The 60948-nt window shown below is 51.0% G+C and overlaps 4 protein-coding genes across 5 annotated transcripts; 1 reads left to right on the top strand and 3 right to left on the bottom strand.

Moving 5' to 3' along the window:
- Nucleotides 1–9436: 9436 nt before the first annotated feature.
- Nucleotides 9437–20745, bottom strand: LOC108924734 (transforming growth factor beta-1 proprotein-like). 2 transcript variants are annotated; one of them, XM_018736280.2, is made up of 8 exons: nucleotides 20351–20745; nucleotides 18897–19561; nucleotides 13475–13741; nucleotides 12731–12808; nucleotides 12124–12271; nucleotides 11513–11663; nucleotides 10898–11008; nucleotides 9437–9511 (listed from the first exon to the last, which is right to left on the bottom strand). In XM_018736280.2, exons 2-8 carry the CDS (start codon nucleotides 19240–19242, stop codon nucleotides 9464–9466), a joined length of 1149 nt encoding a protein of 382 aa, XP_018591796.2. In that variant the 5' UTR covers nucleotides 19243–19561; nucleotides 20351–20745; the 3' UTR covers nucleotides 9437–9463. The 2 variants fall into 2 exon arrangements, with proteins under 2 accessions (XP_018591796.2, XP_029106533.1); XM_029250700.1 differs by lacking the exon at nucleotides 20351–20745 and adding an exon at nucleotides 20303–20335.
- A 973-nt stretch (nucleotides 20746–21718) lies between these two features.
- Nucleotides 21719–25160, bottom strand: b9d2 (B9 domain containing 2). Its single transcript, XM_018736332.2, has 4 exons — nucleotides 25045–25160; nucleotides 23935–24023; nucleotides 23502–23627; nucleotides 21719–22319 (listed from the first exon to the last, which is right to left on the bottom strand). Exons 2-4 carry the CDS (start codon nucleotides 24020–24022, stop codon nucleotides 22006–22008), a joined length of 528 nt encoding a protein of 175 aa, XP_018591848.2. The 5' UTR covers nucleotide 24023; nucleotides 25045–25160; the 3' UTR covers nucleotides 21719–22005.
- Nucleotides 25161–27707: 2547 nt separating this feature from the next.
- Nucleotides 27708–30913, bottom strand: LOC114910169 (uncharacterized). The gene is made up of 5 exons (XM_029250096.1): nucleotides 30814–30913; nucleotides 30096–30354; nucleotides 28726–28759; nucleotides 28457–28628; nucleotides 27708–28086 (listed from the first exon to the last, which is right to left on the bottom strand). Exons 1-5 carry the CDS (start codon nucleotides 30911–30913, stop codon nucleotides 27737–27739), a joined length of 915 nt encoding a protein of 304 aa, XP_029105929.1. The 3' UTR covers nucleotides 27708–27736.
- Nucleotides 30914–35237: 4324 nt separating this feature from the next.
- Nucleotides 35238–59904, top strand: LOC108924855 (tyrosine-protein kinase receptor UFO-like). Its single transcript, XM_018736484.2, has 20 exons — nucleotides 35238–35794; nucleotides 39802–40024; nucleotides 40891–40991; nucleotides 41136–41318; nucleotides 43647–43727; nucleotides 43859–43974; nucleotides 45965–46160; nucleotides 50992–51131; nucleotides 51586–51730; nucleotides 52344–52367; nucleotides 53565–53694; nucleotides 54258–54349; nucleotides 54959–55054; nucleotides 55198–55275; nucleotides 55354–55446; nucleotides 55702–55823; nucleotides 56423–56532; nucleotides 56793–56952; nucleotides 57990–58126; nucleotides 59218–59904. Exons 1-20 carry the CDS (start codon nucleotides 35743–35745, stop codon nucleotides 59651–59653), a joined length of 2715 nt encoding a protein of 904 aa, XP_018592000.2. The 5' UTR covers nucleotides 35238–35742; the 3' UTR covers nucleotides 59654–59904.
- The last annotated feature ends 1044 nt before the right edge of the window (nucleotides 59905–60948 follow it).

Below are 60948 nucleotides of genomic sequence, written 5' to 3' on the forward strand. Positions count from 1 at the left end.
CCGAGAAGAGTGTTACACGGCGCGGAGGGTTGAGGCCGCAAGCGAGGCGCGTGGCTGAGTGCCGCTGGGCGTCGGGCGCCGAGCTCACCGTGTTTCTTACGTGGCCCTCGGGACAACTTTTCGAAGAGCCTGTAAAATTGCCTCTGGGGTAAAAGTGTGTGTTTATTCTTTAGTGCCCGTCAGCTGATTCCAGGAAAACTGGAAAAACACATACACGCAACACACACACACACACACACACACACATATGTATTAGACTGTATATACATACACATACATATGAATATATATATACATATACAGTATACACATACACAGATACATACATATATATGGGCAGCACAGTGGCACAGCGAGTAGCGCTGCTGTCTCACAGCACCTGGGTGGTGCGAGAGGATGTGGGTTCGATCCCCGCTCAGTCTGTGTGGAGTTTGCATGTTCTCCCCATGTCTGTGTGGGCTTCCTCTGGGTGCTCTGGTTTCCTCCCACTCTCCAAAGACATGGTGTTCAGGCTCCCCCATAGTGTGTGAGTGACAGAGAGAGTGTGTGTGTTCCACTGATGTATGGATGAGTGACCCAGTGTAAGTAGTGTATCTAGCAGTGTAAGTCACCATGGTGAATATGGTGTGTGGGCTGATAATACTACATAGTATCACTTGTAAGTCGCTCTGGAGAAAAGTGTCTGCTAAGTAAATGTATGTAATGTTTATTCTTTAGTGCCCATGAGTTGATTCCAGGATGATTAAAAAAAAGATACACACACAGTATATATACTATATGTTGGGCTCTCAAGCTACGAGCACAACTGGGACGAGTCTGTTCGTAATTCTTTTCGCTTTTATACCCGACTGTGACATCACAAGCAAGAAAAGCAGGACGCCTCGAACGCGTGATGAAGGACATCGCCCGAGAGACACGGCACAAAAATAATAGGTAGCGACATGCTGCGAGGACGGGGACGGGGATGGGATGTTGCTCTGGACTATTTCCATCCTCCCGTCTCCTCCACTGATTGCTCTTCCCGTCACGTTACAGTCGCCGCCGGCGACTTGGGAGCTTCGCCAATCGGGACCGAGCGCTAAGAAACGAGGGCCTTTCTCTTATTTTATTATGAAAGCTACCCAGTGTTCTAACAAATTCTTACAGGAAATTAAGTTAATTATTATTAACCCTTTGTTGGCTGTGATGTGGCGGCTGGAGTTACGAAAGAAACCGAGTCACGAACACACTGTATATCTGGTCCCTGCTGCTTTCGGACGAATTTGAAAGCTAGAAGTGAGCCGAGGGCACAAAGGACGCCGATCTCCGTTGGACCAGTTTACAGCGTCCTGCAGTTCCTAGGTGTCCCACATTGTCCAGCGCAGCCGGAAACGTCCACATGCTGGACTCGGCTTTCCAGCCACCTGGCTTCAATTAGGTTTGTGTCATGTGGTCTGGGTTTAGTTAGCGGGCCGTCTCCCCTTCCACTTTCCCCCTACGCTGTGTGTGTGTGTGTGTGTGTGTGTGTGTGTGTGTGTGTTTTGGAAAGGGGCTCCAAAAACACGACGCAGATTCCAGCCGTGACCTCCACTGTCTCACAGACAGCTGTGCACGGTGGGCACCGGGAGCGACTCGGCTCGTTTTGGGACACCTCCACCCATCCGATTTCATCTTTCATTACGACGCCGGTGCTTTTTCCCCCTTTTAGGTTTGTTTTCAGTCCTGTGAACCCCCCATCCCCCCGAACCCGGGCGTGAGTCATCGCTTTCCGGGCCGCCCTCCGTCTCTCCGTGCACCAGCGTTTCTCAGGCTTCGCTACAACCCGGGACGGGGCTTCCACGAGTCCCCCATGAGACAGACACACACACACACACACAAGCCGGACTGAGCCCTGCTTTGGGGAATGTGTGGTGAGGAGGAGGAGGAGGAGGAGGAGGAGGAGGAGGCCACAATGGGGTGCAGGAGGGAAACATGACCGTTCACAGCTTGCACATTTATCCCTGACCTAGGGAGACACTTCTTCATCACACCCCCACCCCCAGCAGAGTTCATGAAGGAACCACAGGAGCAGCTGAGGCTCTCTATAGGAAGCCTGGACCCCTCACGATGGTGGTGGTGGGGGGTGGCACAGCGTTCCATGTGAGACATAAGATTGGAGTTAAGGATGGGATTTGGGGAGATCAGGACACATGAGGGGCGCGGAGCAGGAGTCGGAGGCGCTCGGGATCGATACGACACCGCAATGTAAAAATACCGCGCTTCCCTTCAAAGTGCCCGATACGGTCGACTGACCTACCGTTCGCTCGTTTGTACGGCCGCCGTCTCCCGCTGTTTACCAGACACAGTAAAACACGGTCCACGGTATTGCCCAAGTACGGTACACACATCCAGTCGGAACGGGTTTCTTATTTAGTCACGTTTAAGAAGCAACAAGGGACACTGCAGACGCGAGACAACGTTAAAGTAACGGAGGGTAAAGAGAGAGGGTTTCACCGCAACACGGTACATACTGGTAGTGCCGGTGTTTCGCTGGGCCACAGACGGAAATCACGGTTAAGTACCCTGTTCAAAGGTACAAGAGCAGCTCCTGGAACTGGAACCGAAAGCCTTCGGCCACAAGTCCATGTCCTCAGTCTTTACATCTCCCGGCGACTACGGGGAGGAGCTCCGCCCCACGGCCCCTGCAGCGCCTGCTACCCCACGCGCTTATTTATGGTCGGAACCGTCTCAGGACGCAGCACATAGGCAGGGCTCCCTCGGCCGGGCCCTGCGGTTTGGCTCCTTTCCCTCCGAAACGCCCCGAAAGCCACAAATTCCTTCTTGTTCGCATGTCGAGTGCAGATCAGTGCAGCACAGTATGTGCAAGAGGCAAAAGCCACTCTGTGTGTGTGTGTGTGTATAAGTAATATGTAAGGCAGCTGGAGGCTGTTTTGGATTCCTGCGAAACCACGGCCTCCGCACATTTACACACCTATGCGAGTGTGTCCTTTGCGGCAGGGATCGCGTTACCTGATCCACACTGCTTTCGTCTCATGTTTACCGTGTTGCGCGGTACTGCGCTGCAATGCATCGCAGGAGAGCGTGTGTGTCTGCGGCGCACCTCTGAAAGGAGAAGCCTATCATTTCTTGCGTGTGTATTGTTTCAGCACCCAGTGCTCCGTCACCTGAGAGAGGCGTTTACCGTGCTTTGCTCCTTCATCGTTTTGGAGGTGTGGTAAAGAAGGAGGTGCTGGGGAGCGTCGCTCAGAGCTGAGGGCCCTGAAGAAGAGAGAGGGACACGGTCCGCTGGCTTCGGCTCCGATAGTCATCAGGGGCCCCGGCGCAGGTGCGAGCCTCCGAGGAGACAAGTGAAGGGCAGGTGGACGCGTCCCCACTCTCACCTGCCAGCAGCTGTCCTCTGTTACTCCCTGGGTGGCACAGCGAGTAGCGCTGCTGTCTCAGGGCCCCTGGGTGGTGTGAGAGGAAGTGGGTTTAATCCCCGCTCAGTCTGGGTGGAGTTTGCAAGTTATCTGGGTGCTCTGGTTTCCTCCCACAGCCCAAAGACATGCTGTTCAGGTTCACTCATAGTGTGTGAGTGATACAGAGAGAGTGTGTTTTCCACTGATTTAGGGATGAGTGACCCAGTGCAAGTAGTGTATCTAGCAGTGTAAGTCACTGCGGTGAATAAGGTGTGTGGGCTGATAACACTACATAGAGATCATTGGAAGTTGCTTTGGAGAAAAATAAATAAATGTGTTCACCTTGTCACTGTGCTGTGTCTCTTACCTACTTAACTTCGTACCTGGACAGAGTTACAGTACAGAGTCGGTTTCCGGCTTCACGGGGACCAGTTTCCCTTTAAAAAATGTCCAAATCAAAGTTTATTCCTCGTGCCCTATAATAACATGTGAATCCCCTTGTTCACAATAATTACCTTGTGGGTTACAGTATGTAACACACCCATATTGCTCTTAACACGATAGTGCTGCATGCATCACACACAGAAGACATACGGTATAATACAGAACTAATGAGTTTCGTGTGTAATCAAAGTAAACAACCATAACCAGTGGGGGTAGGGGGGTAAGGGGGTGTGTAGTTAAGGCTGGAAGTGTAGCTGTTCAAACTACTGCCTTTGGACCCAGAAGTAGTGGGTTCGAATCTCACCAACCACCGTAATAGCCTTGAGCACCATACCTACCTGGAATGACTGTGCTGTTAGTCTAATCAAATTTTTTCTGTAATCTTTCTAATATTCTCACGCACTATGAATATCAGCTTCGCCAACACAGTTTTGACTAATGGGGGGCAGGCAAAGTGGGCTACGGAACTGGAGAGCAGTTACCGCAGTTTGCCTTTTTAGAGGGGCGGCACAGTTATTAACATTTATTCATCATCATCATCATCATCATCATCATCATCATCATCATCCCAAGTGAAACTGTTGGAGCATTTACACTGATTTACACCAATTTACCCATGTACACAGCAGGACAATTTTTACTGTATCAGCTCAGGGAAAGAACCTGGGTCAAGGGTCCTACAGCACGAGGTAGGATTCGAATCCGGGGTTCACGGTGACGTCGCTCAGCAGATGGGGGAACGCAACGTGTGGGAGGTGCATGGGAACGAGGTGCCGGAAGAGCTTTGAGGGCGGAAACCCAGACTGACCCCGGCGGGGAGCGGCTGCACCGCAGATGAGCCAGACCCTTCTGGACCGTGACGAACGTGACCCTGATCTCTGTAGAGAAGCTCCTGCTGTTAGGAGGACTGTCCCCCATCCCCTAGGCTCACAAGTCCATGGAGCATGAGGGAAGTTCCCATACGGAAGCGGGAGCTCGGGACTCGCCCTTCGCAGCCCATCGCTTCCGCTCGCGGTCGACACGTGCGGCAAGAAGCATCGTTCGCGTGGAAAAGTCAGAGTGGAAAAAGGGGGAAAGGGAGCTGCTGGCAGGCGGTCAGCAACCGCACTCAGGACTTTGGTCCTGGACCCAAGGTGGAAAACGGAAGTTAGCGTCGCACGTTTATTCGTATTCACCGGCGGCACGCTGTGTCGTTCAGAAGGTCAGCACACTTTTCGGGAGAGAAATTACCAGGTGAGCGCAGTAAAATCCCGGGTAGAAACACCTCCTCCGAGGTTACGAGCCACTCTTGTGTGAGCGAACGCTGCGGTCGAGGTCTGTCAGCGCGTCTCTGTTGCACTGCTGCGGTCTGAACATGATGGGAAACCCTCTGCGGAGTGAAACAGTGGAGGACAACATGTTTTACAGCCCCATCAAGGCTCTTTAGCAGCAGGCAAGATTTATGTGACGTTTAACAACCGCAGAGTTTTGTTTTGTCATTAGACTGAGAAAAGCAGAGCAGGTACAGCTTCTTTTCATTGTTCTACAGCTCGCTTTGTTTTTTTTTAAAAAAAGCGGTTAACGCACCGCCTGCATACAGGCGGTCCATTGCATATGAATGCGGAAGGGAAAAAAAGTGCTCTGACGGGAGGGCAGTCAGCAGTTCTGAGCACATTATTTATAATTAGAAATAGACACCTTCCACACAAGGCCACGCTGGGCACTCGCAGTGTGTGTGTGTTGAGGGTTTCTTGCCGCTCGTCCGTTTACGTAGATGCGAGTCCTGACCCTGGTCAACACTTGTGTTGTGTGCTGCTCAAATTGGGCCCGTTCACAACTTGCGTCTGTGTTAAAATCAGCTTCAGGCCAAGTCTGCACACACACAGTCGTGACCCCCACTGTTACTGCATCTTAACGGCTTCATTTCCTCAGATTCATGTACTTGTGTGAGTGTAAAAGCGAATGAACGATTGAATGAGAGCGTAAAAGAAACAAAAGCATCACATGGCACAGTCTGGAGCTCTCTCTCACACACACACACACACACACACACACACACACCTGGTACCACTGCAGGTAAATGTGGTCGACAGATCATAAATTCCAGGAAGAAGGTTTACAACCTGCGGCGATGACCGAAGTTGATTCGAAGGAGCGTGTGAGCCATCGTGTGCGTTTCAGAAGTGTGTGAATGCGAAGGTGCGTCTTTGTGGCAGACCGATGGCGAACAGCTCCAGCGTAGTGTGTGAATACGTGTCATTCCGCACCTCGACTGCTGAATTGCTGGTGAGGATGTGCGGCGGGTTCACGACTCCAGGGACTGACCCGAGAGTGGCGACAGCTCCGTTCTTCCATCCCTTTCCTGGAGCCACGTGTTCTTTACCACGTTTAACCCTTCTTGCAGTCGTTGAGAGGAGGTCTTCTCCATCGACGAAAGCGGTTCCACCTCGATACGGAACTTTTTCCATCACGCAACACGCACTTGTGCTCCGTTTGAGCCCTACAAGATAAAGTTCGCTGCGGTCCGCTAGCCACTTATCGTTACACTCTTTTACCTCGATGGCCCCGTGCAGTTTGTCAACAGCGTGGTCCCGAAGGTGTTAATGTGTGATGGCGAGCGCCATGTCAGCGCGTTCCTCCCACGCCGGGGTGCGCTGTGTACACTTGTGTGTTCAGCAAGTGTCAGCGGGTTCAGAATGCCTGGGTGTATGTGTGTGTGTGTGTCTCAGAGAAAGACAGTGAGTTTAATTTTCCACACAGGTGCCGCCTGCTGTCAACGCAGGACTGTGGGGCAACAGGCTGGGGCGTGTTCTGAGCCGCTTTCCTGGGCCACGTGGCCAGGTGACTCCCTCCCAGGAGGGATCGGTCTCTCACACAGACACACACACACACACACACACACACTTATGTCCACGCAAGCAGTCCCTCCCCATCAGCTCCTAGTCCAGCTGTCCCAGGAACACATCCCCAGTGCCATGGGACATGCAAGGGTCTTGGGTTCAAGGAGAGACCAGGTGGCAGGGAGTGAATTTACCCCACTTTTTTCCTTCTGTCTGTAATTCTTAAATAACAGTAACCAAACAATTTCAACTCCCTGCATATTCACAAAGCATGCAACAATTGACTGTAAAGCAAAAGTAACAGGACAGCCCAAAATTAAACCTTACACTCACCAAGCAGTGCTCAAGCAGTGCTCACTCAGTGCTCTCACCAAAAGAGGGGGAAATAAAAAAAACCTTTAAAAACCTTTACTTCCCAGTCTGTCTTTTAAAGTCCCCATCCTCTGAACTGGCTGCACCTGGTACTCGATTCCTCGTAACAATCCCACACCAGGCAGAGAGTGGTGTTGCCAGGCTCGCTGTGGGTGTGGCCATGCCACTTGTGGGCGTGGTCATACTCCTAGTGGGTGTGGCCTGCCATAGCCACACCCACATTCCAGCTGAGGGTTGTGGGCCTTTGATTTCCACCTTGGGACACAGGACATGTTTGTGTAGAACACACACTGCTTACTGCTCAGTTGTTGAAGACAACAGGGACACAAAGTAAGGTCAGCAGACAAGGGACGGAGGTGCCTGCTGTACCCTGATCAGGATACCTGCTCTGAATTGGCAGAATAAAAATTACCCTCGTGTATAAAAAGGTAAATCACCGTAAGGAGCCTAAAATTGTTTATTTGAGGAAAAGTACGGGCAAAATGAATAAAAGGGGAGGCAAAAGAGCGGAAATGTTGAAGAAATGCAAAAGAGAGATGGCGCGCAGATTTTAAGAAAAGACATTTTATTGAAATGATGTCTCGTGTACATTGTGTCCTCCAGCGAGTACACAGCATGTTTGGACAAGGAGGGGTGTCAAGCGGTGTGTGATGAGCCAGTGCTGCATGAGCTCATATTCGCTCTCCTGAACTTTACACCAGAAAAACTGTGATTTGAGTGCAACAAGTGTCTTTTTTTGCATCCTTCAAAATAACTACCTGGAGACACAGTGACTGCAGTGACTGCGTGAACATGAGGAACGACACATTTACACATGCGAGAAACACGGTAAAGGACGATGGGCCGCTTCCTTTCCACAAGCTAAACAGTAAAACGATGTGTATATTGCATCGTCTGTGCAGCTGTATTACATGTAACTGTTGACAGAACTGAATATGACGATATGAAAGTAAAGCTTCCTAAAAATAACAATAATACGTTTTAAATAGTAATAAAAACACGACTACCAGTGTTAACATGTATGCCGTTTCTTGCCTTACTATAGCACGATGCGTTATGGAGAAGAGTCGTTACAGGACGCGCGAGTCAGGGTTCGACCGCAGAGCCTCACCTATGGAATGAAGGGAAAGAAACTAAATTATGTGAAAGTGAAACAGGCATCAGGGAGCGGCACCGTGAACCTCCACGTTGGGCTGACAGACGGGCGAGGAGACCTGCCGCACCTGAACTGGGCGGTGGCCGAGGGACTGGGGGTTGGAGGCCCCGGGCACCGATCCTCAGGCTGCTGGGGGATTATGGGAGCGCGGAGCCCCGGCGTCCCATCGTAAAAGACTTCTTTAAAGTGCACGCTCCTGGCGGAAGCGGCTCCTCGTTGGTCGGCCCACCGCCGAGTCCCCTACGCAAGTGCCACGGAGGTTAAAAGGAGCGCATTTATAACCAGCGGGTTCGAGTCCCCGGAGGTCCCCTTCCGCTCCATCCTCGAGTGCGGTCCTTGGCTTTCTTCGCTGAAGTGTGAACTTAGAAGAGCATTTCCTAAGTACCTACAACAATGCGTGACCACTGTTGATCCTGCGCCGACTCGCACCCGTGTCTGCAAGTGATGGATGCGCGGAGGAAACGGAAAGAGGACTTGGCTCGCCTTGAGTACACGGCGCCGCTGAACTCGAGCCCCCAGCTGCTCCGACCTATTCTTATTCCAGTCTGCTTTGCTGCTGGTCTCCGAGAGAGTGCAGAGCGCCCCTCCTCACAGATACCTTCTGCAGCATCTCTCGTAACCCTCACTCACACCTGTGTATGGAATCCCTTGTGTGAAGCCAAGAAACACAAGACATAATTTGGCCAAAGGTGGGACCTCGATGATTTTTAGCCCGGCTCTTTCCAGCGTCCACAGGGCCCGGTAGTGTCCAGACTGGTTTGGTCCAGTGTACTCTTCCCCCACAAATCATGGGTTGGCACATTTTGCCAGAAAGGTTCAAATCCATGAAGCTCAAGAAACACCATCTAACCCAGTTTATCTACCGTCTTCTTCTCTGTGCCCCTCTGACCTGAAAGCTTTTAATGGTAATGACTTTCCCCCAAAAAACGCATTCCAAAATCCTATACAACTATTTTGTAAGGCGCAAAATAAATTAATCGAAATCCACAAAAACTACAAATATAAAGAATGTGTATGATATAAAGGTCTAAAGCCAAAGTCCTTATTCTGTTATGTAGATTTTTTTCTCCTAACTGAGGGCACATGGAAGCATGAATTACAGGTCCAGGGCACTTTAGTAGCTTCCAGTTCCTCGTTCCTGGCCATGAGCTTAGTCCCACTTAGTTCTCTCTTTCTCTCGTCTTTTTGGTCGGTTTCTCATGATCCCCTCCTCCACGACGCAGTACCCCTCTCTTCGCCCGCTGTGTCCACGTTGCAGGGGTCAGAAAGGGGTTGAGGACGGCAGGATCTGGTCATTAACTGCATTTGCAGGTCTTCACTACCATATTGGACAACTGCTCCACCTGGTATGAGATGACAACCACGTCAAGGTACGTAACATCACGTACTGTCACATGTTCACTCAGAATTAACACTTGGGTTATGGCAGGGTCCTGGGGGATTGGAGCCTGATCCCAGAATCAAAGGGAGCTTGGTTATGCAGGTTACACCTCAGATAGGATGGCAGTCCATCGCAGGGTAGCCCCACACACACCAAAGGCAATTTAGAGTCAACAATTCACCTGAAACACATGTCTTTGGCCTGTGGGAGGAAACCCAGTCGAGAGAATGTGCAAATTCCAAACAAAATCAATGGGGATCAGACTTAGGCCTGATCACACAGCCCACCTGCGCTATCCGCTGCTCTACTCTACCTCTGTGCCTGTGTTCATTTGTTCGTTTGTTTGCTCTAAATGCGTGTCCGGGTCAGGGTCACGGTGGTTCGGACTGTAGCCCAGAAGTACGGGGCACAAGGTAAGGTAGACAGACTCTGGACCAGACACCAGCGGGAAACTCTGAACCTCAGTATTAATTACTTTAAGTTGTCGGTAGAGCTGTAGGGCATTTGTCTTTGTGGTCTTGAGCCATTCCAGTGTTGCTTTGGCCTTCTGCTTCGAATAACTCTCTGCTGAAAGTGAATTTTCTGCCAATCATCAGTTTTTAGCATCGATTCTTCCTTCTATTTTAACAAGATGCCCAGTCCATGCTTATGAAAAATAGCTCCACGGCATGATGCTGCCACCACCACACCTCACTGTAGGGATTCTCTTTCTTGAAAAATGGCCAGTGTTCATTGAATCGAGAGCAACCAAGGTGAATGAGCTGCTCTGGCCCGGTTAAAATCATAATGCTAGTGTTAGTGATTTTAATGTCACTCCCACTGAGAATCTGAGACAATAATCACACATTTCAATCCACAAGGGTCATTGAATAAATCTGAAGAAAGTGGAGCAAATCTCCCTGCAAAAAAGGGTAAAAATGACTCCAAAACGTGATACTAGCCTGGTACATATTTCACTTTTTCATTTTTCTTTAAAATATTTTAAAACTATATAATTTGATTTTAATGTTTTGAAACAAAATATGATAGAGAAGAAAACCAAACGTCAAGTGTCACACTGATACAAATGTGGCATGAAAGTCATCAGTGTTTTGGAGTGATTATGGTCTGTTATGTAATGCAGCAGAAATAGTTAGGATCATCTGAAGGGCTTTCATAATGAACCACTGCCTTTTGGGAGTTGAGCTGGTGTCCCGTCCAGGGAGTACTCTGCTTGGCCTTTCACCCTGTGCTTCCGGGAGAGACTCCACACTATCACAACCCTGACTTGGAGAAGCACGAAAGCATTCAATAGAGCTTCTTTCACGGTGCGTTCACTGTATACAAGCTGGTCGTATTGAACACTCACCTTGTATTGTCTTCCCACATAGTATAGGATGGGTAAGGGTTCGAACACCTGGGGTGCACAGCAAGGCTGGGCCGATGCTCCTGGATTGTGATGCTTATAGAGAGCCAGAATCTGTCAAAGAGAGGTGACAAGGGCTCACCATGGTCTCAGCACTGACAGATTGAAACAAAGCGTCAGTCTTATGACACCCTTTGGACTCTGCATCCATGTGTTTACCGAGGAGGGGAAAGTGCTCGGAGATGAAGGGAGCTGAACGAGGGTGGAACCCAGAAGGGAATCCCAGAAAAGCCACTTTAAATATCCTGGAAGCCCCCAAACTCCAAAGCACTGAGACTCAGCACACAGACGCCAAACAGACAAATAAATCAAGCGAGTCGAGCCGGGTGACCGTCTCTTCATCCCTCGAGTCTGACTCTAAACAGTTCTTAAGACAACAAATCACAACCCTTCCGCTAAAATGCAACCAGATGGAAGTAGCGTTCACTGAGAGCGACTCTGAAAGCTGCACTGGAAAATCCGCCACTTTCCCTATTCTTAAAGCTTCCCAACGCATTCCGAATGGAACAACACCGAAAATATTGCGCACACTCGTGTGCCACTCCTCCGCACTCTTACCTGGGAATATTTGTTTTCGGTGTTCCAGATGTAGGTGCAAGACCCCATGCAATAGTTGGCATAGTAGCCACTAGGTTCATGGATCCATTTCCAGCCCAGATCCTTCCGGAAGTCAATGTACAATCTCCGCACACAGCAGTTCTCTGTTTTCCTAGTAGACAAAAGCGAGAAGGGCTGAAAACAACTATAGGGGCAGAGAGGGTGAACTATACACGGGAGAAATGTACTCAACATTGACACCTTTTTACTTGGTCGACTCCCGTTTTTGTATGTGACCTTGATTTAAACTTGAACGAATACCTTACATCGCGACCACGGTAATCGCAAACACAGCATAGTACTTATTTAAAACAGGAATTCATAGCAAATATGAAACGGTTGACTGAATAAACCGAGTTCGTTCCCTCCGCTACAAATGCGTGAATTCCAGAACATCTCAAGGTGACTGTGGACAAATGTCCAGTGTAATAGTGGAGAAAACAAGGCATTATATGCGTTATGCTCCTCCAGGGGCAACGCCTTTTGTTCCACGAGGGCATGGCATTTGGACAATAACGATCTGGATTTTCTCGAAAGTAGACAGAAAACCCTTTGGCCACTCGAGGACTCACTCTGTGCAGAAGTCGTCCGTGTCGACGGCTCGCTTCCTGCGCGAGCTCATGTGGCTGGCCCGCTCGGCGGGGAGGGACATCACCAGGAGATGGGGCTTCTGCATGAGTTCGGAGAAAATGCCAGTGTCTCCTCTGGTTGTACTCATCCCTGTGGGAGGAGGTCAGGCGACATCCGTCGAGACAAGAGGTTCGCGTCACTTTAAAGAATGAAAACCCGCTTCCCCAAAGAAGAGTCGGTTCCCCCAAATCCCGACGTGTTCGGTGCAGCCTCGTCTAGAGAACGTACGGCGGAGAGCGGCAAATAAAAAGAGGTGATTCAAAGTCCAGTCCACCATGTGACCTCTGGTTCCTCGCACCGTCACGACTATCCATTGTGAAAGAAACACGGATCCTCCACCGTTTAAGACTTGGTTGAAGCCCTAGGGTTCCGAAATGTCTCCTAAGAGGCCTTCATCTCTGGAATCAGTGTCATGCGTCTTCCCTCAGAGGTGCACGTTCTGCACACACCTCGTGCACCTCGTCTACACCCTGATATGAGCTTTCGTGTGGGATCACTTGCTGACACCAGTGTGGCGTCGCATCTCAGACCGAATGAGCCTTGTCCTACCTGAGACGGAGAAGAAGAGCCCCTTTTTGGACTCCCCGCAGGGACAGTGCTCCTTCAGCTGGAACACCTGCTCTTGCTCTGCACAAGGAGACCAAGAGAAGGAGGAGTGATGCTTCACCAATGATGCGGTAACAACACCGCACGGGGACATGGGAACGCTCCCCGAATCCGTGGAATTATCCGCATTTGATGGATATTACAGCACGGACTCCTGGCTCATATCACAGGGTCTTTTTACATTTACATTTATATATTTAGCTCACACTTAGCTGACAAAATCAGTCACAACATTAAGCCACTTACACTGATTTATACAGACCGGTAACTAAATGGCACAGAATAAACAAACATTAATGAATGCTAATTAGTCATTTTAAAGGGCCGGTACCATGAAAATATTAAAGAGACGTGATCCTCACTCATATGATCAGAGAAATTACTTGTGAAGTATTTCACAAGATTATTATCTATATAGATACATATATTTAGTTTTTTATTTAGCTGATGGTTTTCATCAAGGTGACTTACAATGATTTACCCATTTATAGAGCAGGGTAATTTTACAGTATCAGTTGTGCAAGCACCTTGCTCAAGGGTGAAGGAGCAGGAGGTGACCGTAAGGCCGTAGCTCTAACCACTGCCGCCATTATTTGGACTTGATATGAACGCCTGGTCATCCGAGTTCCAGTGGCCTCCCGTGGACCGGAGGTCTAAGGTTTGGCGCAACTCGCGGCCGTGACTCACCTGTGCCCAGCAGCCACTCGCGCAGGGTCTGTGTGACGTCGAAGGACAGCCAGTGGTCGCTCATGGCGTTGGTGATGAAGCGGGTGCCCACGTAACGCTCGCGGTCCCCGAGGCCGCTGTACAGCTCCAGCCTCTGCTCGGCCCCGGGGATGTTGGGGTTCTTGATGAGCAGCCGCAGCTCGGCCATGGACAGCAGCTGCACGTTGACCCCGTTGGCCTGGATCTCGCTCACGTTGAACCACATCATTTCCTTGGTGTTGTTCTGGACTGCGGGGGAGGGCGGGAAGTCAGCTTTGCCCTCCGAGACACACACACACTGAGAGCGCTCTCCAGGGCGGGTATAACACCCCAGCAGCATGTCTACAGGAGGCACAAGCATCCCTCCAGTCTCCAGAGAGGGCTGACAGGTACCACTAGCAGCGTTAGGAGCGTCAGCCCTGGGAACCTGACCGGATTCTGCAGTGACCGGACAGTCGAGCGCATCGCAGTATTACATTTTACACATTTACATTTATATTTCCCACAATCTGAAAAGGTGGGGAAGAGTGGAGGCTAAATTGTTAAAAACAAGATATATTTCAATACGTGAAGTGATTTATTTGAACGAAATATCCAATATTAACATAAACATAGGTATTTTGTTATCAATGCAGATTTGGTGAGGAGATGTCAAAAACGCCGCACCATCTTCCAGCACGACATTGTGATCATAAGCAGCGTTTCTCTCGAGTGCTTCCAAATTGTTTAAAACAAAAAAAATAATGTCAGTATTTGGGGATCATCAGTCAATCGATCAATCGGTTACTTACTTGCGCTATTTTACGCAAAGTCTGCAACTATCAATACATAGCATGATTTTTTCGTACTGACAAAATTGAAAGGAATTTCTGTATTCTTTGCTTCAGCTTCCTCCCTCTTATGAAGATAATCAAGCAGCCCCTCCCCCCCCCCCCCCCCCCCCCCCCCCGCGACCCCATTAGTGTGGTCATGAGCTGTGCGTATACACCGCGGGTCCCGGGTCCGAAGTCAGACACGGGTGCGAAGCAGCTGAGGGTTTGCAGGAGCGACAAAAGGACAAACGAATAACGGCGGCACAAAGTCCGTCGTCATGGAAACGGCGCTGTTTGGAAAGCACTGGGAGGCTTTGCTCGCTCGCAGTGATGCTCCATGACATTTACCGTATTAACATTACTTACAGTAACTGACCCCTTCAGAAAGTGAGGTACTTACCCAGAACTGACACAGTAAAAATTACCCAGCTGGGTAGTACAGTAAAACAGGTCAACATCAACGGGTAGCTTATCGCTGTGAGTCCCCTGAAGAAAAGTATCAGCGCAGTAAATAAATTAAACAGCAGAATATAGTTATAGACTTTGTTCCAGCGGCACCATAAATAAATATACAGTATATCCAGTATACGTAGTGTACAGATGTGTGTGTGTATATATATATGTATAAAGTCCGCATATATACATATATAGTGTTTAGTTATATCTTTAAAACTGCAATTTCACCAAGCTCCCCTTTTATATTTAACACCATCACTGGGGGTAAGTGCTTTACTCTAGTAAAAGCTGTCATTATGAAGGAGCTAAATAAATGACGGTAAACGTAGCAGGACTTCGAGTGCGGGTTCGAACTCTGCTTCGGTCCCTCCTAGAGACGCGACGAGGGGACGACGCAGGGCGCTCTGCCAGGGCTCCGACCCCCTGCTCTGACTCGATCCCAGGTTCTCAGGTGCGGCTCTCTGTCTCTGCCTGTCTGAGCCGAAATTACCGCGGGACGTGCGTCAGTAATTACACACCGACAAGGAGACGAGGGAGTTCTTGCGGCCCTGCCACAGTACCGCGGTACAGCCTGTCTGAGCCAACAGGACGCTAAAACAGGAAGGCCAAGCAATGCGACCTGGGTTCGAATCCCACCTCCCTAACTACCACAGTAAAAATGACCTTGCTGCCTAAAGGGGTGAATTGAAGGGCAACAACTCTGCACCCCTGGGGGTGGGTTAACAAGCTGCTCTTTCCGCACTGTAAAGACATCCTGTAGAGGTGGAACCCGAGTCTGAGCGCCATCGAACAAACGTGACATCGTGAGAAAGGTTCCTGGTCGACCTCTTTGTGCTCCAGACCCACCTGTCCACGCTGGGTTCCGGACTTTTCCGCAGCCTCACCTTTTCATTTCAGTCCCTCTGCCACATTCGATGAGCGCCGTCCACACAAAAGTACACAGAGAGCGGCTAAATGTGGGGGCCTCAGCATCTCCGAGGACACTTGTACTATAGTACAATATGACATGAGCTGCATTTAAACACAGGTTTTTATTTACTCTTTTGTCACAGAAATATCACTTTTTTTATTCATTTACCTCACCGCATACAGAGATTCACCGTGTTATACAGCACGCACATTTTCAACTGTGCTAATTCAGGGTGAGTGCCTTGATAGAGGACACGACAGCCAGGGGTGAGATTCAAACCCAGGCCATTCAAGACCGAGGGAGCAGCTCTAACCACTGCGCCACCTGCTAGACACAGTGTCACCTGACCACCCGTGGTAAACACTGTAACCTTTATCCTTGTACCATATTACTGTATGTATCTGTATGGTTCTGCCGCGACCCAATTCCCTCCTGCTGCTAATTCATAGAAATACTAGGAACGGAAGAGGAGAGACGGGCACACCTGGTAGCGCCCCCCACAGGGCGTGTCTCCCTCCCCTCTCGGGGTAATGAGGAGCTGCGCAGGTAAAGTGAGGACAGCTGTTGGGACAGGCAGCGCGACGGCTCTGTAATTACAGCTGCGGGAAACAGGATTCCTGGAGCCCAACCCCCACCGGCCCCCGCCGGTGCTAATACTTCTCTCCAAGGCAACTTACCATGACTTCCCCAGTTGTTCAACGTGGTCATTTTTACTGTAGCAACACACAGTAGGTACCGTGATCAAGGGTACTATAGCAGGAGGAGGGATGTGGGATCTGAACCCAGGTCCTTTGAGCATAAGGCAGTGGCTCTAACCACTACACCACCTGCTGCCTCTTTGTATGTGGCAGTTTTTCCATAATAATAATAATAATAATAATGATGATGATGATGATGATGATGATGATGACAATAAGAATAAAAATATTTTTGTGGGTCTTAAGCCTTGAATCTGAAGGTATTATGGACTCCCTCATATGCTATGTTTTTCACAAAGAAAAAGTGAACAGTTTGAATTTCTAATAATAATCAGGAACCACATGAACAACATGGGAAACGGTGAATAAACCTTGAGTTACTACTGCAAGCCCCCCATCCACCCACCCACACACACACAAGTCCTCCCTTCAGATGTGTATTCCGAGACGTGTGTAACTCTGGCGTCCCTTCAGGTGGGTGAGGGTAAACTGTATATGGACAGGTAGGCATGTTATTATTATTATTATTATTATTATATTGCTGATGCTGTTTAGCGAAACGCTTTATTCAAGAGGACTTAAGACATAGACTTATGGTTCACTTCTGCGCAGGTCAGTAACAGACCGAGGGCCCCTCTCTGTGGGGACTTGAACTAGTGTCCTGCGTTCCACGGTCCTGACCACCCTAATGGTGGGGGGGGGGGGCACATTGGCCCCGGGCGGTGTGAGCAGCTTCCTGCATTTCCGTTTCTAAGAATAACGAGGGGAACATTTCCGAAGGTCCCCGTCCTGAAGGGGGCGCCAGTCGGACCACGGCGATAAGCAGGTCACGGGCCCAGAAAGTCCCTGGTTATCGGGCCCCCGGCAGGGGAAGGGGGGAAGGGGGGGGAGCATGAGTGGACGCTGCGATCGAGTTACAGGAAGCCCTGCGGTCCATGTTTAGCGGGGTGGGGGGGGGGCTTATCACCCATCCAAAGCTCCGCCCACCTGCCGCAACCCTTTTCTTCCTGGTGCCTGGTTCGCTTTCGCCAGGTGCCCCTTCTGAAGAGGCCGAGGGACGCGGGTCGAGCCGGAGGCGGCAGAATAGGTGGTCGAGGGGGGAGGTGTGCAGGGAGGAGGACATAGAGTCCCCCCCCAACACACACACACACACATCTGCTGCGACTCCAGGACTGAGCAGCGGCCATATGCAAATTTCTCTCATAAAACCATCTCATTATTGACAGAAACAGAAAATATCCTGGATTCCCAGAGCAACACAGTGCAGGAAGGACAGTGATTGACTGAGCAAAAAAAAAGTAAGAAAAATAATAATAATAAGACACACAGACACTTGCTGAAGCCGCTTGTCCCGAACAGGGTCGCGGTGAACCGGAGCCTAATCCGGCAACACAGGGCACAGGGCTGGAGGGGGAGGGGACGCCAGTCCGCCGCAAGATACCCGAAGCGGGACTCGAGCCCCAGACCCCCCCAGAAAGCAGGACCCGGTCAAAGCCACTGCGCCACCGCACCCCCTATAATAATAATAATAATAATAATAATAATAATAATAATGCACTATCCATCACATACAAACACACACGGCTCTGCACCGGTGACGTCCCCCCATCATGATGAAAGAAGACGGTATTGTTCATATTTACAGTAATGCTGTAGTACAAAGTTTCTCATACATGACAACATTTCAGCGTTGAACTGTTTTCCTTCAAGCTGCGCTGCTCTGGGTTGTGAGAAATACTGGGTGTGTGTGTGCGCGTGTGCGCGCGCGTGCGTGCGTGTGTGTGTGAGGCCTGGCTTTGCACCCTCGGTCCTTGGGCCCCCTGTTTCCACTCCCGTCTACGTTGTTCACAGTCAGGCCCGACCATGTCATTACGAAACACTTGTCTTCGGATCGTCTTTCCTCCTGTCACACACACGCTCTTTTTGCGAAGGCTGTTCACACTGATAAAAAAACCACGGTACATTTCCTTTACTTCCCTTAACTCCTTCAGACACGCAACGCACTGCTCATTTTGTTGCCAGTGTAGAATGATAAACCGCACACATTGTTGCAAATTGTGACACATTGTGACAAATAATGCTTCAGAATAAATTAACATAAATTAAGGCTAATTATCCTAAGGCCAGAAGAAAAAAAATGAAAAATCTCATCTTGACTCAGAGAGTAGAAGACGGGACTCCTGAAGACCTCAGATATGACATGATTATCACATTTTCATTCATCCGATGCCATTCTCTATATCGACAGCGTAACACCATTAAGCTACTCACACCGACTGACCCATTTATACAGCTGGGGAATTTTGCCTTGTCACTTCAGGGTAAGTACCTACAGCAGGAGGTGGGATTCAAACCCAGGTCCTTCAAGCAGAGGGCGAGAGCTCTAACCACTACGCCCCCTGCTGCCCCAAATCGTGAGCGGAATTCAGCCGCAGCACCTGCCCGGAACGCACGGAGGGAAACGGGTTCGAGGAAGCCCTCCGGAGCGCCGCCTCCTCCCGCTGCGGTGCCCCCGTGACGGTACTTACCGGGCTTCATGTTGAACTTGCGCACCTCCTTGGCAAAGTACTCCTCTTCCTCGGCGTCCTGCACGGGCACAGTCTGGGCCTTGAGCGCCTGCTCGCGGCTGAACTCCACCGTGCTGTTGTAGATGGACAGGAGGGCCGCTGGGACGGCCCCCCCTTCGCCCTCCTGCCCCGCCTCGGGCTCCTTGGCCAGCCGCAGCTTGCTGAGGATCTGTCCCCGGATGGCCTCGATGCGCTTCCTCTTCACCATCTCCAGGTCCAGGGGTTTGCAGGTGGACATGCCGGCGCCCCGGCACACGGCGCCCAGCAGCCACACGGCCGCCAGCGTCCAGCAGCCGGCCCTCATCATGGTCGGTCCAGGGCTCCGCGGGTCTGGAACACGAGCGGCCCGCTCTCCGCTTCTGGGACCCAGCGAGGGGTGAGATGGGCGGCTGCTGGTCGTCGACGGCGTCGCTGAGTCACCGCCCCTCCGCTGGTCTGACTCACGCAGCGGTGCCCAGAGGCTGCCTCAGAGGTGCACCGTGGTGCAGCATGGTGAAGCGCTTGTGCTCCTCTCCCAGAGTGACCCCGCGCTACTTTCGCTTCGGTGCGGTAAACACATGGGCAAATGGGTCGGGATCACGCGAGCGCAGGGCTGCCAGGAAAACCCCTCCGAGCGCCGGGTCCCGCTGCAAGAGAGGAAAAGAAGTTGTCCGACTCACTACCTCCCGTCTATTATTGCCTCTCCAAGCAACGTCCCCCCTAAAAGTACCTCCGGAGCGTCAGCACTCCCTGCCCCCGTCCTCTCTCTCTCTCTCACACACTCACACACACACACACACACACGCACACACCTCCTTCCCCAGGGAGTCTCACTGCTGCAAACAATCCCAGCATTTCTCCACCGTTCCACTCCGTCGGGTCTTTTTTACACCAAACTTCTCGACTGGTGAGGACGCGTGTCCTCTTCCAGCCACATACGTTTCCCCCGACAGGGACACGGACATGGACGCTGACACTGACGCTGACCCGTTAGCGCCTCTCGGGTCGCGACCCAATGCAGGAGGAACGGAAGCACGAGCGGGTGAAATAGAGCAACTTCTGCAGGCGAGAATCCACTCACAAGACATGGACACACAGCAGTGAGAGTGAAGTAAATCCCTCTGTGCAGAACATGGACAGAATGGACACGCAGCCCTTACGGGTGTAACTGAAACATCGAGTCGAGAAAAATAAGCGGCAAATACACTGTAATAATAAGTACAACAAATGATGAGATGTATCAGTCAAAACTAGTGTGCGTGGATGTATCTTTATGAAAGATGTGTGTGTGTCCTGTGTGTCTCTGAAGCAGCTCCAAGCACCACACGGGATTCCCAAACCCCCCCCCCAATGAACACGACGGCCGTCCGAGGGAAACAGAAACACACCTTTCGGTGACCCTCCCACCCCCTCCGCAGGGGGGCTCCTTCCCTCACCTGCCCGGTGGCCGGAGCTCCTGGTCGCGATGGGAGGGGAACGAGTCGCCCTTCCCCCCGACTCAGGGCGATGTCCGAGAGACGAAAGCCAGCGCAGATGTGCTGCAGTCCATGCCGGAGAAGATCGCGGCTGAGAAAGGAGCTCCGGGTCGAGTCCCGGGTCGAGTCCCCCGGACGGACGCGCTTCTCCTGCTCCTCCGACTCTGCCACGTTCCCCCCCGCCTGCAGCAGGAAGCTCCTCGTCTCCGCAGCCCCAGCTGCTCCACCAGTCAGAGCTTGCCGCCGACACAGCGATCTGTGAGCTCCTCCAGCGTCTCCCCCCCCACACACACACACACGCACACGCACACCCTCCTTCTGCACCTCCCCGATTTCTGGTTCCTGTTACCTCAGTGAGGCGGCGGGGAGCGCTCTCCGCCCAGGAAGTGAGAGCAGTGCGGCAGGACAGCTGGGGATCCGTGGAAGGAGCAGCGCTGGGTCTGCAGGGTCTGCCGGATCTTCTGGGTCTGCTGACCAGGTGTGGACGGAGCAGCTGAGGAGGAGGAGAGGCGGCTGGGGTCACCAGACAGCCCATGTGAGCAGCTTCTGCTGCGTCTGACCATGAGCACTTCTCTTTTGGGTTCTCCCTCTCTCGCACACACACACACACAGAGAGTCACATGCACCTGGCCTACAAAGACTCACAAGCAGAAACTACTTTTTCTTAAGCAAGAAAGATGTTACAAAAACTTCCGTTTCAACTTATTTTACACATTTTTCACACTGACCGTCTCAACCAATCACAGCCCTCCATTGCGGTAAATATAGTATCGCAACTGAAACTGCAGATTTGATGCTGTTATTAATTCTTTCAGCTGAAGCTTCTCTCCAGAGCAACTCACAGCGTTAATCGACTTACACTGATATACCCATTTATACAGCAGGGTCATTTTTACTCTGTGAGCTCAGGGTAAAGTACCTTGATACAAAACACTACATTGGGGGGGGATTTGAACCTAATCCCTTGAGTGCTGTAACCACTGCATCCCCTGCTGCAACTAACGTTTCAAGTTAAAATGACGCACAGGGTGCAGAAATAATGGCCCAAAATGTAGTGCATTCAAACTGTAGGGAAGCATCAGCGACTCCTGCTGTCCCCTGGTCTTCCAGAACCTTCTCTCCGTCGTCTCCGGCCTTACGGGCTGGAAGCTCAAAAACTCCTGCTCTTCCTTGTTTGCCCCCAAAACCGTTTCGTGACAAGTGGGTCGAAAGAGGCGGAAAAAGCCGAAGAAGCACAAATACAATGTTACTCGGCAGAAAACGTTCCCTTGAAAACATCTCAAAAGCAAGTAAATTTTAAAGAATAACTTGGAGGCCAAAAAGCTGGTGTTAAAAGTCTTTAATGTGATCGTAAGAAAAGCAGAGACAGTACGACATCCAAAGACAAGTAAAAAAAGAAGTTAAAAAACAGAAGAATATGAAATGTGTCACAGTCCTGATGATCAAAGAGCTCTTTCCCAAATATATTTCCGATAATTGAGAGGGAACAGGAGGGCCCGTGGTGCCCCCTAGTGGTGGACATCGGACAGGGCCCACCGAGGGGCGGTTCCGGGCGGAGACCGGACCACTTCAGCGGGGCGGGGGCTCTTAGCACTCTGTCGCCCCCCCGCCCCCCTTCAGCTCTCCACGCCGTGCTTGTCAAAGTGGCGCAGTATGATGCCGAGCTCCAGCTCCACCGTTCCCATGGCGACGGTGTGCAGGCGGTACCGGTCGGCCCCGGTGTAGATGACGTCCGGGGAGCGCAGCTGAGGGCCGCCGCCCACGAACATCTGCGCCAGCTGTTCCTGCCAGGAGCCCAGGGGCCTCCAGGTGACGCAGCGCAGCCGGTGGTGGCCGGGGCTCGACGGCACGTGGCAGTAGCCGTAGCCAAAGAGCTCGCAGCGGCCAAACGAGTCCTGGTGCCATACCTGCAGGTGTAACTTGGGCCACCCTGCGAAGGGCAAAGAGCAGCTCAGCCAAACGGTGGGGGTGGGGGGGACTCTGCCACTGAGCTCGTCGACGGAGCCCCCCCGCTCACAGCCTCTTACATCATTTTACATCGTTCCTGCTTTTCTTTACTTGTCACCCGTAAGACGCCTTGCAGGAGGTGCACAGAACGTCGTCCCCTTCAGCTTTATTATTTAGCCCGTGTTATTAATTATTATAATTATTAATCCCAGGATCTGATCTGGTGGCCATCAGGTCACAGTGTTGCGCTTGTATTTATATTCATTTACGTGACAAAGCAACTCCGGGTGTTGAGCTACTTACCCTGCTTTACCCATTTGAACAGCTTACACTTTTTTATAATTTAATTACAATGTTTACTCCACGGGGGTGCGGTGGTGCAGTGGTGCAGTGGGTTGGGCCAGGTCCTGCTCTCCGGCGGGTCTGGGGTTCGAGTCCCGCTTGGGGTGCCTTGCGGCGGACTGGCGTCCCATCCTGGGTGTGTCTCCTCCCCCTTCGGCCTTATGCCCCGAGTTGCCAGGTAGGCTCCGGTTCCCTGCGACCCCGTATGGGACAAGCGGTTCGGAAAGTGTGTGTGTGTGTTTACCCTGCCGGTTGAGGGTGAGGCCCTTCATGAGGGATGCTAGAATTGGAACCTGCACACTCAAGAGGCGGCAGCTCCAGCCACTGCACCACCTGCTGCCCAAAGTCACTCTTTTGACGGCAGAAGGGGGGCGACGAAGACGAAGCTCTTGGACGCGACTGATTGTTTCAGTCTGAACGACAAGCCCTTAACCGTTTCTCCGACTGAGACGGAGGACGTTACGAGCGTGACTATGAGATGATCGCTGAAGAAGATAATAATGAATAATTAACATATTCAAACATTACCCTGCAATAATTCAGTAATTTTTCTCATTTTTAATTTTTTTGTAACTTTGTCATTTTTCCTAGGCATTTTAATTCCTTTTTGGTGACATATACTTCCTCGGGGAACCAGTTGTTTTTTCTTCCAGTAGCGATCGTTCGACCCCCCACACAGGGCGGCCTCAGGTTCGAGGCGACGCCGCCGTGAGGAGCGGGCGAACGCGTTCCGGCGTTCGGACGGAAAACTCGAAGGAAACGCCGACTTGCCGAGGCGCCCGACGGCACACGCTGCTCGAACCCGGACGAGGAGCTCCGTTACCTTGCAGCCCCTTGGTGGCGTAGTGCAGGTCGATGGGGTGGCTCCAGAAAGCCGTGTCCGACGCCTGGGGACAGTCCACCTGGGTCTGCCCCTCCCGCAGGCCAGAGAGCAGGTGCCACGCCCCCCCTGGAGGGCAAACAGGCGGGGCGGGGCGGGGCGGGACAGGTCACACACACACTGTACTTACACCATGCGTGTGTTCTGCATTAGTTTGCGTTTCTGCAGGGCACTCTAGACGTCGGAGGTCACAAGCGCCAAATTTCCAAAATAGGGTTCCACTGGGGGGGTACGGCGCGCGTCTCCATGTTTGCGTGTGGAGCAGAAGGGTAACATCTGGGGAAAAGCGCACTGCAATACAGTCGCTAACCATCACCATGTTCAAAGAAGCGGGATTTAGCCCTGGGACCCGGGTTCCGGGTTCGAGGGCCAGTACCTGTGTGAACCCCCCACTTGCAGAAGAGGCTGCTGCGAGGGAATCCGCTGGCGCCAACTATCTGCCCAATGATGTGCAGCTCAGCCATCCTGCAGGAGCGGACAAGTGTAATTATACACACGTTAAGTATCGCGCGCGCACAGACACACACACACACACACACACACACACTTAAGTGGTAATGTGCGTTTTCCAAAATCAGACCATTTTTATACTTGTTTTGTACGATTACACACCTAGCAGACACTTTCCTCCAATATCAGCTGCGTTAAGATACTCAGTTATTTACCCCTTAATTTACAGTTTTACTGGAGCAGTTTGGGGTAAATACCTTGTTGTTACCTGGTTCAAGGTACTACAGCTCATTATGTCTTTCATGTGCAACTTCTGCAAATCTTGCATTTTTAATTCGATTAGGGCCATGTTTCTTGAAAAAAATTCACTACATTATTTGACAAATAAATTAAATAACACCTCGAGCTCGTGTGTTATCCAAGTTCTGCCAAACTATTCTTTTTCATCTCTAAATTGTGCGACACACAGCTGGGGAATCGCAGAATCATCATCATCATCATCATGTGCTGGTGAACTGGACTCTCATAAAACAAACCTTTACTTTCGGTCCATTTCAAGGCGCCAGGTGATCAGATGCGTTTTCTCGTAAGTGCGAGTTCGTCGCTCGTTGTGCGATCTTTGCGCTACAAATCGCGTGCGACGAGCGAGACGGCGGCACGTTCATAATCGTTTCGTAGTCGTGCGTGATCACTTGTATATGAGCTGGATAGTCTCCTGTACAGTTCTTTATTTTATTTTATTTTATTTCTATTACACAGCTTTAAGCACATTCAAGCACAGTGGAAAAGGAAAATATTTAAATCATGCTGCAGAATGTACATATTTCGAACCAAACTAAGTAAACAGAGTGATACATGACTCATATTTAATAATTATGCTGTATTCCAGGTAGTAGTTTACCATCCATCGCATCATGCCGCTGTTCTCTGAGTATTACTAATAATTTATTAGCTGCCTCGATCATTTTGAAAATACAAGCAATGAGCCATGAAGACACGCATTAAAGGCTAGGAAATACCATACGATCAAAACTACCTTTGTTTTTCATGGAAGGTGCACTTTGTATTTTCCTTTCGCGGGTTAAGCGACTAATCCCGTTGTTTACGGCGACCCTCCATCAACGCGGCTCCAGCACCGCCACTCGGACTCACTCCCCTAGTAACCCTTCGTTGACCTATCCCGTTCCACTTCTGGATCACATGACGTGATCTAGCCAATCAGACCTCCCCTCAGTGATCCCGAGCCACTTCCTTAGCAACCCCACATCGCGCAATCCTATTGGTGTGCATCACATGACAGCTCTCCGCCTATGAATTTAGAGAATACTGAGGGGTGTAATGACCCTGTTGAACCGCTAGGGGCCGTCGTTCGAAACTAGATATCAAATGCAAATATAACTGACCCGCTAGGACTGAAATGCGTTTGTATTTTTACATATTTTTCTCGAACTTCACTTTGAGCTATATAAAAATGGTAAGTAACATAAAATGAAGGAAACAGAAATAAGGCAAATTGTTATTAAAAGCAGTTAAGGGGGTGCGGTGGCGCAGTGGGTTGGACCACAGTCCTGCTCTCCAGTAGGTCTGGGGTTCGAGTCCCGCTTGGGGTGCCTTGCGACGGACTGGCGTCCCGTCCTGGGTGTGTCCCCTCCCCCTCCAGCCTTACGCCCTGAGTTGCCGGGTTAGGCTCCGGCTCCCCGTGACCCCGTATGGGACAAGCGGTTCTGAAAATGTGTGTGTGTGTGTGTGTTATTAAAAGCAGGGAGCTGCGGTGGCGCAGTGGGTTGGACCACGATCCTGCTCTCCGGTGGGTCTGGGGTTCAAGTCCCGCTTGGGGTGCCTTGCGATGGACTGGCGTCCTGTCCTGGGTGTGTCCCCTCCCCCTCTGGCCTTACGCCCTGTGTTGCCGGGTAGGCTCCGGTTCCCCGCGACCCTGTATGGGACAAGTGGTTCTGTGTGTGTGTGTGTGTGTGTGTGTGTGTGTGTGTGTGTGTGTGTGTGTGTGTGTGTGTGTGTGTGTGTGTGTGTGTGTGTGTGTTATTAAAGGCCGGATGTGGACTGATTGATCACCGGCATACGGAGCTGTAGACACTGTGGAAGTGAGTTGAACGCCGGCGGTCCGTCCCACAATCCTCTCTGTCCGGGTGCCTCCTGCTGCCGTCCAACGTGTCACGCGACAAATGTTTGCCAACAGACAAGCACGTGAAAACCGAATTCGCAACTGGGAAAATGTTTGTATCTCGGAGAATTTGTAACTCCAAAGCTGGGAACACGAACGAAGAAGCGACTTCCTTCATGCAAGAGATACGTCAGCAGGCGAAGCAAGGTCGTTGACACGCGCACACGCAACCCGCACTCGCCGCCACTTTAGGCCTTGTGCTGGAATCGCCAGTATGAGGTGGGATCGGAACCCACTGGCTTCCTCCTCTCTGCATTCCCACGCGCTGTAAGCACACCCCGAAGGGTACCGTGCGCGCGCTTGTGCCGCGCAAACAGCTTAATCCCATGAGATTACAGCGGGACAACATCTGGGTTTACGACATCTGGGTCTGCAGATCAGCGCAGCAATTGGACACGCATGATAGCAGGAGCGGGATTTGAACACTTAAGCACCCGGACTCATGCACTCACACTAATGTGTTCCACCCCCACCGGACGGGAGCTTCGGTTCAGCCGAAGCCCACATCCCGAGGAACCGCTCTCTAAACCAGCAGCAGGGGGCGCGGAGCTCACGGTTCCAAGCGCGTGCGTTCGAATCCCAGCTCCCGACGTAGTACCCTGGATCAACATATGTACCGTGAACCGAGTAAAAATTTACCGTATTACATAAAGGGGTAAGTCAGAGTAATTTAGTGCTGTAAATTGCTTTGAACAGAAGCATCAGATAAATTAATTATTAATTTTTAATTAATAAAACAGCAGATTCTATTCTGCTGTTTCACTTTTTATTAATACTTAATAATTGTTATAATATATAATAAAAAGTTAAAATAATAAAGAATAATGATATATAAATAATAAAGTTAACTGAATTATAATTACTTAATAATAATTAATTGAATCAATACAATTTAAAATGAAAGTGCTCATTTCAAAGCTGTGATTCATCGGAGACTCCAGGATGTTCAAGGCCGAACGGAGTAAAACTGTGTGAAACGTGTCAGTAATAATCATAATAACAGCACTTTGCCCAATTCCAGCTCAGTGTATTAATACCGTCGTTACAAACGGAGCCGCGCCGGGTTTATGAACACCCAATTTTTATGTCATTTTATTTTGTTATTTCAGATTTTTCTTTTCATTTTTCTTTACTTCAACGGCAAGAAAACAGGATTAACAAAAACTGGGGTAAAAGTGGGTAAAAGTGGGTTGGTGGAGATGGAAATGAAGCAAAAGTGAATCTGGGGGGGGCACAACACATTAGTCATATATTAATATGTAATATGACACATTAGTGACAATTAGAAAGGGAAATGTGAAAAGAGAAGACCTGCAGGGTCAAGGTGAGTCACACACACACACACACACACACACACATCACAGTTCCCTGGGGAAGAAAGGAAACGTTTGTTTATCACCCAAATATTGTACGAAAGAGGAAGTTGGAACATCGACTCGCATCATATTTCTCCGTTCCATGTACACAGGCGCTCCTTCGTGTCCCTTCCAACCCGTACCCTGTTTTACTCTCTCTCCGGCCCTAAAATACAGGGTGTTCTGGCGAGGCCCTAGAAGGCGAATCCCCCGCAGTCGAAGGCGTCGAAGTCAGAGTCGCCCTCGAAGTCGAAGCTCTGGAAGTGCGCCGAGTCCACGGACTGGCCGCAGGCGTGGAAGGTGCCCTCGGAGCCCAGGTCCGAGAAGTCGGCGGAGGGGGGCGGGTTCGGGGCGGGGGCGTCGCGGGGGGCCGCCGAGCACGAGCCCAGGTAGCCGAGGGCCGAGGAGGCGGCCGCCCCTCCCATGAGCAGGTAGACGGCGCGTACGGCCCGCACGTCGCTTCTGGTCCCGTGGCGCAGGCAGTCGGCATAGCGCTGAGGAGACGCCGCCTTCGCGTTCTTCGGGCTGCGGGGGGACCGGCCGCCTGTGGGGGGGGGGGGTCAGCGGGCGTCACCTTCCTCACCTGGAGCGCCGCACCCGCACTTTAGCACGTTTCCTGAGATGTCGCTACAGTCGATGGGAACGCGACCTGACCTCAGCCGAGCACACGCCGCAAATATTATTTTTATCTCAACATGTCATCGTTATAACGGAAAGAACCGGAAAAGCGGACCTGCGACGGGTAAAAGAAAAAATCATGTCATTATGTGAAATCATGAAGTTGGCTGGAAACAGCAGGTGTCGGGACCGAGTGGGAAAGCAGCGCGCACAAACGCACACACAGCTCCCTGAAAAAGGACTCTAGGCGCATTCTCTAGAATGTTCTGAGAGCGAGGGGCACCGAGATCTCTCACCTCTGTCTTTGCCGCCCGCCCCTCCCGGGGTGGAGGGCTCCCTGTCGCCGAAGCGGGGGCTGCCGGGCTCTTTATCCACGCTGTACTCGGGGAAAGGACCTGGGTCTCTGTCGGTGATGCAGGGGGTCGGAGCCCGGTGTCGCCTGCAGTTCCGCTGGGGCGACGCGACACTCTGCGCAGGACAAACACAGGACAGGCGCCCCCTGCAGACGGTATCGCGACACGGCGACGGCGATTCGCGTACGACGAGCGGGAGGCCGAGGACTCACCTCCCTCACCTTCCTCAGCAAGTTCAGCCAGTGGCTGCGGAGAGAAGACAAGGAGCGAAGGGTTCATGGAGGATCGAGCGCCGAGAGACACTTCGAACGCAAACACTCCAGTTACGAACTTCCAAAGATACAAACAATTTCCACAGCTGCGCTTCCGCATCCCGACACTAGTTGGCAGCCAAGAGCCGCATGGATTCGTCTCACTTCCACAGTGTTTATCACTTTCGTCAGTGATCGGTACCAAGGTGAAGAGCCGCACGCCCTCATGGAACAAATCAGTCGGCATTCGGAACTAAAGGGTTGCCATCAAAACAAACATAAATTTGTGGCGATGACACAGTTCCACCTTCAGCCATTTTAATTTTAACGCAACTCAAAGTTTTTCAGAAGTTAAATGTCTTGCAGTGTATTTTTATTATAGCTGTATCCGAGACTTTTACCGAACCTACTCAGCAAGTAAATCAAGGTATACGCCGATCAGCCAAAACACTGAAACCAGCCGCCCAATATTGTGCAGGTCCCCCTCGTACCGCCAGAACAGCTCTGACCCGTCGAGGCCCGGACTCCGCAAGACGTCTGAAGGTGTCCTGTGGTATTTGGAACCAAGTCGTCGGCAGCAGATCCTTTAAGTCCCTTAAGTTGCGAGGTGGGGCCTCCGTGGATCGAACCTGTTTTTCCAGCACATCCCACAGATGCTCGATGGGATTGAGATCTGGGGACTTTGGAAGCTGCGATGCATTGTGTGTTCTGACCCCTTTCTATCACGTCCGGCATCAAGGTTCTCGGCAATTTGTGCTACGGTAGCTCTTCTGGGGGATCGGACCAGACGATCTAGCCTTCGCTCCCCACGCCCATCAATGAGCCTTGGGCGCCCATGACCCTGTCGCCGCTTCCCAGGTTCTCCTTCCTCGGACCGATTTCGGTAGGTACCGACCACCGCATACCGGGAACAGCCCACAAGACCTGCCGGTTTGGAGATGCTCTGACCCAGTCGTCCAGTCATCGCAATTTGGTCCTTGTCAAAGTCGCTCAGATCTTACGCGTGTCCATTTTTCCTGCTTCCAACACATCAAATTCAAGAACTGACCGTTCACTCGCTGCCTAATATGTCCCACCTCTAGACAGGTGCCACTGTACTGAGATAATCAATGTTATTCACTTCACCTCTCAGTGTTTCAGTGTTGTGGCTCATCAGTGTTTGTCTGTTTTTACACTTTTACTGACTGTATAGATAATGAGGCAAAGTGAGAGTGACCGGATGCTGACGAATGTTGCACATATTGTTTCAAGTTAATAAAAGCCCTGCGATGGACAGGCGACCCCCCCGCAGGACGAGCACATCGGACAGAACCCCTCCCCCTTCCACGCACCTACAGTCATTGGGATTGTCCGCCAGCAGCAGCAGGAACTTGTCCTGGGGTAGGATTAGCGCAAAGCAGCAGTCCCTGCGGCCCCCGGGGGGCAGGCGGGGCAAGTCCAGGATTTCCTTGCCTTCGACAATGGCTTCGCAAGCTCCCTGCAGCGCCACCACCTGGTCAGGGGAAGAATCGGCGTCCCGGCACACCAGCACACTGCCCTCTGCTGTCAGCACGAGGTACCGCTCCTTCCACTGTTTGAACACGAACCCCCCTGAGGGAGGAGGAGAGTCGGGTGGGCGTGGGGGTGGGGTGGGCAGGGGATGCCAATGAGAGAACGTGTGTTTTGTGTGGAAGTGCCTGAGAAGCAAAAATGAATCGCTTTTCACAAAAGTACAGGCAACAAGTTTCATGGGAGCCCCAAAGACAGAGGTTCGAATTCGACCCGCCGCTCTAGTAGCCTTGATCAAGGTACTTACCCTGAACCGATGCAGTATAAAGGACCCTGCTGCGCAAATGGGTAAATCCCTGTAAGTTGTTTTCACGCATCGGATAAACAAATACGAAGGTGTCTGTGATTGGTGGACGACAGAGGGGGGCGGAGCCACCCGGCAGACGTACGGCGATGTGCGGGGAGGCGACTGCACAGCATCCATCTACTCTGCCGTGTCGCCTTGACACTGAACGCGCGTGCAGACCACCCGCCACCCGTGTGCGGGCCGCAAAGACGCACCGTACCCACGAACGCGCACCAGGCCGATGGCGTCCAGGCTGTGCTCGCGCGCTTCGGAGCGTCTCACGTGCAGCCAGAACCGAATTGACAAGCTTTTCATTCGTATGCCAGCAGACCAGGGCGAGGCCTCGTTTGCATACGGTTTTACGACAACGCGGCGGGGGGGAGAGGGGGCTCCTTCGGTGCTCCGCGTTACGAACGACGACCTCGCCGAGCGAAAACCGAAGGCGTACGGCGCATGCGGGCCTTCGACGTCCTTCGTCATCCTTCGTCCAGCCGTCCAACCTCGCACCAAAAACATCTAGACGGCCGCCCGCAAAGTGGTGCCGACGACTGCCCCGCAGTAAAAACATGGTACAGCCGCTCTCCTGAACCTTCAGAAGCATTCGCTTCACCCACAGTAAAATTTCTCTCGTTTACTGTCGCTATTGGGCAGCGCGTATATATTTACCACAGTAAGCGATGTGGGGAAAAACCACTTTCGCTGAACATGCAACAGCATCTCTACTCCCAGAAACTGAATATGCAAATATTCCCATTTATCTGACACTTTTCTCCAAAGCAACTTACAGTGTTAATCCACCTACAATTATTTACCCTTTCGTACAGCTGGGTAATGTTACCGGGGTAAGTACCTTGCTCAAGGGGACTACAGCTGGGGATCAAACCTGTAACATTAGGGTCCAGAGGTAGTAACCTTAACCACATCGCCACCAGCCGTCCCTAACATGACCGTAAACACCCGGGCAAAAGCCCAATAATAACAATAACAACAACAACAACAATAATAATAATAATAAGAAGAAGAAGAAGATGAGTAAATGGATCAGGTAAAGATGAAGCACTGTTGCTCCCAGTCAAAGGTCAAAGGTGAATCATTTCGCCGAAACGCCGACATGTACCGTCCCGCGAGGCTGAACCCCAGAAGGGTTTGTGTTCACAATCACAGAACGTCCCTTAGAGTGACCCAACAGCGCGGTCACATCCTGTCGCTCGTCTTCCTCGTGCTTTTTGCCCCGCAGCAAAACGTTTCGGTGATGGAGCACAATAAAAATGTGGTGAATTTTAAAAAAAATCCAAATTCTAAACACAGAGAAAACGAATTTACCACAATCTGCAGGCAAAAGTGCAGTTTTTTTTTTTTTACCATATTTCCTGAGGAATCCAGAGTGAATCCCGGCGACGCTCATGTCAGCGGTCAGTCGCCATCGGAGTCGCAGCAGCGGCAGGACAGAGAAACGGGAGCAGGAGAACAGAGTGCGGGGGGGGGGGGCGAGGGAAAACACGGTAAACGGGCGAGCGACGGGGAGAGGGAGAGGAGACGCGTGTGCAGTGGAGAGCGCGGTAATCCGAGCGCCGCTGGGCCTCCCGCCTCAATCCCCTGGCCTGCGATGGGATTGAGGCTCAGGTCCCGGGGACGAGCGGAGCAGATGAGAGATGAGCGCAGGCTGCTCGTCATAATCAGGGTGAATATGAGGAGAAATGCGGTAAAGTCTTGGGACAGGATTTTCTCAATTCACCAGATGTCACTTTCTCTTCTGGGCCCTCACACACACACACACACACACACACACACACACACACACACCTGCACATCCCCCAATGAACGTGGCAGTGAGTGCAATATGCTAAATTATTCCAGAAACTGAACCAACCCCCGTGTCCCTTAGTTTTACCACAAAACGGGGTAACACTGGTTAAGCCAAGTAGGTAATATTTCATACGTAATATTTCATACCGGAATAATGACCATATTTTCTTCTCTGAGTTCATTCAGACACAAAAAATACTTAATGTTCCTTATTTGTTTAATGGTGCATAATAAATTATCTTTAATTAATGTTAATTGGTCATTTTAAAGGGCCAGAAACAGGAAAAAAGAGAGTAAATCTCATCTCCGCCCTCACAGCACTGGTGCAGAACAAGGGACACATGAAGGATTCAGACATTATGAAAATTAACTTTATTAAAAATTCATATTAATCTGACACTTTTCTCCAAGACAAATTTCAGTGTAGAGCTACTTACCCTGATTTACCCATTCATACAGCTGGGTAATTTTTACTGTATTAATTCAGGGTAACAACTGTGACCAAGGGTATTACAGCAGGAGGTGAGATTCGAACCCGGGTCCTTTGAGTCCAGAGGCAGCAAGTGCTAACCGTTGCACCCCCCTGCTGCCCCCAACACGAGAACAATGTCTGTTGAGTGTAGTCTACGTGTGTGTGTGTGTGTGTGTGTGTGTGTGTGTGTGTGTGTGTGTGTGTGTGTGTGTGTGTGTGTGTGTGTGTGTGTGTGTGTGTGTGTGTGTGTGTGTGTGTGTGTGTGTGTCATCTGTAACCCTCTTCACACGACCACGACCGCACAGGCACTCAGGGCTTAGGCAAGGGATGACCGCAGAGCAGGGAGACCGTGCTGCCATTTCATTCCCCAGCTGGGATTAGCGGCTTTGGGCAGCAGGGGAGCGTGGGGGGGGCCGGGGGGGGGGTGTGTGTGTGTGTGAGGGGTGGCTGATCCCTCCATAATCCCCACTGTCCTACATGCTCCCCATTTGTTATCACCAGGGCAGTAGGACGGTGACGATGTGAGGAGGAGTGTGTTCCTCACCTGCTGTATATATATATATATGTGTGTGTGTGTGTGTGTGTGTGTGTGTGTGTGTGTGTGTTCCATATGGAATATATTTACGCTTTATATGTAATTTGTGTCTATTAAAATGTCAAATGAAAAGCATATCTCCCACAATCTGCCACTGTGTCCCATCCGCTGCTCCACAGGTGACGCACATGAAGCGAGGGCTGCTGGACACACACACACACACACACACACACACACACACACACACACACACACACACACACACACACACACACACTCACTCAGACCATCCCTGCCACTGCGGCCTCTTTTCGCTCATGTTACCGCGGTTCTCCGGGGCTCCTGCCAAACAGTGATTCTCTTCACTCTGAACGAAATTCTGATGAAAAGGTCAAAGAGTTCGGTCCGAAAACGACGGCCTCGATGAGGATTACCGCGAAACACGGTATGTTTCTGCTATTAGATATACCGTATGTGAAAAAATACTGAGAACAGAGTACGTGTTGGATGGCTTTTGTTAGCCATTGAAAAATTACACCAAATCGGGGCATTTTTTCAGTCGAGATGTTTTCAAGGAATAAAGGTAAGCGAGGAAAGGTAAACAAGGTAAACGTGGGGAAGGTGTGTCATGTTTAGGGCCACTAAAATTAGCCAGCTGTATAAAGGGGTAAATCAGTGTAAAAGCGATTGTTTCACATGAGGAGCGACAGTACAGTAAAGTACCCTACACTGGAGCGCAGTACAGTATTGCTGGTGTCTCAGCAGCGGCCCAGACTGCGCTGCACTTCCGCCTCTGGCCACGAGGGGGCAGTACTGCCGATACCGTCAATATCGCCAAATACCGCCAGTACCGCCAGGGACCCGGAGACTCTGAGCACGGGAGGGGGGGGGGGGGGGGGGCACGGTTCACATGAACACGTTGCTCCTTCACGCTCTTGTGTCCAAGCGGTCAGATCGTTGACCGCGGCCTGAGACGTGCCGGGGGGACAGTGTTACCCCGTGTCTTCCACCATCTGTCTCTCTGTCCATCCATCCGTCCATCCATCCGTCTCTGTCTCTGTCTCCGTCCCCCTGTCTGTCTATATCTCGTACGCATGATTCAGTTCCTTTAAAATCCCCGGAGGAAGAGAGAACCGGTATTAAAAGTGTCACCAGGGTCCCAGTCAGTGAGTTTCTGCCCCCCCCCCCCCCGCCAATCACCTGCGGATGGAGAACCAATAATAATGGCACGGAGGCACAGCGAGTAGCGCTGCTGTCTCACAGCGCCTGGGTGGTGCGAGAGGACGTGGGTTCGATCCCTGCTCAGTCTGTGTGGAGTTTGCATGTTATCTGGGTGCTCTGGTTTCCCCCCACAGCCCAGAGACATGCTGTTCAGATTCCCCCATAGTGTGTGTGTGTGTGTGTGTGTGTGTGTGTGTGTGTGTGTGTGTGTGTGTGTGTGTGTGTGTGTGTGTGTGTGTGTTCTACTGATGTATTGATGAGTGACTCAGTGTAAGTAGTGTATCTAGCAGTGTAAGTTACCCTGGTGAATAAGCCCAATAAGGTGTGTGGGCTGATAGTAACACTAACATACATAGTATCCACTGGAAGTCGCTTTGGAGGAAAGTGTCTGATAAATAAATAAATGTAATAATAATAATAATAATACGGGATCGCTCCAGTTAAGGAAACATTTACATGTCCACATCTGAACTCGAATACTTGTGTGGGAACCGAAGGGAGGAGACGGAGGGAGGAGACACTGAGGACAGAAAGCACGAGGGGTGTGTGTGTGTGTGTGTGTGTGTGTGTAAGTGCTGTGTACGGAGCGCGCGGGACACAGGAGGGACAGGAGGAGGACAGAGGGACACGCACGAAGGACGGAAGACAGCAGTGGACAGGAGGGAGACGAAGCCCCTCGAACCCCGGACCGGAGCAACAAACCGTCCGGCCGCAGATCTGAAGCTGAACTGGATTTTCAGCCCGAAACTTTCTTTCCGTCGCTTTTTTACGCCTTTTTTCTTTCTTTCTTTTTCTTTCTGTCCTTTTTTCCTTTTTCTTTTTTCTTTCTTTCTTTCTACATCGGCGTGAAACTTCGGCACGTTTTTGCTACCTTTGATCTCAATTTTTCTCCCTGGAGGAAACTGCAACATCTTTTTCTGAAACCGACAGTTACGAGTACCGACTACCGAGTACCGAGTACTCAGAGTAGCGCTCGGATCGCGTTTCTCTGCCCACTGAGACGAAGGAGAAACACTTGATTCAGCTGGGAGAGAAGAGGAGCCACAGCGGGTCCCGTCGCTGCTCGCACTCATTCCGAAACACGGGTTCGAGCCGCTCGTGGCCCCAACCATGAGTGACTACCGGTTGGTGCTGCTCCTGTTCGTGCCGCTGCTGCTCGAGGGTAAGTGAGGAGTAACGCGGTAAACAGAGTAATGGCACAGACACCTTGCACAGAGCATCACTGCTACAGGCCACTAGGTGGCGCAGTGGTTGGGGGCTCTTGGCCTCCGTGTGTCTCAGGGGTTGCGGGTTTGAGTCCTGCCTGGTGCCCTCCAACTTTACCCTAGTATTACTGCTAGTGTACCATACTGTACCAGTAAAATCACTGCACTTCACTTTGTTACTGCTAGTGTATCATACTGTACCAGTAAAATCACTGCACTTTATTACTGCTAGTGTACCATACTGCATGACTAATATCACTGCAGTTTACTCTATTACTGCTAGTGTACCACACTGTACCAGTAAAATCATTGCACTTCACTTTGTTACTGCTAGTGAACCATACTGTACCAGTAAAATCACTGCACTTTACTCTATTACTGCTAGTGTACCACACTGTACCAGTAAAATCACTGCACTTCACTTTCTTACTGCTAGTGTACCACACTGTACCAGTAAAATCACTGCACTTTACTCTATTACTGCTAGTGTACCACACTGTACCAGTAAAATCATTGCACTTCACTTTGTTACTGCTAGTGTACCACACTGTACCAGTAAAATCACTGCACTTTACTCTATTACTGCTAGTGTACCACACTGTACCAGTAAAATCATTGCACTTCACTTTGTTACTGCTAGTGTACCATACTGTACCAGTAAAATCACTGCACTTTTCTCTATTACTGCTAGTGTACCACACTGTACCAGTAAAATCACTGCACTTTATTACTGCTAGTGTACCATACCGCATGACTAATATCACTGCAGTTTACTCTATTACTGCTAGTGTACCACAGTATATTGGGAACTTACTCTTATATAGTAAGAATACCCTGGTTTGAAAATGAGTGAATGACTGTAAAGTTGATTGTTTACCACAGTAAGTCAGTGGACAACACTGTCACAGAAGTAGGGGCTACTGTTAAGTGCAGATGTTTCCATGATATCCGTGTCTTTCGGACGTGTGGTCGCCACGCGGTTGTCCTGGTCAGCGACTGATTGGCCCGGCGGCAGTCGGTCATCAGCGCATCATCGCCGGGACCACAGGGGGCCGCAGAGTAGCAGCTCAGCACACAACCGCTGCCGTTTTAAAGCGATTCCCTTAAAAAGGAGCAGTGGACAGGTGTCCTGCCCCGGGTGTCCCCGGACTCCACGGCGCTCTACGCTTCCGGGATAGGCTCCGCACCACCGCGACTCTGCGGCGGAGCAGGCGGTTTCCGGCGGATGATGAGCGAGGCGCTCGAACCTCACATTCTCACACGTCGTAGCGGGCGACGACAAATGTGATCAACACGGAGCGCATTAGAACATTTTGCGGAATACAAAGTGAAAAAGGTCTGAGCACAACCCTGGGCGAAATACTCTCAAGTTTCTCCCAAGGTCTGTCTGTTCTGCTATAGAGCCACTCGATACACTTGGATTTGGATATAAGGTGGTCCATAAATCGCCGAAGGCAATTTACTCTACGCCTGGAGCAAGTGCGACATGGGGACTCGAACCCAGGACCGAAGGCAGAGCCTAGGTGCCCCGAAGCATCGGCGTCACTCGCTGGGCCTCCCTGCGATCGCTTCGCTGTCGCTCGCGTGTGCAGCGCTTGGTCACGGACACAGGTCACGGAGGGGGGGGGCTGGGGGGTACCAGGGGACGAGCGATGACCTCCTGTTCCCGCCGCTCCTAAGTGCTGAGTGGCGCTGAGGCCTGTTTACAAAGCGCTCAGTGCTGATCGTTGCTCTTTTTACCGGTTTCTTTTCCCTTTTCCAACCACGCGTGGATTCGGTTTATATCGGAACGGCAAAGCAGGCGTGACGTCGAGTGCTAATATGGGTGAAAAAAGGTGATTAGAAATCGCCGATGTTCGGATAGACCTTTATGAGGCCGCTTGTGCGACGTACGCTGGTTTATACCGTGGTATGTGACACAGTAACTGCTGTAGAGTCACAGATGGACGGCGCTTTGGAGAAAAGCGTCTGACAAAGGAACTAGAGGATGTACTTGTAAACGACACAGTGTAATACAGCGTTAGTAACAGTGTAAAGCGCGGTGATATTACCGGTACAGCGTAACACACTGGCACCGGGTCCGAATGTCGCAGGTTCGACTCCCACCTCCATCTCTAGGACCCTTGAGCAAAGGTACTTACTCTGAATCGCTAAATTATACAAGTTGCAGTAAATCTTTTTTAGTGGGGGCAAAACATACATTGTGGGACAAAACGTGGTGGGAAACACACAACGTGGGAGACGCAGCCGTCACACACGACACACACGAGCTCTAAAGGCTCCTTGTGATCGTAACACTATTTGGTCCCAATCGTGCGTGTGTGTGCAGCGCTGCGCCGAGAGGTGTGTTTCACTCTCCCCGTACGCGCACGCACACACACACACACACACACACACACTTGTGTGACACCGATCGGAAAGAACACTTCACGTGCTGCTCACACACGTGGGCTACGTCTCGGTGTGTCCGGATGCGTTTGTGATACAGCAGCAGCTGGACGGTGGTGTGATGGTGAGACAGGTAAAAATGGGCCTCGTTGGTGAGTGAGTGTGTGTGTGTGTGTGTGTGTGTGTGTGTGTGTGGTATTGTCCAAAGCCACTGAAAACATAAAGTGACTCTTTGGGAAGCGGAGCCCCAGCGAGAGAAACGTGGAAAAGCACATGGGGTCTGTAGTGTTTCCCAAATTGTTGTCATGACAACGGAAAAGATCGAAATTCCTTGGCAGGAGGGGCGACGTCGTTGCGCTGCCAGTGAAATACCGAACGGAGAAAGAGTATAAATCGAGGAATTGGACAGGAAGTCGACGACATAAAACACAACTTATTGCCCTCGATATGTTCGCTTTTTCCAGAACGTTCCGCTTCAACACTGAATTTTCTGCCTCCTTTCCTCTTGCAGTAGAAAACTGTAGTAAAACAGCCTGGTAGGAGGGGTCAGCTGTCCACTGCGGTCCACTGCGGTCCACTGCTGTCCATATGGCTCATCCAGCGCTTCCTCCACCTGAGCGCCGCTTCAGCCTCTACCTTCGACACACTGGGGGAGGAACGCGGGTTCGATCGGGGCCTTAATGAGGCCGTGAGCGGCGGGGGGCGCGGGAGGCCGACGCGGAAGGGCTCGGCGAACCGATTCTTCGTGAGCGATGACTCGGTCGAGGCCTGCTCCGCTATGAGTCAAGTTTGAAACCCTGAAAGAGCCCATTGTGTCCGGAGCCCCTTTGCCGTAACCTTGAGGCCCTTATCGGCTGCGGGCGGAGCCTCGCACGTTGCCGCGGACCAGCGCGCAGCTGTTGCTGGACGCCACGGCTGCACTAATTAGCAGCGGTCCCGTGCGGTGACCGCGCGGACCGCTCAGGGCGCGTGGGCAGGATCCCTGCGGGAACGGCGTGTGACGCGCGTGTCGCCTCGAGCGTCCGAAACGTGGCTTCCGTGAATGCCGAGTGGGGGCGCGCAGGCGTGTCTGACTGTCCTCCTCCGGACAAAGTAACGCGTGACCCGCGTGGTCGTTAAGTTGCGTTTCGGGCGACTGGACCCCTCTGCGATGCCACAGACGGCGAGCGCTACGTGAGGACGCGTTCGAAACACGGTCACCTTCCGCCCCCGTTCGCCGTTTAGGGTTCCTCGGTGCAGCGCTTCACCTGGCCGCATGAGACCATCGCTCCGCTCACCGCGACGGCACGGAGGTCTCCGCACGAGGCGGACCGAGAAACGTCTCGGATGGCAGGAGGGAGGGATTCGGCAGCTCTGAGGGACACGGGAAGCTCATTGAACCACATTGAGGCCAAAACAGAGAACCTGTGGGCTTTCGGTTCTACAGCTCGATTATGCAAGCAAAAAAAAATTCCAAGAAAGCGTTTACTTAGATGGTCAGCGAAAACTGCCTGAATATCGTTACATAAACAACGGTTTCCTTCTCCTTCCAGTGCGTCCGGCGGTTGGAAGTCTAACCCCCCCGTCCGTGTTTCAGGTACGGACGCGGCGGCGCCCGTCTTCATCCAGAGCCCGGGAAACGTCACCTCCTCGCTGGGGAAGCCCGTGCGGCTGCAGTGCTCTCTGCGGGTGGACGGGGGCGACGGCGAGCCGCCGGACGTGGCGTGGCGGAGGGACGGTCGGCCGCTGGATCTCGCCGACACCAACCAGATGCAGATGCCCGTCGGCGAGGAGAGCTGGCTGACCGTCAGCACGCTCAGGTGGGCCTCGCGGAGGAAAGGTTAAAGGTCACGACCGCGGGGTCAAACGAAAACGACAGCGCGATTGAAACGTTTGCCGGCCCCGTCCTGCCGCGCCGCCGGACTCGATGGTCGGGGGAGGCGGACGTCACCGCGAACGGGGTTCTGCTCACGCGCGGCTCAGAGAAATAGTTTGCCCCGGTTTTTCGGCAAAATTGAAACCGGACGCAACGCGCTGGGGGAGGAGCTGGACGTAGCGACGGAATGATGATGCGGTTCATCATCGGCACACGACTGCATGTCGCAGCGAAGCGCATCGCACTTTTGTTTTTTTTTCCCTAACTCGTTTTAAACGTTGGAAAAAACACGCATACTTACTTCGCTGTTTGGTTTCGTGGCATAAAAATTTAATGTAACAAGTATTTTTTGGATTGGTTAATCGGAAGAATGAAACCCAAAGTATTACAAGCGCGTGGGGGGCGCAGTGGCGCAGTGGGTTGGACCGGGTCCTGCTCTCTGTGGGGTCTGGGGTTCGAGTCCCGCGTGGGGTGCCCTGTGATGGACTGGCGTCCCGTCCTGGGTGTGTCCCCTCCCCCTCCGGCCTTACGCCCTGTGCGTTGCCGGATGAGGCGCCGGCTCCCCGCGAGCCTGTTTGGGAGAAGCAGTTTCAGATGGGGGGTGATGTGTCTATGACAGATAAATTCTAAAATTTGCCCAAACATTTTATTTATGTATAACAACATTCCTGATATTATTAAAATAAATATGAATCAGATTGCGTGACTCATGGGAACGAGGGGACCCCCCCCCCCCCCCCCATTAGTCTGGCCATACCGGTAGAAACTGTACTGTACCGTGGTAAATGAAGTGACCGTGTCCCCTCACAGCATAGACTCGGTGAAGCTGACAGACATGGGGGGCTACAGCTGTGTGGTGATGGCAGGGGGGCAGAAGACCGTGTCCCAGCAGGGACGCATCCAGCTCGAGGGTGAGTGCTCCCCCTATCGGCCCCGCAGGGTACTGCACACGCGGGCCTCGACTTCCCGTCGTCGTAACGCGTCACCGATGAGCCGCTCGACCTCCCGTCTCCTCTTCGTACCCGAGTCTCACGAGTCTCCGTCCTTCTTGCCAGGCCTCCCTCATTTCACCGTGGAGCCCAGAGACACGTCGCTCCCCGCCAACGGCGCCGTGACCCTGCGCTGCGAGGCCCGCGGTCCTCCGGACCCGGTGCGGGTCATCTGGCTGCGGGACGGGCTGCCGCTCAACACGCTGCTGGAGCCCATCTCCCTGTCGCCCTCCAGCCTCCGGGTCGCAGGTACCTCTGCCTGTTCGTGATGCATTATGACGTCCAAGTCAGAATAAAGGAGCTCCAGACACACGATTACTGAGCACAACACAAGTGACATATGAAGAGGAAGAGCGGGTCGATAAAAAGGTGCAGGTGGTGTAGGTTTCACGTGATCGGATGGAAGCGGGTCCAAAGGAGATGAGTCTTCTGACCTTTCTTGAATTCTGAGAGGGATTCAGCAGTGCCGAGGGTCAGAGGAAGATCATTCCACCAGATGTGTTCGATAGCGAAAGGTTTTGAGGTCCTTCCTGAATGCTGTGAGGGTTTCAGCAGTGCCGAGGGCCAAAGGGAGATCATTCCACCGAAAGTGTTCGATAGCGAAAGGTTTTGAGGTCCTTCCTGAATGCTGTGAGGGATTCAGCAGTCCCGAGGGCCAGAGGGAGATCATTCCACCAGATGTGTTCGATAGCGAAAGGTTTTGAGGTCCTTCCTGAATGCTGTGAGGGTTTCAGCAGTGCCGAGGGCCAAAGGGAGATCATTCCACCGAAAGTGTTCGATAGCGAAAGGTTTTGAGGTCCTTCCTGAATGCTGTGTGGGATTCAGCAGTGCCGAGGGCCAAAGGGAGATCATTCCACCGAAAGTGTTCGATAGCGAAAGGTTTTGAGGTCCTTCCTGAATGCTGTGAGGGATTCAGCAGTGCCGAGGGCCAAAGGGAGATCATTCCACCGAAAGTGTTCGATAGCGAAAGGTTCTGAGGTCCTTCCTGAATGCTGTGTGGGATTCAGCAGTGCCGAGGGCCAGAGGGAGATCATTCCACCACACTTTGGCCAGGACTGAGAAGGAACTATTTGTCCATTCGAGCTCTGTCTACACAGAGAGCGGGAGAGATACAGACTATGTTTCTTTCTCAAGCGCTCAAGATGAGGGCTCCTCCTGGGACCAGCGACCTTCACGTTGCCCTTCCATGTTCTCACCAGCTGTGCTCCCTTCTGGACGTTTTTCTAAGACACCAAGCTCCTTTTTCCCTCCAAACTTCCGCCACAACTGTTGTAGCGCGATTTCCCACTGCTGCTCCTGTGGACGATCTCTCTGTTGAGCGTCCAGCTCCAGTGAGTCAGGGCCCAGGCGTGACGCCCGCGAACCCCGGAGCCGCCGAGCAGGACGGAGAGCGAGGCCGAGCTCTGACTCACCCGCCGCCGGCCGACTTAACGAGGGTGTTACTCATCGGTCCAGCACGGACTGGCAGCTGTCCCAGAACCTCCGAGCTTCCAGAACTTCTGACGAGTCCAGGAAGAGACAAGTGGAGATCGGTTCTGCACGATGACCGCAGCCCACAGCGGCCCTCAGAGTGACCCCTGCTTGGTGGTTGCTGAAGATCGCGCTCGCAAAGCACCTCCTGCCGGCTCTCGGTGTGGGGCCTACAGCGTGGAGGGGAAGGGAGACAAGTGCATGGGGAGCGCAGAGAGCGAGTGTGTGTGTGTGGGTGTGTGTGTGTGCGTGTGAGCGCGTTCCCTTCCGTTGACCCTCCTCGTTCAAGTCGCTCGGCCACAAGGTCACTTGAACCGATCGGTCAGCTTGTGAAAAGCAGTAATGCGTCTCAGTGCTGCTTTTCAGCAAATGTGCGCACGCCGTTTGTGCGTGTGTGCGTGTGTGTGTGTGTGTCCTACAAAGGAGAAGCAGGAGTGTGTAGCTCAGCTGTTTGCAAACCAGATTGGAACTTTCACGGTCCAGTCAGCAGCCCATTTCCGCTGCATGCTGATTCACACTCCAGCACTCCAGCAAACACACACACGCACACACACACACGCACAAATAGGTATCGGCATGTTTACACTTGATTACACTCGGTCAGTGTGTCCAACAGCATATGACACCATTATCTGTCCACCGATGGGGTGTGACGGACGTTCATGGAGCAGTTCGGATGGTTTGAGACCCTTCCTCACTGCTGAAAGGGATTCAGCAGCTCTGAGGGATGGGGGGGAGCTCATTGCGCCACATGGAGTTGACACTGCGAACTTTAGTAAGTGAGACCACCCAGCAGTGGGTGTGGGGAACATGAGTGATCGACGTCCTTCAGCCGTGTTTTCAGCCGTAACCAGAGTGTTGGACTAGATATGAGCAGAACCAGGACAGCAGTGAAGAAAGACGGGGGGGGGTTCATGGGAAATCTTTGGTGGGACAAACACACACTGCATCTTTCTGGATCAGCTGGAGAGGAGGCACACACACACACACACACACACACACACACACACAGAGTCAGGAACACTGCAATATGAGCCATAGCTGTACTAGAAAGTGAACTTCGTTACAGAGTCCTCACTCTGTGTGTCTTTGTGTTTTCCCTTTCAGGCCTTAATAAGACCAGCGTGTTCTCCTGTGAGGCTCATAACCGCAAAGGTGTGGCCACGTCCAGCTCAGGTGTCGTCACAGGTAGGGAGGGGTTCCCGGGGCCTCCTGTGTACAACACTGTACTATAGTAAAACAACGGTAGCTCCACACGCAGAGCGCAGAGCTCACATTGCAGCCTGTGTGCGTGTGTGTGTGTGTGTGTGTCTGCGCAGTTGTTCCATCGCAGCCACGCAGTGTGCAGCCTGTGCACGTGACCAACCGCAGCCTGAGCATCTCCTGGGAGCCTGGCTTCGGGGGGGCGTACCCTGTCACCATGTGCTCCATCCAGGTAAGACAAGTGCGACACTCAGCTGGCCAGCAGGGGGCGCGGTGCTTAGAGCCGCCACCTGGCACTCGAAGGACTCGGGTTCGAATTGCACCTCCTGCTGTACGCCGCCCTTCCTCAAGGTGCTCACCTGAGCCGCCACGGTAAAAATTACCGCGCTGTATAAGCGGCTAAATGGGTGCGACACGTCCACTTGGTCTTTCGTGTCACAAAACCGCAAACTTCATGGATCGTCACGTCAGAAACGCAGCACGTCCTGCTTCTGTTCTCTGAAATCCTTCCCGTTTCGTTTCATGCTTCTGCGCCCCTCAGCACGGCACTCGCACACTCACACACACACACACACACACACACACACACACACACACGCACAGGGCCTGGCCCTATACACAGCCTCACACTTCTTTTCCTCTGCCCCCCCCCAGCCAATTACCTCGCTCTTCCCAGCTCTCGGCCTCCATGACGAGGAGTCGAGTTTCACTCTGGGAAAAGCGGGTGCGAGAGCTTAACTCCCGCATGACCGCGTCGCTCACCTCCTCAGCCCCGTGGCCTGCTCCTCCCGCCACCGTGCGGGGGGGTCCCTCTCATAAAGCCCCAGACAGGTGTCGCAGCAGAGTTCATCTCGCCGCTGATCATCCGCCGGACGTCTGGTTCCCCACACGGTGAAACAGGAAACGCTGAGGTTGAAGCAGCCCGTCTTCTTCTCGTTCCTCAGTTCGCACCTGAGGCCCCTCAGACGGTAGAGTTTACTGTGAATCCTTCGCTGCTGGGGCAGCGCTGAGGAGCGTCAATGAGCTGCCACTTGTTTCTTGATTAAGGGATGGATGGGGATATGCGTCTGTCTGTCTGTCTGTATATCTATGTTTTCATCTGTCTGTCCCTATATCTGTGTACTGTATACATCTATCTAACTGTCTGTCTCTGTATATCTATTTATGTGTGCGTCTGTCTGTATATCTATGTTTTTATCTCTCTGTCTGTATATCTATGTTTCCATCTGTCTGTCTATCTATCTATCCATGTATGTATTTGTCTGTCTGTCTACCCGTCTATGTCTGTTTCTACATCCATCCATCCATCCATCCGCCCATTCTGCCAGTTGAGACCGAAGAGCCCAGAATGGGTGTCTGCGCAGGAAGTTCTACTTACTCGATAGAGGGGAGGACATGTGAAGGGAGAGATGAAACAAGTGCCAGGAAAGGGGAAGACGGGATAAAAGCGAAGCAGCAGATCCTGGGGAAGTGAGAAAGGAGCAAGGAATTCCGTGTGTGTGTGTGTGTGACTCAGCGCTGATGTGAAGGACCTTGGTTTGCAGCAGAGAGACCTGGTCACTGAGTCACCGTTGACTCTGTCCTCGGGAATTCACCGACGGACCGCTGCGCAGCCAGCGCCACCTGTCCTGCACCAGAGCCCCTCCCCGACCCCCCGTGACCCCGCATGCCCTCCGAAACCTGGACAGAAGAGGGAACTTCGGCACCCTGGACGAAGATCTCTCTGGTTCCTCAGCACCACGTCTATATGCGGGTCATGTTCGGCGTTTCCCCCCGTCGACCGCCACCTGCCGCCGCCCACTTCTGCTGCCGCTCGTCTCGGCCGACAGCGGAGCTTCCGAGAAAGAGGAAGTACCGAGGATCGCTTCCCCATTGCTTCACAGCGAAACCCGCTGTTTGAGGAAGACGGGGAAGGAGTCCCAGGATCGGGCCGATGTGAACGCCGGCGTTACGTCACTCGGCGGACGGTTCGGAAAACATCCGTTTTACGAAGTTCATTGAGAAAACGGGGCAGTTGGACACACCTCGTTCAGGGTCTGCGGGGGGCCTCAGGTGGCGTGGAAACACCATCTTTCCTTGCAGAGACACAGTGGCGCGCGTGTGTCTGTGTGTGTCTGCGTGTGTCTGCGTGCGCACGGTGACATTGTGGAGAACGGCATCTTTAGCGCTACAAACGACTCCCAACGTCACTGAAAATAAAGACGGTGATCGTTGTGTTCCAGGCCGCGCCCTCCAGCGCCGACCTCAGCACGGCGCCCGGTCGCCTCATCCACAACCAGAACGTGAACGTGCCGCCCACCGAGCACCTCATCTCGAACCTGGAGCCCTTCGCCAATTACAGCGTGAGGGTGGCTTGTCACAGCGGCCAAGGCGCCTCCCCCTGGACCCCTTGGGTAACACTGCGCACTGCGGAAGGAGGTAGGCCTGCCCTTTTGGACTGGGAGCACTGAGGATCCCAGTGGGGTATGGGGTCTGCCAAGTTCGTTCAATCAGTCAATCAGGCTGTCTATTGTGGTAGGAAGAAAACACTATCTATCTATCTATCTATCTATCTATCTATCTATCTATCTATATCTAGACACACCTCAATTTCTATCTATCTATCTATCTATCTATCTATCTATATCTAGACACACCTCAATTTCTATCTATCTATCTATATCTAGACACACCTCAATTTCTATCTATCTATCTATCTATCTATCTATATCTAGACACACCTCAATTTCTATCTATCTATCTATATCTAGACACACCTCAATTTCTATCTATCTATCTATCTATCTATCTATCTATATCTAGACACACCTCAATTTCTATCTATCTATCTATCTATCTATCTATCTATCTATCTATCTATATCTAGACACACCTCAATTTCTATCTATCTAGCTATCTATCTATCTATCTATATCTAGACACACCTCAATTTCTATCTATCTAGCTATCTATCTATCTATCTATATCTAGGCACACCTCAATTTCTATCTATCTATCTATCTATCTATCTATCTATCTATCTATCTATATCTAGACACACCTCAATTTCTATCTATCTATCTATCTATCTATCTATCTATCTATCTATCTATCTATATCTAGACACACCTCAATTTCTATCTATCTATCTATCTATCTAGACACACCTCAATTTCTATCTATCTATCTATCTATCTATCTATGTCTGTATCGGAATCCAGCCCTATTTGACGAGATGTGATTCAGTAACACTCAGTGTCACACTCTTCCAGTTCTGGTTCTTATCATACTGATGGACTCATAAGTGGGAATTGAATGGTGCTGCTAGACACTTTCACATCACATTCTGCTGATGAGTTCAGATTTCTGAGAATATTTACCAAAGATTTCGCTGAGTGATCAACTGCATAAGGCCAGCGGCTCGTGTGTGTGTGTGTGTGTGCGGAGAGTAACCGCCCTCCTGCAAGCAGTCCATGAGCTGCAGAAGAAAGGTGGAGAAGGAGTGACTGGGGAGAAGGGTGAGGAGAAGTGGCGCAACCCCAGCATACCCACAATGCAACACTGTGCTTGAGTTGAAATGTAGTAGGGTGGCAGGGGCGGAGTTTTTCCATGCCAGCTCATGCGTTCCTTACCGTGTTTATGGAAAAGGGGAGAAACGGGGGACAGAGAGATGTGTGAGCGGCAGGGAAAGCAGGGAACGGCGCCGCGGGGCCGAGGGGCGGAGTTTCCTCACCACACCACCTTTCTGGAAAGATGTACGAGGAGTAAAGCAGCGAGTCTGACTCTGAGTCGGGAGGAGAAACTGGGTCCTTCCCCTCTTCGCCCTCCACTCCTCCTCCACGCTCATACAGTACTGTTGTTTACTGTGTTTGAGGGAGGGAGGGGTCCAGTGTGGGAAAGCAGGAACAGAGAGAGAGCGAGAGAGAGATGGGGCGGGGGTTGGGACAGAGATGGACCAAGAGCCTCTGAAAGTAAGACAGCACAGCTGGGAAAGATGGAAGGAGCTAAAGCGAAGGCAGATGAGCTATATTTTCCAAATGTGTGTTTCCGTGGTAACGGAAGCAGGCTGCGGTCTCGCTAACCCTTCGTGGCGTCTGTCCCGCCCCCCCCGGAGACGTCTCCCTAAACCCCGTCGTCGGTCAGCGCCCGGCCTGGTTATCGGCCCTCTTCCACGTTTATGTTATTTTGATTCCGGAAGCTTCTTCTGACGATCTCCTCGTGTCCCACATGCGTAAGATCCAGAACAGCTGGGTTCCCTGAAAGTGTCCTGTTTAGAGCAGCTAAGTAAATTTCGATGAAACGGCCCTCAAAAAGTGTCAATGCAGGCAAACATACGAATGTGGAAGAGAGGAAGAGGAAGAGCACGCGATACAGGGTAAATTGCAGGGTACAATACGGCTGTTCGGGTGCGTCGAGTCACACAGGGTACGGACGAGGGCGTAGCGCTTACAGATTGCACCTGTCACTCGGGTGGATGCGGGTTCAGATCCCACTTATTACCTCCTTTACCAGAGTACACACGGTAAAATGGCACTGTAAAAATTGCTCTGCTGCATAAACGGGTAAATCGGTGTAAAAGTTTCTGCCGAACGAGTGAACGAAAAGCGAATTAGTCGGAGGAACCGGACGAGTCCAACGGCAGCCGCTCTTCCGAAAACGTTGCTTCGCTTTCCCTCCTTTTTTGCCTGAATTTTTATATTCTTCCTGAAAAGAACGAAAATAAAAAGTGAAAACTAAACTAAAACCGCAGGTCCAAAACCTGTGTTTCGCTGTGTCCCGCCTTGGTCGTCTGCCCTCCAGCAGAACTTCCTCTTGAACTTCCTGTGGAACCAACTTCCTGTGGAGCCAACTTCCTGTGGAACCAACTTCCTCTAGAACCAACTTCCTGTGGAACTCGGCTTCATTTCCTGAGCGACTGAGGGGCGAAAGGCGCTCAACGCTGTGGGAAAAGGGGAGAGCGGACGGGACGGGACGGGACGGCGGGGCTGCGGGGGTGGGAATGTAAAAAGAAAAGAAAACATCCTTTTTCGCTCAATTCCCAGACCCAAAGTGTCCCAGAGAGCGAGACGCGGCTCCTCTTTCCCAGGATCACGTAAAGCGGCCGAGCTCCGAAAACGTACCGCATAAAAATATATAAAAACACTCGCGTGCGACGTCCGTCGCGATAATCGATAAAAAGCTACAGGAAGCAAAGGCCGGAGAGTCGAACCTCCGGTTGCCCCCCACCCTGCGGAGAGTTACCTCCCGCCATTGCCAACTCCAGCTCGGCGCCACTGAGAATAGAGGAGTGAGAAAGGCTAACGCTTGTGGTAAATTAGGTAAATAGAGGTAAACGGGGGTAAATTAGAGCGGCAGGAGCGTGAGGACGTGGTGGGAACGTCCCTCAGGGATTGATAGTGTTATCGTATCACATCGGAAATATGGCTTCAGACTCGTGATGGGACAGGAGTTTTGAGAATTGTTGAGAAAGGTGCCTTATTACCAGTAATAATAATAATCATAAGCGCAGGTCCATGTTGTCCGTGACAGAGAGCTGCCGAGTCGGCGCCGCATGTGGATTCGATGAGCGGCAAAGTTCTTCATGACTGCATTAGTGTGGCTGGAGCCTGAGGACCAGGGACGTGATTGCTCTCTCACTCACACACACACACACACACACCAAAAAATGTGATTCGCTTTCTGAGTCACCGGATGACAAAGAACAGCTTTTCATTTGAATTTGTTTGGTTGCTTGTCTGCTGCAAACAAAAAAGAAAGATTACTGTTCTTGAAGGTTCCTGCGCAGATGTGCAGTCGGTTTTTGCAGCGTCTCTCTCTCTCTCTCTCACACACACACACACTCCTGTTACTATTTACAGACTGTTTTTCTCATTTTTTTCTTTTCTGCTGGTGGATTTTGGTCCTGGGTCATAAAGGGAGGTAGTTAAAAAGCCCATTTGTGGTGTGTGTGTGTGTGTGTGTGTGTGTGTGTGTGTGTGTGTGTGTAACTGTATTCCCCCTGCAAATACTGACCAGCAGTGAATGCTGTGGCTTCAGAGTGTTTCTGCTGACCAGATTCTCCCAGGGAGCTGAGCTGGACGCATTCTTGGACAACCGTCCTCGGTCCCCCCCGCACAGCCGTCCAGCTCCGTTTCACAACGCCCCCATTTCTCTCCATCTCTGTTTTCAGCTTTTGTTTCTATTCACCCTTTCACTTCTTTCTAGATGATTCCCCATTAGCGGCTCACATACTGCAGCGTACAGTTTTGTACGGGTTACACCCTGTTCGCGTATGTAGCCGGACGCTGACGTTTACTTCCGTCATAAACACAGAAAAAATAAGCAGAGCGCTCTCCGCTTTCTAACGTTTGGCTGACGGATCGTCAAAGATACATTTTTCCACGTGTTTATTTTTTGTTGGACTTTTTTCCACTTTCCCATTTTCACTCGCATTTCCATATCCGGCCATTAGTTGGCAGCAAAACGCACCCAAGTCATTTAACGGCCTTTCGCTGCGTTTATGGCTCCTGTCTGGCGCTTGTCAGAGTCGGTGATCAATAGCATGATGGAAGTTTTGTTTGTGGGGTAAATCAACCAACAATTGTCTTTAAACAGGATTTGTGGAACAAACGTGAGACTTCCATGGCAAATAAATCCCTGTTGTCCCCATTGACTGATTGTATAGATAATAAAGTGAGAGCGGCCAGATGCCGACAAACGTCGCACATCTCGTTTCAAGTTAATAAAAGGTAATAAAAGTTGGACAGCGCTCCCATCCCTGGAGTTCCCTGTCTCGAATCCTGCCTTTTCAGGGTAGGCTCTGAAACGCTGCGATCATGCACAGGATGAGCAGTTCATGAGAATGGATAAACAGCATCTTACATTTACATTTACATGCATTTACAAGCCACTTAAATCTCGGAGAAATACAATTTGTACATTACATTAGCAGAAAGAGAGACATACTTGCAGACGTGTGATTCTTAAGTAAACCTAGTTTGTTTCTTTTCACTTCATGCACCGATGTTCATCGAACGAGTAGGTGCACAAAAAGTATCTTAGAGGGCAAGTTTAATTCATCGTAGCTTCACCCAAGTTTTTCTCACACCGCACCCTGAGGGAAGTCAGTATGATTTTATTGATTGTGACCTAGCGGATGCATTTACAAACAAATCAAGTTACAAACAGACTCGGTCGTGTTCGTAAGTTGAGCAGGCATACATCTAGGAGCACATGTCCTGTATCTGTGGGACACTGTTTCTCAAGTCGCCGTGTGCTCTTTGCCTTACAGTCCCAGAAACCCCGCCAGCAAACATCAGCACTGAACTGGACCAAAGGAGCGTGGTGGTGCAGTGGGCGGAGCCTGCAGACAGACTGAATGGACACCTGCTTGGGTACAAAGTGGAGTACAGCGCTCCAAACGTGGCACCGGTAAGACACGCGGCATCCCTCAGTGTCCCTGACCGCTGGGGAACGGTCTGGTGTCATTATGGGACAGGACCGCATTCCACCGGTTCCTCAAGTTATGAATGTTCGAGTTACACACACACACACACACACACACACACACACACACACACACTTTCAGAACCGCTTGTCCCTTACGGGGTCACGGGGAACCGGAGCCTACCCGGCAACACAGGGCGTAAGGCCAGAGGGGGAAGGGGACACACCCAGGACGGGACGCCAGTCCGTCGCAAGGCACCCCAAGCGGGACTCGAACCCCAGACCCACCGGAGAGTAGGACTGCGGTCCAACCCACTGCGCCACCGCACCCCCTTGTTCGAGTTACAAATTTTCAAAGATACAAACGTTTTTCAGTGGCTTTGGAGCAAAGTGCACGACATAATGAGCCGGTGTGTCTTGCGTGTCCCTTGTTCTGTAGGCCGTGCTGGACGTGGGCCTGTCCACAGGCATTTCTCTCAACCTGTCCTCACCTCTGTCCAATGTGTCCCTCCGCGTTTGTGCCTACACCGCGATGGGACCCGGACCGTGGAGCCCCCTGCGCACCCTCACGGTCACCAGAACAGGTGTGTGTTCGGGGTGCAGGACAGCGAAGGGGAGACAGAAATGTGGACGCTGGTTTATCCTCACAGAGGATTAGATGAGACTAATGGTTGGACAAGGGGACTGTTCATGATGGACGAAGGAACAATCGTGATGCCAAGTTGCACCACAATTCAATGTTTATCACACTCCTTTTTACACTCCTTGATAATGAAATATTTTATGTTATTTTACATGCTTATTATTTATAAAATTTTAATATGAAGTTATTAAACACCCGCACACTGATACATTGTATAAATAAATAAAGTAATAAAATTTTATTTGAAATTATTTGAAACATTTTAAGTTTGCGGTTCACTTTTGCCCATTTTTTTTCAGTTTTTTTCTTTAAATTCTGAAGAATATGTGTAAAGAACAATAATATTGTAACGCACTGGACTGCGCAGTCATTGCGATATCTGGTGACCACAGGTGCGGTCATGTGTGGATGTCCCGAGAGTGGGGGTGGTGGTCGAGATAGGGTTAAATGTACAGGCAGATTGAAATGATTAGTTGCATAATTAAAATATTGCAACATGTGAAGCATAATAACAATACCAAACAGTGAGCGAAACATGTCTGTCTGTCTTTCAGTTACTGGGGAGCTACAGTCCAACGGTAAGAAGAATCGCTGCGGACGTGGGCACTCTCGCAGCACCACGCACGGTCCAGCCGGGGAAACTGCCCTGTGCTGTTTGTTCCCGACCGCAAATAGATCCTCGTTTTTATTCCGAGTGCCCCAGTGCATGATGGGCCGCACGGTGCGTACGTGCTGCAAAGGGAGGGCTGGGAGAAGAAGGGACACGGAGGCGGTGGCGGACGGGTGGGACGTGGGACACAAATACTGTGCACGTTTATAAGAGGAGGGAGGGTAAAGTACTGTGCTTCACAGCCCATGTGAGCTCCCTGTGGGTGAACTGGATGGCAACGTGTGCGTGTGTGTGTGTGTGTGTGATGGTGCAGTAGGGGACAGGGCAGGAGGCAGAGGGACGTGGCGGAATGTGTGACGGAGACACCCGGCCGCCCATCTGGACTGCTGAGCTCATTCCGTTTACCTCGTTTAACACAGTAAACAGCGGGAACACATGCCATGGCGTGAGGTCACCGCAGCCGCGCCGCTCGACCGCCTCCCTCCCCCGGTCGCCCGTGTTTCCGTAAAGACGCACAGAGGTTCGAAGGCCAGGTCACAACCTCACACCGAGTCGGGAGGTGTGGCACAACCAGGCTGCCGAACGACACAATTAACGGTTCCATCACATCGTGGTTACTGTTCTCGTTTACCTCGCTAAGAGAGACAGCCTTTTACAACTGACTTTACCGCGCCTTCACCACGCCGCTACCACTTCCCTCCCCCTGCCCTCGTTCTTCAGCAGCTCTTCAGTCCCGTGGCTCCTCTTCTTACATTTGTTTCCTCATAGTTTACATTCACATAAATACCGGACACTTACCATGATTTACTCAGCAATTTACCCTCTCTCAGTTCAGGCTAAGTACCTTGATCAAGGGTATGACAACAGGAGGTGGGATTCGAACCCAAACCCTCGCAGTACAAGGCAGCAGCCCTCAGCACCGCTCCCCCCCTTCTGACCCAGGTGTCAACGGTTAAGGGTGCGGCCCTGTGACCTGAAGGTGGTTGGTTTAGGACCCGCTCCCTCCCTTTAATCCCTCACTGTGCGGTCAATGCAGGACCCGGTCGCCCGAGATGCGGTCGTGTGGATGACCCGTCAGCCTTGTCAGCCAAGGAGAGAACACCAGTATTAATGAACGCAACGATAGCAGTTCGTGGATTTGCGTTACTGTTCCTCTTCTCCCCAGATCACGTCCCTCCGGCCACCTTCTCCTGGCACTGGTGGTACGTCGTCATGGCGACGGCGGTAGCTGTGGCGCTGGTCGTGCTCATCGCCATGTATGTGGCTAGACTGCGGCGCAAGGAGACTCGCTTTGGGTGCGTAGCGAAGCGACACGTGTACACGTTGGTGACCTTTACCGTGCTCGCTACCGTGTTTTTAACAGACCTTTTGGGTCACACCCACCGCTGAGCCATCACTCTTAGAGTCCCTAAACCGAAATCTTGCTACCGGCTGGTGTGCGGAAACCACCTGAAAAATGCACTTTTCTATGAGAAATGTGCCAAATTTAATCAGAATCTCATGGAAAAAAAACTTGTGTGTTTTTTATCGAAACACCTGGTGTTTCAAGCACAATTCGCACCCGAGTCAAATTCATATCACTAACGGTGTCATTTGCGCGCATCTACCAGCCAGTATTAGACATGCAGAATTTGGTATATATGTAGCATACAATTAGCATACGATTAGCATATATTTAAATAAATCCAGCTGTATTAATGGGATCATCTCTGCGTGAATGTATGATTTCATATGTCATATTTTTTGTATTTATGCCTCAGTCATTGTATACTCTGTGTGATTATTTATTTACTGACAGCGTGGTGGTGTATATTGTTCTTACGAGCGTGCGTGTGTGTGTGCGCGCTTCCTGCTCCAGTGAGGCCTTCCAGCCGATGGAGGACGGCGGCGAGTTGGTGGTGAGGTACCGCGCCAGGCGCTCCTACGGTCGCCGCACCACGGAGGCCACGTGTGAGTCCTGCTCCGCACCCCCCACGCTGCACCCGATACACACAGTAATATATTTATTGAACGGTCAAATTCAGTAAAAGGCAGATGGTTACAAGCGGACAGGCTGCCGGGGAGGCTTTTCCTCGCAGTCGCAGGACGGTTTAAACACAGGAACGATGACATCGCTTCCTGGACAACATGAAGGGTTATGACTGAAATCCTAATTAAAGTACAGCAGCTGTGCGCAGTACAGTATCCATATGCGCTGCATGTGATGACACTGGGGAGCGTTCACGCGCATCTATTCATTTATCCAACAGGTTTTTTTAATCTCTGACAATGGTGGTAAATCAATGTACTATTAATTCAGTAGAACTATATGAATAAGCATTGACCAATACACGACCACTGTGTGTAGTAGGGTTAAGGTCCGGGTGTTTTGAGGGTCATGGCCACGGCAGTTTGGGAACCCCTGCTGTAGGTACTGCAGCGGTAACGCGGGAGAGGTGATGTGATGAAGGGCGACGGGGGGTGATGCCGTCCCGGGACCCAGAGCTCTTCGGCAGGGAGCCGAGCGGCAGCTCTGATTTGTGAGACACACGGTAAAAACATGGTACTGCGTCTCCGCAGTGAACAGTCTGGTCATCAGTGATGAGCTAAAGCAGAAGCTGCAGGATGTGATGGTGGACCGACACAAACTGACCCTGGGGAAGACTCTCGGCGAGGGTGAGCGCTGACGACCGCTCTAACGACCACTACAACGTCCATCCTTATGACCGCTCTAAGGACCACACTGATGACCCCTTGAACCTGTTTCACCGCCTCCAAAATCTTCTCAGCTAACTGACCGCCTGTCTGCTCCACCACAGGGGAGTTTGGCTCTGTCATGGAGGGTCTGCTGACCCAGGAGGAGTTTGTGCTGAAGGTGGCCGTGAAAACCATGAAGAGTGAGTGTGTTTGTGTGTATATATGCGTGTGTGTGTGAGCGCAAGATCACTGACCCTCTCTTTCTCGCTCCCTCTCAGTCGCGATCTGCACCCGCACCGAGATGGAGGACTTCCTCCGGGAAGCGGCCTGTATGAAGGAGTTTGACCATCACAACGTCATGCGCCTCATAGGTGAGAAGAGACGGGTGGGCGGTACCCGCATCTTACACCAATTTACCCCTTTGTGCAGCAGCAGGATCATTTCCGCTGTCACTTCAGGGTAAGTGCCTTGATGAAGGGCGCTACAGCAGTATGTGGGATTCGAACCCGGGTCCACCGAGTATAAGGCGGCAGCTGTAACTGCTGCGCCCCCTGCTGTGCTTGTGAACGTGTGCAGCTGTCCAGCTGTCTGAGCTCGTCTCCGCGTCGCCGCCGCTCTCGTTCCAGGGGTGTGTCTGCAGACGGTGGAGAGCGAGGGCTTCCCCTCCCCCGTGGTCATCCTGCCCTACATGAAACACGGAGACCTGCACAGCTACCTGCTGTACTCGCGCCTGGGCGACTGCCCCATGGTCAGTATGGCCCCCCCACCCCACACACACACACCACAGCAGGAGGTGCCATTCAAACCCAGGTCCTTTGAGTGCAAGGCAGAAGCTGTAACCACTGCGCCCCTTGCTGGCCACTAGCAGTGGACCATGAGCAAAATGCAGGCTAACAGTAGAGCTAATAAAAAAGTGTGGTGACCTGCCTCCTCCTCACTGCACTGTTCCGCAAACGTTCCGGAAACAACTGGACCGCTATTCACTGTACTTTATACAGTGCAGTGATACAACCCGAGCTACATTAGAGCACCTAATCATATACAACATTATATATTAAAATAATGACAATGATATTAGAGGTGAGCTAAACAGATACATATTCCAAATATTTGCAGTACATATATATATATGTATAAAAAGCAGTCTAGAGAAACACTAGAAATCGGTTATTTGGTCCAGGAATTTCTGTCTGTTGCGAGGTGTTCACTACTGATGAAACCAATGGCCACTGCGCCCCCTACTGCAGAGAAGGGGAACTGCAGCACTTGTGCAAACCCCAACCCCTGACCCCTGACCCTTAACCCCATTCCTAACCCTAACCCTGAACCTCTCCTGGTCTCTCACAGTTCCTGCCCTCTCAGATGCTGGTGAAGTTCATGACAGACATTGCAAGAGGAATGGAGTATCTCAGCAACAAGAACTTCATTCACAGAGACCTCGCAGCACGGAACTGCATGTAAGTGTGTGCGAGACTGTGAACACTTGTCTAAATAAAGAGCACATTGTTGTCTGTTCTGTTTACTGGATTGGATCCAAATGAACTATCGTTGCTTCGAAGACATAGAATATTCCGGAAAAGCTGAGAAAGTCCTTGAAATATTCAAATACACTATTGCCGGAGTCAAATATCCCTGACCTACCCTGTCCCTGACCGCTACCCTATCCACAAGCGATGCTGGGTGAGACACCGCCACGTCCCTCGTGTGTGTGTTCCAGGCTCAACGAGAACATGACCGTGTGTGTGGCCGACTTTGGGCTCTCCAAGAAGATTTACAACGGCGATTACTACAGGCAGGGCCGCATCTCCAAAATGCCCGTCAAGTGGATTGCCATCGAGAGCCTGGCTGACCGCGTTTACACCACCAAGAGTGACGTGGTGAGTGCTGCTCAGGCGTGTGCGTTTCCTGCTCTGTCCGTAAAAGCTGTTTCTCAAGAATTAGCGGCCAGCTGGTAGCGTAGTGGTTAGAGCTGCTGTTTGTGCACCTAAAGGTTGTAGGTTCAAATCCCACTTTATTTGTAGTAGTCAACAACTTACTTACCCTGAATTACTCCAGTAAGATTACCCAACTGTATAAATGGGTAAAAGAACCCAGCTGAATGAATAAATGCAATTATGACTTATTAATTTATTTTATGCTGCAATTCCCATTCCCCGCAGTAGGGGGCGCAGTGGCCATTGGTTGCTTCTGTACTAAACACCTCACAGCAGATAGAAATTCCTGGACCAAATAACTGCATTGCCGTGTTTCTCTGAACACCTTTTTAAATATATATATATTTGTAGTAGCTTAACACTGCAAGTCACTTTGGAGAAAAGCACCAGATAAATTAATAAATATAAATGTTAATGTAAAGGAATTTGGGTGAAAAATGTGTTTCTGGGCTACAGTTACACCCCCCCAGCTCTGGGCGTGTGTGTGTGTGTGTGTGTGTGTGTGTGTGTCTGCTGAACAGACATGTCTTGATACTGTTACAGCTAAAAGGAGACATTTGAACAAGATAAAAATGTCACACATGAACTATGTTTGCCTTAAACAAATATCAGCATGGTAACTGTGTCCAGAAATCATCAATCATCATTGTGGCAACTCATCTGGAAACAAACCTACTAGTTTTTACTCATGTAGCTTACACTGATTTACCAGTTTATACAGCAGGATCATTTTTACTCTAACAGTTCTTTATCAAGGGTACAAGAGCAGGAGATGGGATTCAAACCAGCATCCTTTGAGAGAAGGCAGCTTTAACCACTGTGCCCCCTGCTGTCAGTTACACTTCTGGTTGTACCTGATCATTATAAATTGGCGAAGACAAATATTTCGGTCGCCCAGAAGGTCCAGTACCAGTCCAGTGCGCCGTTCCAACGTGGACATGAGAAGGTGCTCCATGTTGCTCTTGGCCCGTCTCTTTCAGTGGTCCTTCGGGGTGACCATGTGGGAGATTGCTACGAGGGGGCAGACGCCCTACCCAGGAGTGGAAAACAGCGAGATCTATGACTACCTGAGACAGGGCAACCGTCTCAAACAGCCCCCCGGCTGCCTGGACGTCATGTGAGTGTCCGTGTCTCTTGTCGTGGTTCAGGGGTCAAACAATGGCTCCAATTCCTTAGCCGGAGGGAAGAACATTTTAAAATAACGACAGAGGGTCCTCAACTGGGTCCTCAACTGGGTCCTCAGCTGACAGACACAGCTGGGATAACAAGTGTGTTTCTAAGTCAGATAGTTTGTAAATCCAAAGTCACTCTGACCATTACGTGACGACCAATAGGAACACACCGATGCGGACGTCCCTCTGTTTATTCTCACATTTGGTCCGGTAAAAATGAATAACTACAATGGGTAAAACTTTCTTTGTTGGACTTTTACTTGTTCCATTTACATCAACCGCTTATCCTACGCAGGGTCACTGCGGTCGCTGTGGTTTCCCATCAGGAAACAGGAAAGACAGGAAACAACCTGGATGGTTTATCTTATTACCGATTATTAACAAAAAAAACCCCAAGATTATTTTAAAATTACTGAACATAAAAAAACACCACCATGTCCACACCCTCCTCTGAAATGCTGATTGTTAAGGATTTGTGACTTATTATCTACACAATCAATGAAACGTACCTTGATTCGTTTGCCCCGTAGGTTCTGTAAAAGTCTCGGATACAGCTACAATAAATAAAAAATGTACAGACTTTCATTTTAACGTTACTAACTTCAAGCTACATTAAAATAAAACCAATTTTAAATGACTGAAAATAAAAACACGTCGTCTCCACAAACTCCTAGTCGGTGCCAGTTTTTGAGTGATTGTTCCTCAATTTTCGTAACACGAGGACTGAGCGTAGTGCTAAAATACGCTGAAGATACAACTGAATATAATGTTACTTCAATTAGCAGACGCTTTTGGAATACACTACATTTGTTACATTTCCAATATAAAATGAACCATGATGCGTAACGATATATGAACGCATCAGAAACATCCCTATGTTCTGAGACCAAGTATTTGTAATGTTCAGTTTTAAATTATAACAATATCTGAATTAGACGTTAATTTAATTATCATCGTCTCCTTGCTCATTGTTCAGTACCTCTGCAAACTGTCTCTGCATCATCATTAAAACACAACACATCTCTCTGGTATTTAGCTACTCCCTCATGTTCTCCTGCTGGTTGCTGAGCCCCAAAGACCGGCCCGGGTTCGAGTACCTTCGCTGCAAGCTGGAGAAGGTCCTGGAGGAGCTGCCCGACACGATAGAACCGGAGGAGATCCTCTACGTGAACATGGATGAGCCCGGGTCCGAGCTGGGAGCCGTCGGGGGACGAGAGCCCCTGGGGGGCTCCCTGCCTTTTGCCCTGAAGGGGGCGGACACCGTGACCACAGTGGAGGTCCACCAGCCCAACCGCTACGTCCTGTGTCCTCAGCATGAGACCCAGAGACTGCTGGGCGACTCTTTGGAAAGTCTCAACCTGATTGGCTCGGCATCCACCGCCACCTTGCCTCTGTCCGCCCTGAGCCCCGCCCACTTGTCAGAGGGACTGGAGGGCAGGGAAGAGGCCCCCAGAAAGGGCCCTTGGCACTGACATGTTGATCTACAGCAGCACTCCGTTCCGGTTTTAGGCTCTTCCCAATGCTGCTTCCGTCCCCTCGGGGGCCTGAGTGTCACACTGAAGCTGCAGGTTTAGTCTCCTGGGACAAAGCGGTACAATCGTTCCCCCCCAAAGACAGAGTTCTCTCAAACATTAGAGCAACAGCCCCTCCGCAGGCCTGCTGGATTACATTTTACATTTACATTTATTCATTTAGCTCACGCTTTTCTCCAAAGCGACTTACAATTATGTACCCAATTATACAGCTGGCTAATTTTACTGGAGCAACTTATGGTAAGTACCTTGTTCACGGGTACTACAGGCAGAGGTGAGAGCTGAACCTGGCAGCAGCTCTAACTACGATGCTACCAGCTGTTCCCGTATGTAATGCAATAATGGGAATGAAATGCTCATTAATTACTAATACTTATTCATTTCATCAACAGAAGGGGGGCAGCAGGTGGCGTAGCGCTTGAAGCTGCCACTTTTGGACTCAAAGGATCCAAATCCCTCTCCACCTGTAGTGCCCTCGATCAAGGCATTTAGCCTGAAGTGATACTGTAAAAATGACCCTGCTGTACAAATGGGCAAATCAGAATATCTTTTCATTTTAATTCACTCGGAAGAAGTGTCAGCTAAACAAATGAATATAAATGTAGACATTTTCTGACTTTTCATGATGTAAACCAACAAAGAGATGACGTAGGGTGTAGCAGAGCGCAGTGTGTGGTAAATTGAGGCCTTTCTCAGTCGTCTCCAGCCCAAGGAAAAGATGCGAATTGAGTTGGAACCAACAAGCTGAAATGGAGCACAGTCGTCTCGTCCACCGGGAGCCGAAATAACGGCTGCAAACATTTTCAAAAGCCGATCAGTGTTTCCACATAACAGAGACGTGCGACTCATGGCCACATGCAGGACAGCAGCTAATTACACCTTATTTGTATATTCATAGGCTCGAGTCCAGGCTCTCTCTGAGTTTCCTTGACTGTGATCTGTACTCCAGCAAAGACATGGTACTCAAGGGCAGAAGGAAAGAAGAACTGAGCAGAGATGCAAAGACTCAATAAAAATAGCTCTAAGGCGTTAAAGAAAAGAAGAGAAACATTACACACAAATATGTATAAAAAATTAGAAGTGCATTTGGAAGGTGGAGGGGCGGAGTAACCCTCTCTGTTAGTGCAAATCGTTCTGAAACTCGGGATCCAATGGAAGGGCACTGTTCAGGGCCCAGTTAAAAGCACACAATGCTGTAAACCCTCTGAGGTTAATGAAGTACCAAGTGGCACTAT

This window comes from Scleropages formosus, chromosome 3, assembly GCF_900964775.1.
Source record: "Scleropages formosus chromosome 3, fSclFor1.1, whole genome shotgun sequence".
NCBI classification, from domain to species: Eukaryota; Metazoa; Chordata; class Actinopteri; order Osteoglossiformes; family Osteoglossidae; genus Scleropages; species Scleropages formosus.

Excerpts from the sequence above, each read along its gene's own strand:
- b9d2 (XM_018736332.2), bottom strand. The coding sequence starts at position 24,022 with ATGGCTGAGCTGCACATCATTGGGCAGATAGTTGGCGCCAGCGGATTC. Across the intron at positions 23,628-23,934 it reads CAAGTGGGGGGTTCACACAG|GGGGGGCGTGGCACCTGCTC; the intron begins GTACTGGCCCTC and ends TTTGCCCTCCAG. Across the intron at positions 22,320-23,501 it reads CGCCACCAAGGGGCTGCAAG|GGTGGCCCAAGTTACACCTG; the intron begins GTAACGGAGCTC and ends TGCCCTTCGCAG.
- LOC108924734 (XM_018736280.2), bottom strand. The coding sequence starts at position 19,242 with ATGATGAGGGCCGGCTGCTGGACGCTGGCGGCCGTGTGGCTGCTGGGC. Across the intron at positions 12,809-13,474 it reads CGAGTGGCTGCTGGGCACAG|AGCAAGAGCAGGTGTTCCAG; the intron begins GTGAGTCACGGC and ends CTCCTTGTGCAG. Across the intron at positions 11,664-12,123 it reads ACGGACGACTTCTGCACAGA|GAAAACAGAGAACTGCTGTG; the intron begins GTGAGTCCTCGA and ends TTTGTCTACTAG.
- LOC108924855 (XM_018736484.2), top strand. The coding sequence starts at position 35,743 with ATGAGTGACTACCGGTTGGTGCTGCTCCTGTTCGTGCCGCTGCTGCTC. Across the intron at positions 46,161-50,991 it reads ACTGCGCACTGCGGAAGGAG|TCCCAGAAACCCCGCCAGCA; the intron begins GTAGGCCTGCCC and ends TTTGCCTTACAG. Across the intron at positions 51,731-52,343 it reads CCTCACGGTCACCAGAACAG|TTACTGGGGAGCTACAGTCC; the intron begins GTGTGTGTTCGG and ends TCTGTCTTTCAG.
- LOC114910169 (XM_029250096.1), bottom strand. The coding sequence starts at position 30,913 with ATGAAAAGCTTGTCAATTCGGTTCTGGCTGCACGTGAGACGCTCCGAA. Across the intron at positions 28,760-30,095 it reads GACAATCCCAATGACTGTAG|CCACTGGCTGAACTTGCTGA; the intron begins GTGCGTGGAAGG and ends TTCTCTCCGCAG. Across the intron at positions 28,629-28,725 it reads TGCTGAGGAAGGTGAGGGAG|AGTGTCGCGTCGCCCCAGCG; the intron begins GTGAGTCCTCGG and ends TGTCCTGCGCAG.